At 52.3% G+C, this 72,089-nt stretch overlaps 2 protein-coding genes across 4 annotated transcripts; one reads left to right on the plus strand and one right to left on the minus strand.

Moving 5' to 3' along the window:
* The first annotated feature begins 1,501 nt into the window (after positions 1–1,501).
* Positions 1,502–25,266, plus strand: SMARCD3 (SWI/SNF related BAF chromatin remodeling complex subunit D3). The gene is made up of 8 exons (XM_072132311.1): positions 1,502–1,636; positions 1,895–1,996; positions 5,171–5,332; positions 5,449–5,546; positions 19,271–19,406; positions 23,169–23,291; positions 23,374–23,475; positions 24,599–25,266. The coding sequence occupies exons 1-8, from the start codon at positions 1,517–1,519 to the stop codon at positions 24,650–24,652; spliced, it is 897 nt and encodes a 298-aa protein (XP_071988412.1). The 5' UTR covers positions 1,502–1,516; the 3' UTR covers positions 24,653–25,266.
* A 74-nt stretch (positions 25,267–25,340) lies between these two features.
* On the minus strand, positions 25,341–41,806 carry LOC140111019 (chondroitin sulfate glucuronyltransferase-like). 3 transcript variants are annotated; one of them, XM_072132310.1, is made up of 6 exons: positions 41,638–41,652; positions 35,233–35,261; positions 34,842–35,015; positions 27,722–28,286; positions 27,004–27,186; positions 25,341–26,686 (listed from the first exon to the last, which is right to left on the minus strand). In XM_072132310.1, the coding sequence occupies exons 3-6, from the start codon at positions 34,910–34,912 to the stop codon at positions 25,430–25,432; spliced, it is 2,076 nt and encodes a 691-aa protein (XP_071988411.1). In that variant the 5' UTR covers positions 34,913–35,015; positions 35,233–35,261; positions 41,638–41,652; the 3' UTR covers positions 25,341–25,429. The 3 variants fall into 3 exon arrangements, with proteins under 3 accessions (XP_071988411.1, XP_071988409.1, XP_071988410.1); XM_072132308.1 differs by having other exon boundaries at positions 34,842–35,261; positions 41,638–41,806; XM_072132309.1 differs by lacking the exon at positions 35,233–35,261 and having other exon boundaries at positions 41,638–41,805.
* Positions 41,807–72,089: the final 30,283 nt, after the last annotated feature.

A 72,089-nucleotide genomic window follows, 5' to 3' on the forward strand; every position in this document is an offset into this window, starting at 1 on the left:
GAGGACTGGAGATTACATGTGATATATATCAGGAGATTAGGAGAGATGTATGGAGAGGACAGGGAGAGGACTGGAGATTACATGTGATATATATCAGGAGATTAGGAGAGATGTATGGAGAGGACAGGGTGAGGACTGGAGATTACATGTGATATATATCAGGAGATTAGGAGAGATGTATGGAGAGGACAGGGGGAGGACTGGAGATTACATGTGATATATATCAGGAGATTAGGGGAGATGTATGGAGGGGACAGGGTGAGGACTGGAGATTACATGTGATATATATCAGGAGATTAGGAGAGATGTATGGAGGGGACAGGGTGAGGACTGGAGATTACATGTGATATATATCAGGAGATTAGGAGAGATGTATGGAGGGGACAGGGGGAGGACTGGAGATTACATGTGATATATATCAGGAGATTAGGAGAGATGTATGGAGAGGACAGGGTGAGGACTGGAGATTACATGTGATATATATCAGGAGATTAGGAGAGATGTATGGAGAGGACAGGGAGAGGACTGGAGATTACATGTGATATATATCAGGAGATTAGGAGAGATGTATGGAGAGGACAGGGGGAGGACTGGAGATTACATGTGATATATATCAGGAGATTAGGAGAGATGTATGGAGAGGACAGGGGGAGGACTGGAGATTACATGTGATATATATCAGGAGATTAGGAGAGATGTATGGAGAGGACAGGGGGAGGACTGGAGATTACATGTGATATATATCAGGAGATTAGGAGAGATGTATGGAGAGGACAGGGTGTGGTCTGGAGATTACATGTGATATATATCAGGAGATTAGGAGAGATGTATGGAGAGGACAGGGGGAGGACTGGAGATTACATGTGATATATATCAGGAGATTAGGAGAGATGTATGGAGAGGACAGGGTGAGGACTGGAGATTACATGTGATATATATCAGGAGATTAGGAGAGATGTATGGAGAGGACAGGGGGAGGACTGGAGATTACATGTGATATATATCAGGAGATTAGGAGAGATGTATGGAGAGGACAGGGTGTGGTCTGGAGATTACATGTGATATATATCAGGAGATTAGGAGAGATGTATGGAGAGGACAGGGGGAGGACTGGAGATTACATGTGATATATATCAGGAGATTAGGAGAGATGTATGGAGAGGACAGGGTGAGGACTGGAGATTACATGTGATATATATCAGGAGATTAGGAGAGATGTATGGAGAGGACAGGGGGAGGACTGGAGATTACATGTGATATATATCAGGAGATTAGGAGAGATGTATGGAGAGGACAGGGTGAGGACTGGAGATTACATGTGATATATATCAGGAGATTAGGAGAGATGTATGGAGAGGACAGGGTGAGGACTGGAGATTACATGTGATATATATCAGGAGATTAGGAGAGATGTATGGAGAGGACAGGGTGAGGACTGGAGATTACATGTGATATATATCAGGAGATTAGGAGAGATGTATGGAGATTACAGGGCGTGGTCTGGGGATTACACGTGATGTATATCGTTTCTCTCTCGCAGCCCAGTAAGATGAAGCGGAAGTTCTCCTCATTTTTCAAGAGTCTGGTGATTGAGTTGGATAAGGATCTGTATGGGCCGGACAATCACCTGGTGGAGGTGCGTCTCATGGGCACGGGGCAGGGGCAGTACTGGAGGACGGGCATGACCCCCCCTGGGTATATATTTCGGGGCGCACCCGGTGTATAGTTGAGGCTGTGTAACCATCGCACGCATATCCTTGGAGACGCTTACACGACGTGGCCAGGTCCCCTCCCCCAGGCACCACGTGTGACCACGGCCGGAGCTCCTGACACCCTCCATACACGGAGCGGTGGATTATCTGTGGGCTCTGAGCTTATAATCTCCTCCTCTCAGTGGCACAGGACTCCGAGCACCCAAGAGACCGACGGCTTCCAGGTGAAGCGGCCAGGAGATGTGAGCGTGCGCTGCACCCTACTACTGATGCTGGACTACCAGGTAACCGCACCCAGAGCCATGTACTATACACCGAGCTACTACTGGTCTACTCCACGTACTATACACCGAGCTACTACTGGTCTACCCCATGTACTATACACCAAGCTACTACTGGTCTACTCCATGTACTATACACCGAGCTACTACTGGTCTACTCCACGTACTATACACCGAGCTACTACTGGTCTACTCCATGTACTATACACCGAGCTACTACTGGTCTACCCCATGTACTATACACCGAGCTACTACTGGTCTACTCCATGTACTATACACCGAGCTACTACTGGTCTACTCCACGTACTATACACCGAGCTACTACTAGTCTACTCCATGTACTATACACCGAGCTACTACTGGTCTACCCCATGTACTATACACCGAGCTACTACTAGTCTACCCCATGTACTATACACCGAGCTACTACTGGTCTACCCCATGTACTATACACCAAGCTACTACTGGTCTACCCCATGTACTATACACCGAGCTACTACTGGTCTACTCCACGTACTATACACCGAGCTACTACTGGTCTACCCCATGTACTATACACCAAGCTACTACTGGTCTACCCCATGTACTATACACCGAGCTACTACTGGTCTACCCCATGTACTATACACCAAGCTACTACTGGTCTACCCCATGTACTATACACCGAGCTACTACTGGTCTACTCCACGTACTATACACCGAGCTACTACTGGTCTACTCCACGTACTATACACCGAGCTACTACTGGTCTACCCCATGTACTATACACCAAGCTACTACTGGTCTACTCCACGTACTATACACCAAGCTACTACTGGTCTACCCCATGTACTATACACCGAGCTACTACTGGTCTACCCCATGTACTATACACCGAGCTACTACTGGTCTACTCCACGTACTATACACCGAGCTACTACTGGTCTACCCCATGTACTATACACCGAGCTACTACTGGTCTACTCCACGTACTATACACCGAGCTACTACTGGTCTACTCCACGTACTATACACCGAGCTACTACTGGTCTACTCCACGTACTATACACCGAGCTACTACTGGTCTACCCCATGTACTATACACCGAGCTACTACTGGTCTACTCCACGTACTATACACCGAGCTACTACTGGTCTACTCCACGTACTATACACCGAGCTACTACTGGTCTACTCCATGTACTATACACCGAGCTACTACTGGTCTACCCCATGTACTATACACCGAGCTACTACTGGTCTACTCCACGTACTATACACTGAGCTACTACTGGTCTACTCCACGTACTATACACCGAGCTACTACTGGTCTACTCCATGTACTATACACCGAGCTACTACTGGTCTACTCCACGTACTATACACCGAGCTACTACTGGTCTACTCCACGTACTATACACCGAGCTACTACTGGTCTACTCCACGTACTATACACCGAGCTACTACTGGTCTACCCCATGTACTATACACCGAGCTACTACTGGTCTACCCCATGTACTATACACCGAGCTACTACTAGTCTACTCCACGTACTATACACTGAGCTACTACTGGTCTACTCCACGTACTATACACCGAGCTACTACTGGTCTACTCCACGTACTATACACCGAGCTACTACTGGTCTACTCCACGTACTATACACCGAGCTACTACTGGTCTACTCCACGTACTATACACCGAGCTACTACTGGTCTACCCCACGTACTATACACCGAGCTACTACTGGTCTACCCCATGTACTATACACCGAGCTACTACTGGTCTACCCCATGTACTATACACCGAGCTACTACTGGTCTACTCCATGTACTATACACCGAGCTACTACTGGTCTACCCCATGTACTATACACCGAGCTACTACTGGTCTACCCCATGTACTATACACCGAGCTACTACTGGTCTACTCCATGTACTATACACCGAGCTACTACTGGTCTACCCCATGTACTATACACCGAGCTACTACTGGTCTACCCCATGTACTATACACCGAGCTACTACTGGTCTACTCCATGTACTATACACCGAGCTACTACTGGTCTACCCCATGTACTATACACCGAGCTACTACTGGTCTACCCCATGTACTATACACCGAGCTACTACTGGTCTACCCCATGTACTATACACCGAGCTACTACTGGTCTACTCCACGTACTATACACCGAGCTACTACTGGTCTACTCCATGTACTATACACCGAGCTACTACTGGTCTACTCCATGTACTATACACCGAGCTACTACTGGTCTACTCCATGTACTATACACCGAGCTACTACTGGTCTACCCCATGTACTATACACCGAGCTACTACTGGTCTACTCCACGTACTATACACCGAGCTACTACTGGTCTACTCCACGTACTATACACCGAGCTACTACTGGTCTACCCCATGTACTATACACCGAGCTACTACTGGTCTACCCCATGTACTATACACCGAGCTACTACTGGTCTACTCCATGTACTATACACCGAGCTACTACTGGTCTACTCCATGTACTATACACCGAGCTACTACTGGTCTACCCCATGTACTATACACCGAGCTACTACTGGTCTACCCCATGTACTATACACCGAGCTACTACTGGTCTACCCCATGTACTATGCACCGAGCTACTACTGGTCTACTCCACGTACTATACACCGAGCTACTACTGGTCTACCCCATGTACTATACACCGAGCTACTACTGGTCTACTCCATGTACTATACACCGAGCTACTACTGGTCTACTCCATGTACTATACACCGAGCTACTACTGGTCTACCCCATGTACTATACACCGAGCTACTACTGGTCTACCCCATGTACTATACACCGAGCTACTACTGGTCTACCCCATGTACTATACACCGAGCTACTACTGGTCTACTCCACGTACTATACACCAAGCTACTACTGGTCTACCCCATGTACTATACACCAAGCTACTACTGGTCTACCCCATGTACTATACACCGAGCTACTACTGGTCTACCCCATGTACTATACACCGAGCTACTACTGGTCTACTCCATGTACTATACACCAAGATACTACTGGTTACAATTGTATGAAATAGGTCACAAAAAAGTCACTTATTTCCATTTCCTAAGTTTTCCTGTATCGCGCTGCACTTTGCCATCAGGGTTCCTCTTTAATGATATTCCCGGTCTCCACAGCCCCCACAGTTTAAGCTGGACCCCCGTCTTGCTCGTCTCCTTGGGATTCACACTCAGACGAGGGCCGTCATCATCCAAGCGCTCTGGCAGTACATCAAGACCAACAAGCTCCAGGACTGCCACGACAAGGAGTACATCAGCGGAGACAAGTACTTCCAGCAGGTGCCCCCTATGGCGGGGGGGGGGGGGAGGCGGTCCTCTGTCCACTCTGGGCTCCGCCCTCTGTCCACTCTGGGCTCCAACCTCTGATCTTTTGCTTTTTATCTCATTTTTCTCAGATATTTGATTGTCCACGGTTAAAGTTTTCAGAGATCCCTCAGAGACTGACGAACCTTCTGCTCCCACCGGACCCCATCGTCATCAACCACATCATCAGGTACAAGGGGGATGGAGGAGACGTCGGGCACCGGCCCCTGTACCCTGTATGTAGCCAGCGCCCCCTACCTACTCACAGATAGTAACAGTCCTGAATGGTACCGGCCCCTGTACCCTGTATGTAGCCAGTGCCCCCACCTACTCACAGATAGTAACAGTCCTGAATGGCACCGGCCCCTGCACCCTGTATGTAGCCAGCGCCCCCATCTACTCACAGATAGTAACAGTCCTGAATGGCACCGGCCCCTGTACCCTGTATGTAGCTAGTGCCCCCACCTACTCACAGATAGTAACAGTCCTGAATGGTACCGGCCCCTGCACCCTGTATGTAGCCAGCGCCCCCATCTACTCACAGATAGTAACAGTCCTGAATGGCACCGGCCCCTGTACCCTGTATGTAGCCAGCGCCCCCATCTACTCACAGATAGTAACAGTCCTGAATGGTACCGGCCCCTGTACCCTGTATGTAGCCAGCGCCCCCATCTAATGACAGATAGTAACAGTCCTGAATGGCACCGGCCCCTGTACCCTGTATGTAGCCAGCGCCCCCATCTAATGACAGATAGTAACAGTCCTGAATGGCACCGGCCCCTGTACACTTTATGTAGCCAGTGCCCCCACCTACTCACAGATAGTAACTGTCCGGAATGGCACTGGCCCCTGCACCCTGTATGTAGCCAGTGCCCCCATTTACTCACAGATAGTAACAGTCCTGAATGGCACCGGCCCCTGCACCCTGTATGTAGCCAGCGCCCCCATCTAATGACAGATAGTAACAGTCCTGAATGGCACCGGCCCCTGTACACTTTATGTAGCCAGTGCCTCCATCTACTCACAGATAGTAACAGTCCTGAATGGCACCGGCCCCTGTACCCTGTCTGTAGCCAGTGCCCCCACCTACTCACAGATAGTAACAGTCCTGAATGGCACCGGCCCCTGCACCTTGTATGTAGCCAGTGCCCCCACCTACTCACAGATAGTAACAGTCCTGAATGGTACCGGCCCCTGTACCCTGTATGTAGCCAGCGCCCCCATCTACTCACAGATAGTAACAGTCCTGAATGGCACCGGCCCCTGTACCCTGTATGTAGCCAGCGCCCCCATCTACTCACAGATAGTAACAGTCCTGAATGGTACCGGCCCCTGTACCCTGTATGTAGCCAGCGCCCCCATCTAATGACAGATAGTAACAGTCCTGAATGGCACCGGCCCCTGTACACTTTATGTAGCCAGTGCCCCCACCTACTCACAGATAGTAACTGTCCGGAATGGCACTGGCCCCTGCACCCTGTATGTAGCCAGTGCCCCCATTTACTCACAGATAGTAACAGTCCTGAATGGCACCGGCCCCTGCACCCTGTATGTAGCCAGCGCCCCCATCTAATGACAGATAGTAACAGTCCTGAATGGCACCGGCCCCTGTACACTTTATGTAGCCAGTGCCTCCATCTACTCACAGATAGTAACAGTCCTGAATGGCACCGGCCCCTGTACCCTGTCTGTAGCCAGTGCCCCCACCTACTCACAGATAGTAACAGTCCTGAATGGCACCGGCCCCTGCACCTTGTATGTAGCCAGTGCCCCCACCTACTCACAGATAGTAACAGTCCTGAATGGTACCGGCCCCTGTACCCTGTATGTAGCCAGCGCCCCCATCTAATGACAGATAGTAACAGTCCTGAATGGTACCGGCCCCTGTACCCTGTATGTAGCCAGCGCCCCCATCTAATGACAGATAGTAACAGTCCTGAATGGCACCGGCCCCTGTACCCTGTATGTAGCCAGTGCCCCCACCTACTCACAGATAGTAACAGTCCTAAATGGCACCGGCCCCTGTACCCTGTATGTAGCCAGTGCCCCCACCTACTCACAGATAGTAACAGTCCTGAATGGTACCGGCCCCTGTACCCTGTATGTAGCCAGTGCCCCCACCTACTCACAGATAGTAACAGTCCTGAATGGTACCGGCCCTTGTACCCTGTATGTAGCTAGTGCCCCCACCTACTCACAGATAGTAACAGTCCTGAATGGCACCGGCCCCTGCACCCTGTATGTAGCCAGCGCCCCCATCTACTCACAGATAGTAAGTCTTGAATGGTACCGGCCCCTGCACCCTGTATGTAGCCAGTGCCCCCACATACTCACAGATAGTAACAGTCCTGAATGGCACCGGCCCCTGCACCTTGTATGTAGCCAGTGCCCCCACCTACTCACAGATAGTAACAGTCCTGAATGATACCGGCCCCTTTTCCCTGTATGTAGCCAGTGCCTCAACATATTCACAGATAGTAACAGTCCTGAATGGCACCGGCCCCTGAACCCTGTATGTAGCCAGTGCCCCATCTACTCACAGATAGTAACAGTCCTGAATGGTACCGGCCCCTGCACCTTGTATGTAGCCAGTGCCCACATCTACTCAGATAGTAACAGTCCTGAATGGTACCGGCCCCTTTACCCTGTATGTAGCCAGTGCCTCCACATACTCACAGATAGTAACAGTCCTGAATGGCACCGGCCCCTGCACCTTGTATGTAGCCAGTGTCTCCATCTACTCACAGATAGTAACAGTCCTGAATGGCACTGGCCCCTGCACCCTGTATGTAGCCAGTGCCCCCACCTACTCACAGATAGTAACAGTCCTGAATGGTACCGGCCCCTGTACCCTGTATGTAGCCAGTGCCTCCACATACTCACAGATAGTAACAGTCCTGAATGGCACCGGCCCCTGCACCCTGTATGTAGCCAGTGCCTCCATCTACTCACAGATAGTAACAGTCCTGAATGGCACCGGCCCCTGCACCCTGTATGTAGCCAGTGCCTCCATCTATTCACAGATAGTAACAGTCCTGAATGGTACCGGCCCCTTTACCCTGTATGTAGCCAGTGCCTCCATCTACTCACAGATAGTAACAGTCCTGAATGGCACCGGCCCCTGTACCCTTTTATGTAGCCAGTGCCTCCATCTACTCACAGATAGTAACAGTCCTGAATGGTACCGGCCCCTGCACCCTGTATGTAGCCAGTGCCCCCACATACTCACAGATAGTAACAGTCCTGAATGGCACCGGCCCCTTTACCCTGTATGTAGCCAGTGCCCCCATCTACTCACAGATAGTAACAGTCCTGAATGGCACCGGCCCCTGCACCCTGTATGTAGCCAGTGCCCCCATCTACTTACAGATAGTAACAGTCCTGAATGGTACCGGCCCCTGCACCCTGTATGTAGCCAGTGCCTCCACATACTCACAGATAGTAACAGTCCTGAATGGCACCGACCCCCGGCACCTTGTATGTAGCCAGTGTCTCCATCTACTCACAGATAGTAACAGTCCTGAATGGTACCGGCCCCTGTACCCTGTATGTAGCCAGTGCCTCCACATACTCACAGATAGTAACAGTCCTGAATGGCACCGACCCACGGCACCTTGTATGTAGCCAGTGTCTCCATCTACTCACAGATAGTAACAGTCCTGAATGGTACTGGCCCCTTTACCCTGTATGTAGCCAGTGCCTCCATCTACTCACAGATAGTAACAGTCCTGAATGGCACCGGCCCCTGTACCCTGTATGTAGCTAGTGCCCCCACCTACTCACAGATAGTAACAGTCCTGAATGGTACCGGCCCCTGTACCCTGTATGTAGCCAGTGCCCCCATCTACTCACAGATAGTAACAGTCCTGAATGGTACCGGCCCCTATACCCTGTATGTAGCCAGTGCCTCCATCTACTCACAGATAGTAACAGTCCTGAATGGTACCGGCCCCTATACCCTGTATGTAGCCAGTGCCCCCATCTACTCACAGATAGTAACAGTCCTGAATGGCACCGGCCCCTGTACCCTGCATGTAGCCAGTGCCTCCATCTACTCACAGATAGTAACAGTCCTGAATGGCACCGGCCCCTGCACCTTGTATGTAGCCAGTGTCTCCATCTACTCACAGATAGTAACAGTCCTGAATGGCACCGGCCCCAGTACCCTGTATGTAGCCAGCGCCCCCATCTACTTACAGATAGTAACAGTCCTGAATGGCACCGGCCCCTGTATCCTGTATGTAGCCAGTGCCCCCACCTACTCACAGATAGTAACAGTCCTGAATGGCACCGGCCCCTGTACCCTGTATGTAGCCAGTGCCCCATCTACTCACAGATAGTAACAGTCCTGAATGGTACCGGCCCCTGCATCCTGTATGTAGCCAGTGCCCCCATCTACTCACAGATAGTAACAGTCCTGAATGGTACCGGCCCCTGCACCCTGTATGTAGCCAGTGCCCCCACCTACTCACAGATAGTAACAGTCCTGAATGGTACCGGCCCCTGCATCCTGTATGTAGCCAGTGCCCCCATCTAATGACAGATAGTAACAGTCCTGAATGGTACCGGCCCCTGCATCCTGTATGTAGCCAGTGCCCCCATCTACTCACAGATAGTAACAGTCCTGAATGGTACCGGCCCCTGCACCCTGTATGTAGCCAGTGCCCCCACCTACTCACAGATAGTAACAGTCCTGAATGGTACCGGCCCCTGCACCCTGTATGTAGCCAGTGCCTCCACCTACTCACAGATAGTAACAGTCCTGAATGGTACCGGCCCCTGCACCCTGTATGTAGCCAGTGCCTCCACCTACTCACAGATAGTAACAGTCCTGAATGGTACCGGCCCCTTTACCCTGTATGTAGCCAGTGCCCCTACCTACTCACAGATAGTAACAGTCCTAAATGGCACCGGCCCCTGCCCCCTGTATGTAGCCAGTGCCCCCATCTACTCACAGATAGTAACAGTCCGGAATGGTACCAGCCCCTGCACCCTGTATGTAGCCAGTGCCCCCATCTACTCACAGATAGTAACAGTCCTGAATACAGTGCCCTCGGCTCACCGGAGCTTCCAGGCTTTATCTGTCAGCTAAAACCTGGCATGTATATGTGAGAGTAGTCGCCCACCCGGCTCTATGACTGGTCCAATGAAAGCCATCGGATCAGCTGCATTGATGAATGTCAGAAACTTAAGGCTCCTGACTAAACATTAACCGACTCACATCACTGAGGTCGGGCCCCACGGGGACACATAACTGACAATAATGGCCCCCTTGTACCTTCTCACAACACACATACACACACACATATATATATGTGTGTGAATATGTAATGTAATATGTAATATACAGCCAGCCCCATGTAGTATAAAGCCAGCAAGCCCTCATGTAGTATACAGCCAGCCCCCTTGTAGCATACAGCCAGCCATGTTGTATTATACAGCCAGCCAGCCCCTTTGTAGTATACAGCCAGCAAGCCCCCATGTAGTATACAGCCAGCCCCCTTGTAGCATACAGCCAGCCATGTTGTATTATACAGCCAGCCAGCCCCTTTGTAGTATACAGACAGCAAGCCCCCATGTAGTATACAGCCAGCAAGCCCCCTTGTAGTATACAGCCAGCCAGCCCTCTTGTAGTATATAGCAAACCAGCCCCCATGTAATATACAGCCAGCCCCCTTGTAGTTTACAGCCAGCCAGCCCCCAGCCAGCCAGCCCCCTTGTAGTTTACAGCCAGCCAGCCCCCATCCAGCCAGACCCCAGCAGTATACAGCCAGCCTCCAGTAGTATACAGCCAGGCAGCCCCCATGTAGTATACATCCAGCCAGACCCCAGCAGTATACAGCCAGCCAGATCCCAGCAGTATACATCCAGCCAGTCCCCATGTAGTATACAGCCAGCCAGTCCCCATGTAGTATAAAGCCAGCCAGTCCCCATGTAGTATACAGCCAGCCAGTCCCCATGTAGTATACAGCCAGCCAGTCCCCATGTAGTATACAGCCAGCCAGTCCCCATGTAGTATACAGCCAGCCAGTCCCCATGTAGTATACAGCCAGCCAGTCCCCATGTAGCATACAGCCAGCCATGTTGTATTATACAGCCAGCAAGCCCCCTTGTAGTTTATAGCCAGCCAGCCCCCTTGTAGTTTATAGCCAGCCAGCCCCCATGTAGTATACAGCCAGACAGCCCCCATGTAGTATACAGCCAGACAGCCCCCATGTAGTATACAGCCAGACAGCCCCCATGTAGTATACAGCCAGACAGCCCCCATGTAGTATACAGCCAGACAGCCCCCATGTAGTATACAGCCAGACAGCCCCCATGTAGTATACCGCCAGACAGCCCCCATGCAGTATACAGCCAGCCATGTTGTAGCATACAGCCAGCCATGTTGTATTATACAGCCAGCCAGCCCCTTTGTAGTATACAGCCAGCAAGCCCCCATGTAGTATACAGCCAGCAAGCCCCCATGTAGTATACAGCCAGCAAGCCCCCATGTAGCATACAGCCAGCCATGTTGTATTATACAGCCAGCCAGCCCCCATGTAGTATACAGCCAGCAAGCCCCCTTGTAGTATACAGTCAGCCAGCCCTTTTGTAGTATATAGCAAACCAGCCCCCATGTAATATACAGCCAGCCAGCCCCCAGCCAGCCAGCCCCCTTGTAGTTTACAGCCAGCCAGCCCCCATCCAGCCGGACCCCAGCAGTATACAGCCAGCCTCCAGTAGTATACAGCCAGGCAGCCCACATGTAATATACATCCAGCCAGACCCCAGCAGTATACAGCCAGCCAGACCCCAGCAGTATACAGCCAGCCAGACCACAGCAGTATACAGCCAGCCAGTCCCCATGTAGTATACAGCCAGCCAGTCCCCATGTAGTATACATCCAGCCAGTCCCCATGTAGTATACAGCCAGCCATGTTGTATTATACAGCCAGCCAGCCCCTTTGTAGTATACAGCCAGCAAGCCCCCATGTAGTATACAGCCAGCCAGCCCCCTTGTAGTTTATAGCCAGCCAGCCCCCATCCAGCCAGCCTCCAGTAGTATACAGCCAGCCAGCCCCCATGTAGTATACATCCAGCCAGACCCCAGCAGTATACAGCCAGACCACAGCAGTATGCAGCCAGCCAGCGCCCAGTAGTATATAGCCAGCCAGCCCCCAATAGTATACAGCCAGCCAGCCCCCAGTAGTATACAGCCAGCCAGTCCCCATGTAGTATACAGCCAGCCAGTCCCCATGTAGTATACAGCCAGCGACAGCCTTGTTTTATAAACCAAGCCAGCCCCTTGTAGTATACAGCCAGCTCCCTTGTAGTATACAGCCAGCCCCCTTGTAGTATACAGCCAGCCCCCATGTAATATACATCCAGCCAGACCCCAGCAGTATACAGCCAGCCAGACCCCAGCAGTATACAGCCAGCCAGACCACAGCAGTATACAGCCAGCCAGTCCCCATGTAGTATACAGCCAGCCAGTCCCCATGTAGTATACAGCCAGCCACAGCCTTGTTTTATAAACCAAGCCAGCTCCCTTGTAGTATACAGCCAGCTCCCTTGTAGTATACAGCCAGCCCCCTTGTAGTATACAGCCAGTTCCCATGTAGTATACAGCCAGCCCCCATGTAGTATACAGCCACCAACACCCATGTAGTATACAGCCAGCCCCCTGTATTATATAGCCTGCCAGTCCCCATGTAGTATACAGCCAATCAGCCCCCAGTAGGATAGAGTCAACCCCCAGTAGGATAGAGCCAGCCACCCCCGTGTAGTATACATCCACCAGCACCCATGCAGTATACAGCCAGTCCCCTGTATTATATAGCCTGCCAGCCCCCATGTAGTATTTAGCCAATCAGCCCTCTGTAGTATTTAGCCAGCCAGCGCCAGTAGTATACAGCCTCCATGTAGTATACAGCCAGCCAACCCCATGTAGTATACAGCCAGCCAGCCCCCATGTAGAATACAGCCAGCCAGCCCCCATGTAGTATACAGTCAGCCAGCCCCCATGTAGAATACAGCCAGCCCCCATGTAGTATACAGTCAGCCAGCCCCCATGTAGTATAACGCCAGCCAGCCTCCAGTAGTATGCAGCCAGTCAGCCCCCTGTACTATATAGCCTGCCAGCCCCCATGTAGTATACAGCCAGCCAGCCCCCTTGTAGTTTACAGCCAGCCAGCCCCCATCCAGCCAGACCCCAGCAGTATACAACCAGCCTCCAGTAGTATACAGCCAGGCAGCCCCCATGTAATATACATCCATCCAGACCCCAGCAGTATACAGCCAGCCAGACCCCAGCAGTATACAGCCAGCCAGACCCCAGCAGTATACAGCCAGCCAGTCCCCATGTAGTATACAGCCAGCCAGTCCCCATGTAGTATACAGCCAGCCAGTCCCCATGTAGTATACAGCCAGCCAGTCCCCATGTAGTATACAGCCAGCCATTCCCCATGTAGTATACAGCCAGCCCCCTTGTAGCATACAGCCAGCCCCTTTGTAGTATACAGCCAGCAAGCCCCCATGTAGTATACAGCCAGCAAGCCCCCATGTAGTATACAGCCAGCAAGCCCCCATGTAGTATACAGCCAGCCAGCCCCCTTGTAGTTTATAGCCAGCCAGCCCCCATCCAGCCAGCCTCCACTAGTATACAGCCAGGCAGCCCCCATGTAGTATACATCCAGCCAGACCCCAGCAGTATACAGCCAGCCAGACCACAGCAGTATGTAGCCAGCCAGCGCCCAGTAGTATACAGCCAGCCAGTCCCCATGTAGTATACAGCCAGCCAGTCCCCATGTAGTATACAGCCAGCCACAGCCTTGTTTTATAAACCAAGCCAGCCCCCTTGTAGTATACAGCCAGCCCCCTTGTAGTATACAGCCAGCCCCCATGTAGTATACAGCCATCCCCCATGTAGTATACAGCCAGCCCCCATGTAGTATACAGCCAGCCTCCAGTAGTATACAGCCAGTCAGCCCCCTGTACTATATAGCCTGCCAGCCCCCATGTAGTATACAGCCAGCAAACCCCCATGTAGTATACATCCAGCCACCCCCCCATGTAGTATACAGCCAGCCCCTATGTGGTATATAGCCAGCCAGCCCCCTTGTAGTATACAGCCAGCCAGCCCCCTTGTAGTATACAGCCAGCCAGCCCCCTTGTAGTATACTGCCAGCCAGCCCCCATGTAGTATACAACCAGCCAGCCCCCAGTAGTATACAGCCAGCCAGCCCCCTTGTAATATACAGCCACCCCCATGTAATATACAGCCAGCCACTCTCCAAGTAGTATACAGCCAGCCCCCAAGTAGTTTACAGCCAGCCAGCCCCCATGTAGTATACAGCCAGCCAGCCCCCATGTAGTATACAGCCCCCATGTAGTATACAGCCAGCCAACTCCCATGTAGTATACAGCCAGACAGCCCCCATGTAGTATACAGCCAGACAGCCCCCATGTAGTATACAGCCAGCCACCCCCCATGCAGTATACAGCCAGCCATGTTGTAGCATACAGCCAGCCATGTTGTATTATACAGCCAGCCAGCCCCTTTGTAGTATACAGCCAGCAAGCCCCCATGTAGTATACAGCCAGCAAGCCCCCATGTAGTATACAGCCAGCCCCCTTGTAATATACAGCCACCCCCATGTAATATACAGCCAGCCACTCCCCATGTAGTATACAGCCAGCCCCCAAGTAGTTTACAGCCAGCCAGCCCCTATGTAGTATACAGCCAGACAGCCCCAATGTAGTATACAGCCAGACAGCCCATATGTAGTATATAGCCAGCCACCACCCATGCAGTATACAGCCAGCCATGTTGTAGCATACAGCCAGCCATGTTGTATTATACAGCCAGCCAGCCCCTTTGTAGTATACAGCCAGCAAGCCCCCATGCAGTATACAGCCAGCAAGCCCCCATGTAGTATACAGCCAGCCCCCTTGTAATATACAGCCACCCCCATGTAATATACAGCCAGCCACTCCCCATGTAGTATACAGCCAGCCCCCAAGTAGTTTACAGCCAGCCAGCCCCTATGTAGTATACAGCCAGTCAGCCCCCTTTTAGTATACAGCCAGCCTCCTGTGTTATATAGCCAACCACCCCCATGTAGTATATAGCCAGCCACCCCCCATGTAGTATATAGCCAGCCCCCCCATGTAGTATATAGCCAGCCAGCCCCCTTGTAGTATATAGCCAGCCAGCCCCCTTGTAGTATACAGCCAGCCAGCCCCCTTGTAGTATACAGCCAGCCAGCCCCCATGTAGTATACAGCCACCAACACCCATGTAGTATACAGCCAGCCCCCTGTATTATATAGCCTGCCAGTTCCCATGTAGTATACAGCCAATCAGCCCCCAGTAGGATAGAGTCAACCCCCAGTAGGATAGAGCCAGCCACCCCCATGTAGTATACATCCACCAGCACCCATGCAGTATACAGCCAGTCCCCTGTATTATATAGCCTGCCAGTCCCCATGAAGTATACAGACAATCAGCCCCCAGTAGGATAGAGCCAACCCCCAGTAGGATAGAGCCAGCCACCCCCATGTAGTATACAGCCTGTCCCCTGTATTATATAGCCTGCCAGCCCCATGTAGTAGTTAGCCAATCAGCCCTCTGTAGTATTTAGCCAGCCAGCCCCCAGTAGTATACAGCCCCCATGTAGTATACAGCCAGCCAACCCCCATGTAGTATACAGCCAGCCCCCATGTAGAATACAGCCAGCCAGCCCCCATGTAGTATACAGTCAGCCAGCCCCCATGTAGTATAACGCCAGCCAGCCTCCAGTAGTATACAGCCAGTCAGACCCCTGTACTATATAGCCTACCAGCCCCCATGTAGTATACAGCCAGCCAACCCCCATGTAGTATACATCCAGCCACCCCCCCCATGTAGTATACAGCCGGGTATATATATATATATATATATATATGGTATATAGCCAGCCAGCCCCCTTGTAGTATACAGCCAGCCAGCCCCCTTGTAGTATACAGCCAGCCAGCCCCCTTGTAGTATACAGCCCGCCAGCCCCCTTGTAGTATATAGCCAGCCCCCTTGTAGTATATAGCCAGCCCCCATGTAGTATACAGCCAGCCCCCTTGTAGTATACAGCCAGCCCCCATGTAGTATACAGCCATCCCCCATGTAGTGTACAGCCAGCCCCTATGTAGTATACTGCCAGCCAGCCCCCATGTAGTATACTACCAGCCAGCCCCCAGTAGTATACAGCCAGTCAGCCCCCTTGTAATATACAGCCAGCCCCCATGTAATATACAGCCAGCCACTCCCCATGTAGTATACAGCCAGCCCCCATGTAGTTTACAGCCAGCCAGCCCCCATGTAGTATATAGCCAGCCAGCCCCCTTGTAGTATACAGCCAGCTAGCCCCCTTGTAGTATACAGCCAGCCAGCCCCCTTGTAGTGTACAGCCAGCCAGCCCCCTTGTAGTATACAGCCAGCCCCCTTGTAGTATACAGCCAGCCCCCATGTAGTATACAGCCAGCCCCCAGTAGTATACAGCCAGCCCCCAGTAGTATACAGCCAGCCAGCCCCCTGTACTATATAGCCAGCCCCCATGTAGTCTACATGGGGGCTGGCTGTATTATACAGGCAGCCAACCACTCCCCATGTAGTATACAGCCAGACACTCCCCATGTAGTATACAGCTAGGCACTCCCCATGTAGTATACAGCCAGGCACTCCCCATGTAGTATACAGCCAGCCCCTATGTAGTATACAGCCAGCCATTCCCCATTTGGATAAAGCCAGCCAGCCCCCAGTAGTATCCAGCCAGACAGCCTCCTTGTAGTATACAGCCAGCCCTCATGTAATATACAGCCAGCCACCCCCATGTAATATACAGGCAGCCCCCATGTAGTATACAGCTAGCCAACCCCATGTAGTATACAGCCAGCCCTTTTTTTTAGCATATAGCCAGCCAGCCCCGTTGTAGTATACAGCAAGCCCCCATGTAGTATACAGCCAGCCCACATGTATTATACAGCCAGCCCCCATGTAGTATACAACCAGCCAGCCCCCAGTAGTATACAGCCAGTCTGTCCCCATCTAATATACAGCCATCCCCCATGTTATGTACGGCCAGCCATGCCCCATGTAGTAAACGGTCAGCCCCCATTTAATATATAGCCAGCCAGCCCCCTTGTAGTATACATTCAGCCCCCATGTAGTACACAGCCAACCACGCCCAGTAGTATACAGCCAGCCATCCCCCAGTAGTATACAGCCTACCCCCAGTAGTATAAAGCCAGCCAGCCCCCTGTACTATATAGCCAGACAGCCCCCATGTAGTATACAGACAGCCCCCATGTAGTATACAGGCAGCCAGCCACTCCCCATGTAGTATACAGCCAGCCCCCATGTAGTATACAGCCAGTCAGCCCCGAGTAGTATACAGCCAGCCATCCCCTATGTATTATACAGCTAGCCAGCCCCCCAGCAGTATACAGCTAGCCAGCCCCCCAGCAGTATACAGCTAGCCAGCCCCCCAGCAGTATACAGCCAGCCAGCCCCCAGCAGTATACAGCCAGCCAGCCCCCAGTAGTATACATCCAACCCTCAGTAGTATACAGCCAGCCTCCATGTAGTATACAGCCAGCCCCCTTGTAGTATACAGCCAGCCAGCCACCTCCCATGTAGTATACAGCCAGCCAGCCACCCCCCATGTAGTATACAGCCAGCCAGCCACCCCCCATGTAGTATACAGCCAGCCAGCCCCCTTGTAGTATACAGCCAGCCAGCCCCAATTAGTATACAGCCAGCCCGCAGTTTGCAAGCACATTAAAAAAAAAAAAAAACTTACATACTCACCCCCCCGACGGTCGGCGCAGCTCCTCTTCTTTCTTCTCTCACTGTATTAGCTGGCAGAGACACGTCCATGCGATCTGCCGCTTGGACGCTTCTCTGCCGGCTACAGCAAAAAGACGACAGAAGAGGAGCCGCGCCGAGCATCAGGGACCCCAGGGGGCGAGTATGGAAGACATGGTGACTGTAGTCCTGATACAGGGTGGATATGGTGACTGTAGTCCTGATACAGGGTGGATATGGTGACTGTAGTCCTGATACAGAGAGGACATGGTGACTGTAGTCCTGATACAGGGAGGACATGGTGACTGTAGTCCTGATACAGGGTGGATATGGTGACTGTAGTCCTGATACAGGGAGGACATGGTGACTGTAGTCCTGATACAGGGTGGATATGATGACTGTAGTCCTGATACAGGGTGGATATGGTGACTGTAGTCCTGATACAGGGTGGATATGGTGACTGTAGTCCTGATATAGGGTGGATATGATGACTGTAGTCCTGATACAGGGTGGATATGGTGACTGTAGTCCTGATACAGGGTGGATATGGTGACTGTAGTCCTGATATAGGGCGGATATGGTGACTGTAGTCCTGATACAGGGAGGACATGGTGACTGTAGTCCTGATACAGGGTGGATATGGTGACTGCAGTCCTGATACAGGGAGGACATGGTGACTGTAGTCCTGATATAGGGTGGATATGGTGACTGTAGTCCTGATATAGGGTGGATATGGTGACTGTAGTCCTGATACAGGGTGGATATGGTGACTGTAGTCCTGATAGTTTGCAAGCACATTAAAAAAAAAAAAAAACTTACATACTCACCCCCCCGACGGTCGGCGCAGCTCCTCTTCTTTCTTCTCTCACTGTATTAGCTGGCAGAGACACGTCCATGCGATCTGCCGCTTGGACGCTTCTCTGCCGGCTACAGCAAAAAGACGACAGAAGAGGAGCCGCGCCGAGCATCAGGGACCCCAGGGGGCGAGTATGGAAGTGCATTTTTTTTATTGGCTTGTGTATGAGCTGAGGTTTTATAGCGCATTTTTTGTGCTGAAAAACTGGTTTCCCATCATTAACCTTTCTGCCCCCATAGTGTGGATCCCACTGACCAGAAGAAGACAGCCTGCTACGACATCGACGTGGAGGTGGAAGATCCTCTTAAGGGGCAGATGAGCAGCTTCCTCCTGTCTACCGCCAACCAGCAGGAGATCTCCGCTCTGGATAATAAGGTGAGAACGGGGGCACAGAAAACATGGGGTTCCTGGTCGTGATATAGGGTGGGACAGGGAGGACATGGTGACTGTAGTCCTAATACAGGGAGGACATGGTGACTGTAGTCCTGATATAGGGTGGATATGGTGACTGTAGTCCTGATACAGGGAGGACATGGCAACTGTAGTCCTAATACAGGGTCGATATGGTGACTGTAGTCCTAATACAGGGTGGACATGGTGATTGTAGTCCTGATATAGGGTGGATATGGTGACTGTAGTCCTGATACAGAGAGGACATGGTGACTGTAGTCCTGATACAGGGAGGACATGGTGACTGTAGTCCTGATACAGGGTGGATATGGTGACTGTAGTCCTGATACAGGGAGGACATGGTGACTGTAGTCCTGATACAGGGTGGATATGATGACTGTAGTCCTGATACAGGGTGGATATGGTGACTGTAGTCCTGATACAGGGTGGATATGGTGACTGTAGTCCTGATATAGGGTGGATATGATGACTGTAGTCCTGATACAGGGTGGATATGGTGACTGTAGTCCTGATACAGGGTGGATATGGTGACTGTAGTCCTGATATAGGGCGGATATGGTGACTGTAGTCCTGATACAGGGAGGACATGGTGACTGTAGTCCTGATACAGGGTGGATATGGTGACTGCAGTCCTGATACAGGGAGGACATGGTGACTGTAGTCCTGATATAGGGTGGATATGGTGACTGTAGTCCTGATATAGGGTGGATATGGTGACTGTAGTCCTGATACAGGGTGGATATGGTGACTGTAGTCCTGATATAGGGTGGATATGGTGACTGTAGTCCTGATACAGGGTGGATATGGTGACTGTAGTCCTGATACAGGGTGGACATGGTGACTGTAGTCCTGATATAGGGTGGATATGGTGACTGTAGTCCTGATATAGGGTGGATATGGTGACTGTAGTCCTGATACAGGGTGGACATGGTGACTGTAGTCCTGATATAGGGTGGATATGGTGACTGTAGTCCTGATATAGGGTGGATATGGTGACTGTAGTCCTGATACAGGGTGGATATGGTGACTGTAGTCCTGATATAGGGTGGATATGGTGACTGTAGTCCTGATATAGGGTGAATATGATGACTGTAGTCCTGATATAGGGTGGATATGGTGACTGTAGTCCTGATATAGGGTGGATATGGTGACTGTAGTCCTGATACAGGGAGGACATGGTGATTGTATTCCTGATACAGGGAGGACATGGTGACTGTAGTCCTGATACAGGGAGGACATGGTGACTGTAGTCCTGATACAGGGTGGATATGGTGACTGTAGTCCTGATACAGGGAGGACATGGTGACTGTAGTCCTGATATAGGGTGGATATGGTGACTGTAGTCCTGATAGTGGGTGGATATGGTGACTGTAGTCCTGATACAGGGTGGATATGGTGACTGTAGTCCTGATATAGGGTGGATATGGTGACTGTAGTCCTGATACAGGGTGGATATGGTGACTGTAGTCCTGATATAGGGTGGATATGGTGACTGTAGTCCTGATATAGGGTGGATATGATGACTGTAGTCCTGATATAGGGTGGATATGGTGACTGTAGTCCTGATACAGGGTGGATATGGTGACTGTAGTCCTGATACTGGGTGGATATGGTGACTGTAGTCCTGATATAGGGTGGATATGGTGACTGTAGTCCTGATACAGGGCGGATATGGTGACTGTAGTCCTGATACTGGGCGGATATGGTGACTGTAGTCCTGATACAGGGTGGATATGGTGACTGTAGTCCTGTTATAGGGTGGATATGGTGACTGTAGTCCTGATACAGGGCGGATATGGTGACTGTAGTCCTGATACAGGGCGGATATGGTGACTGTAGTCCTGATACTGGGCGGATATGGTGACTTTAGTCCTGTTATAGGGTGGATATGGTGACTGTAGTCCTGATACTGGGCGGATATGGTGACTGTAGTCCTGATACTGGGCGGATATGGTGACTGTAGTCCTGATACTGGGCGGATATGGTGACTGTAGTCCTGATACAGGGTGGATATGGTGACTGTAGTCCTGATACAGGGTGGATATGGTGACTGTAGTCCTGATACTGGGCGGATATGGTGACTGTAGTCCTGATACAGGGCGGATATGGTGACTGTAGTCCTGATACTGGGCGGATATGGTGACTGTAGTCCTGATACTGGGCGGATATGGTGACTGTAGTCCTGTTATAGGGTGGATATGGTGACTGTAGTCCTGATACAGGGCGGATATGGTGACTGTAGTACTGATACTGGGCGGATATGGTGACTGTAGTCCTGATACTGGGCGGATATGGTGACTGTAGTCCTGATATAGGGTGGATATGGTGACTGTAGTCCTGATATAGGGTGGATATGGTGACTGTAGTCCTGATATAGGGTGGATATGGTGACTGTAGTCCTGATACAGGGTGGATATGGTGACTGTAGTCCTGATACAGGGTGGATATGGTGACTGTAGTCCTGATACAGGGCGGATATGGTGACTGTAGTCCTGATACAGGGTGGATATGGTGACTGTAGTCCTGATACAGGGAGGGCATGGTGACTGTAGTCCTGATACAGGGTGGATATGGTGACTGTAGTCCTGATATAGGGCGGATATGGTGACTGTAGTCCTGATACAGGGTGGATATGGTGACTGTAGTCCTGATACTGGGCGGATATGGTGACTGTAGTCCTGTTATAGGGTGGATATGGTGACTGTAGTCCTGATACAGGGTGGATATGGTGACAGTAGTCCTGATACTGGGCGGATATGGTGACTGTAGTCCTGATACTGGGCGGATATGGTGACTGTAGTCCTGATATAGGGTGGATATGGTGACTGTAGTCCTGATATAGGGTGGATATGGTGACTGTAGTCCTGATATAGGGTGGATATGGTGACTGTAGTCCTGATATAGGGTGGATATGGTGACTGTAGTCCTGATACAGGGTGGATATGGTGACTGTAGTCCTGATATAGGGTGGATATGGTGACTGTAGTCCTGATACAGGGTGGATATGGTGACTGTAGTCCTGATACAGGGTGGATATGGTGACTGTAGTCCTGATATAGGGTGGATATGGTGACTGTTGTCCTGATATAGGGTGGATATGGTGACTGTTGTCCTGATACAGGGTGGATATGGTGACTGTAGTCCTGATACAGGGTGGATATGGTGACTGTAGTCCTGATATAGGGTGGATATGGTGACTGTTGTCCTGATACAGGGTGGATATGGTGACTGTAGTCCTGATATAGGGCGGATATGGTGACTGTAGTCCTGATACTGGGCGGATATGGTGACTGTAGTCCTGATACTGGGCGGATATGGTGACTGTAGTCCTGATACAGGGTGGATATGGTGACTGTAGTCCTGATACAGGGTGGATATGGTGACTGTAGTCCTGATACTGGGCGGATATGGTGACTGTAGTCCTGTTATAGGGTGGATATGGTGACTGTAGTCCTGATACTGGGCGGATATGGTGACTGTAGTCCTGATACTGGGCGGATATGGTGACTGTAGTCCTGATATAGGGCGGATATGGTGACTGTAGTCCTGATATAGGGTGGACATTGTGAATGCCTTGCCTTCAGGACGATAGTCACTCTATATTAGACCTAGATTCACTATTACTTGAATCCTAAGAAAAAGGCCCCCGGGGGACACAGGTGGGGGTCATCTCCTAGGCAGGGTCGAGGTTCTCCAGAAGTTGGATCCACTGTTATTTTCTTCTAGATCCATGAAACGATTGAATCCATAAATCAGCTGAAGATACAACGAGACTTTATGTTGAGCTTCTCGCGAGATCCAAAGGGTTATATCCAGGACTGGCTCCTGTCCCAGAGCAGAGACCTCAAGGTAAGGTTCATGTCTGCACGGAGGGGGCGTCCTGGTCCTTTACGGAAAATGGATTCATTGACTGATCTTCCCCTTTTACTAGATTATGACAGATGTGGTTGGGAACCCAGAACAGGAGAGAAGAGCCGACTTCTACCAGGAGCCCTGGTCCCAGGAGGCCGTGAGCCGCTACTTTTACTGTAAGGTAAAATCTCTCTCGGTCTCATCTTCACAGAATCTCCGCGAAGGCCAAGGCCCTGACCCCACAGAGTGGTCAATGGGAGCGCTGGGAAGGAGGACATCTCGGCCTGCAGATGTTGGGGATGATTTACAGGCGTCTCCTCTGATATATCCATGGAGTGTGGGCTCGGACCTGCGCACAAGTCCAGTATCATGGAGCGAATCTCTCCCCGTCCGAGTACATTGGGGCTCATTTACTAAGGGTGGCGCTGCTCAGTTTAGTTGGAGTGTGCACCTTTTTGGGGGTGTCTGCGCTGGGATTGTGTCGCACGTGATCCTCTTTGGCGCAGATTAGGGGGCGTGCCGACGGACAATCCGACTGATTCAGACTTAGCACGGGATTTAACTGACAAATTTTGTCCCAAGCCTAAAAAGATGGTGAACTCTGTCGGTCTGAGCGGGGATATCGGGCGCAGGATCTTAGTGAATGGCGGCACAGGGCATTATAGTCGGACAATGCAGGAATGTAAGCACATGTGCCCCATTGTTTCACATCCTTCCCACTCCCCATATTCTTCTCCATCCCTCCATTGTCTCTCCATCGGTAGAACAATCCTCTGGGTTTTCTGTAGGTGGAGATACCAGTTTTATGATACCTCTGGCTTTATAATACTGATCTGCAGATACGGTCGTCCTTTCTGCTATGACAACCATGAGATGCTCTTCAGCTGGCAGTGAATAGGTTTTCTCTCGTGGCCTATGTGGCACCGTGGTCATCCGAGGGCGATATAGATGGCTGACAAAGCTATAGGAAGCTTATACACCGCTCCATATTTTCATCATGAACGTTAACCTCCTCCCCCATAACAACCCAATATAGGACATTCTGCATATTCTGGGTCCACATTTAGGTTTCATTGTGGCCTACAGGGTGGATGAGGCGGCTTCTAGCCGAATATTTTAATTTACTACTTGTTGTAAAAGTTCTGATAACTCTTTAGTAGGAATCTGACCCTTCCCTGTGGGATCAGGAGGCTCCGTGGGGACACACCCTTCTCATTATTAGCCTATAGCTGTATCTCTAGTAGGGGATGCCTGGAACAAGGAGGATTCAAGACTCTGATCTGCCTAAACCTACTGTGTTTCAGATCCAGCAAAGACGACAAGAGCTGGAGCAGTCTCTGGGCGTCCGGAACACATAACAGTCTCCTTCATCCCGTCAATGTCATTGTTCCTGTCCTCGGCTGATACGTGGCTTCTCCATCCTCACTGTACCTTCATGGTACATGTACCACTATTCCTGGTGCTCATCCTGACCCTGCACCTACACTCCACCCTAGTGCCCAGCATCAGGAGACCTTCCTTCTACACTAATCTCAATGTGATGGACCTGGGATGGGGGAGCACTCATGTAGGGTCACCTCCATCAGTATTACTTTCTATACAGCAGCTTCATATACACAATAGAGCTCAGTGCCATTTTTAGGTACCAAAGACACTAAGAAGTAGTCCACGTGAAATTACTTTCAGAATACCACCTTCTGGTTCTGAAGGATCCTCTATGTATAGAGTCCACAATGTCACTGACCCTGACCGCGGACCCTCAAGACATAGCGCCATATAGTCATCACTGGATACATGGCCCATCAAGGCGGCATATAATGAATAGTTTCATTAGGTAAGACCCCGTGCGTGCATCCATTATTTCTCGGTAGTTGGGGGGTAGATAGAAGTGTGTTCTGCGCTGTAGATTACTGTCGTAGCTGCTGTGTGTAGTGTCACAATGTGACATTCAATAAATTCAATTTGTACCTGAGAGACTGGACCCATTCTTTACTGAATTCAGCCCATACTGGGGTCAAGTACATTATACACAGATGACACGGCCTCCACAGAGTATAAATATATTTCATTTGCATATTTACAGGCGATATATTTATATACATATACATATTTATCATTAACCCCTTGTGATAAGTCTAAGTACTATTCGTTTGGTCTTGGTCAAACAGAGCCATGGCAAGGTGGATCCGCGAGCCCAGGCCTTCCAGGTTGCTCTGCACACAGCGGTGGTAGCCGTCTCCTGAGAGGTGGGTGCAGCACTTTCTCCGTGAAAATCTCTGTACCAGTGCCGGCTCCAGAGCCCGAAAGACATGGAGGTCCGAGTGCTGCAGGAACAGCTCCAGTAGCTCGATGTCCCCGTCATCCTCATCTTCTTCCTTCTGTACTTCGCCCACCATCCGGTTACTGGCTCTCATAAAGTCTGAATTATAGAAGCAGAACTCTGAGGAAGAGAGGCGGTCAAAATGTCCATCATGTGGGAATTCTGCTGACTGTGGAATGGAGAAGCCAGGACGCGACACATCAGAGCTGTACTCCTGGTAGTGGACAGGGGAGAAGACCTGCCAAGCACCAATGGCGTTCATACGGCAGCGGTTCAGTGCCTCGGAGGTCACCTCGCTCCACACACTCACAAGAAAGAAAAGAGTGTCCGTGGAGTGTTTTTTAGACACCACTTCCATGAGGCGGACCTGAGATGCTAACTCTGTGCGGACACTGGACACCTCCAGGCGAAGGTAAGTATAGCGCTTCTCCAGCTCTGCCAACATGGTGCGTACGTCCTCATACATGTCCTTCTCCTGCCCAGAGGAACCCATGTCATATACTAGCAATACAGTCAGGGCCACATTCTCTTGAGGGTCAAGAAGGTTTGTTGCAAAGACATCAAGAAAACCTGCAATATGGTCAATGTCATAAGGCATTAAAGGCAACACGAGCTGGACTCTTGTGGCTTCTGTCACATACGGCATAGGAAGGATCTCCACAAAACCAAGTGGACGTAGGAGGCTAAGGCGCTTAGTGATCACCCCCACGTGCCCCTTTTCAGTGGTAGCTTCCAGCAGAAGGTCCAGTGTGTATTCCATTCCCCTAGTGGGGTCAAAGCGTCTGTAGCCATTGAGCAGCCGGCGCTTTCTAAAGTGCAGCCATGGAAGGTAGCGCTGATTGAGCTGATCCAGAGCTTCTTCCAGAACCTGCTGCACATCAAGCAGCCACACACCCTGCAGAAGACACTTAGGGGAGCCATCCGGGCAGGAGAAAGTGTGCATCTCTGTGAAGTATTCCCAAGTCAACAGATCAAATCGAGACGTCGGATTGAACGGTGGATTCACACCAATTGGCCATAAGAGATTGGAGTCTCCATCTGGTGTGAAGGAGGAAAGGTTCCTGATCTCACTCTGAAACAAAACAATAAAGACACGATTAGCAAAGAGAAAACCAGACCATTATCCTTCAAGGTCATCCTCCTTCATCTCATCCAAGTTCTACAACCACCTGGAGACCCTTCAGAACACCACCTTACAATCCACAGCATATCATAGAGGTAGTACTGGTAATATTGGATCACGGCACCTATGTGGTTGGCAACTTATAGTTGTGACCTCCCTCTGCTTCTCTCTCCAGTCAGAAGCAGCGCACCATCTATGACTGGAGGAAATAGTCAGGGGAATGTGACAGATTTGGGGAGGGAGGATGAAAGGCAGCGGCCCGATACCTGGAGCCGCTGGATCCTGTCGTATGTCTTGTGCAGTCTTATATGGTCGAGTTTCTGCTGAAGCTTGTACACCATTGTGCTGTCCTTCACCGGATGGACCGAGAGCGCTGACCCCAGCAGGTCTTCATCTATATTCTCCACATCAACATTTCTAGGGAGATCATGGGAAACAAAGCGCAGGCCCTAGACCAGAAGTGAGAAATAACCACTAAATGAGGGGGTAAAATGTATTCAGGGTCATAGTTGTGTGGCCTGAGAGGTGGTATGGGGAGATGACTGGCAGAGGCCTAAAGCTGAGGAGACCCAGGGAATGGGCTGGGGTCTGGGAAGCGTCGATGTAAGACTACGAGGCTGGAGAAGGGAGAATCCATTGCCCCTACAAATCTCCCAATGTCTCCCTCTCTCTTGTCTGTCATTAAAACCTCTGTAGAGATGAAATAAAGGAACGGTCATTATGCTTAGTGCCTCCTCCTCCTTTTTTGCTGACATATCATTCGCCCCTTTGCCTGCTGGGATCTGATATAAACCTAAAGGAAGCGTATGCAGTACTAACACTATGGACTAGACAAACCCAATGCACAGAGCCCCTGCTATTTCTCCATTGTGACTTATCGATATAAGACCATGGTCTGAGGCCTACAAAAGAGGTAGTGAGTCAAGACTATGGGCTAAGGCCTGGGAGGTGTTTGCAGAGTTCTACAGGTTGTACACTTATTACCTGAAACTCGGCTACACAAGAAATACTCAGAGTGTCTTGCAAGCAGCGCCCCAACCATTCATCTGGCCTGGAACTCAAGATATCAGAGCGACAGATGTCCAAATGAGGCCCCAAGCTGAGGAAAAGGGCCCTAGACACCAGGTATCCAGAGCCACCATGACAGTATCTCCAGCCTTCCTGGCCTCCTATGAACTCCATGGGTTTGCCAATGTAGATTTCAGGCCCAGGGCTCAGGTGACTGACAAAATCTTGCAGTTGAAAGCCATTGGTGAATGTCTCGTCCTGAGAAATGTAGAACCAGTCATATGTGGATAAAAGGTGGGTCTCGATGAAGCGTAGGGTGTGGTACATCACCCATACTGGCCGCTCGTCCCCATGGGACACCACCTCCATTCCTGTGGGCACCTTAGCGCCCCGGGCCCCTGTGAAGAACATTATGCGGCTCACATGAGGTGAAAGGGTCCGATTCAAAGACACGGCAAGAGAGTTCAGTGTGGAGCGGGAAGACAAGATGACGACCAAAAGACGCTCCCTGAAACCCAGCTCCGATTGGATGTAGCGGGCTCTGTGGGGAAATCACGGGGAGACACAAAGGACAGAACTTAGATAGGATGTTAGGCAATTTTCCATTTTGGGTATTGAAGTTCACTGGAGTGTTGGGAGCACAGGTGCACATGCGGGGGTGGGGAGCAGAAGAGCCTGCACGCAGGGGGAGGGGGAATAGGGAGGTTTGAAGGACCACAAGAGAGGCCTGGTGCACGCGGGGGAGGAGGAGAGAGGCCAGGAGCACAGGTGCACGCAGGGAAGAAGGAGAAGAGAAGCGAGGAGCACAGATACGTGCAGGGGAGAAGGAGGAGAAGAGAGGCGAGGAGAACAGGTGCACGCAGGGGAGAAGGAGGAGGAGAAGAGAGACCAGGAGCACAGGTGCACCCAGGGGAGGAGTAGTAGAAGAGAGGCCCAGGAGCACAGGTGCACCCAGGGGAGGAGTAGTAGAAGAGAGGCCAGGAGCACAGGTGCACGCAGGGGAGAAGAGAGGCCAGGAGCACAGGTGCACACAGGGGAGAAGAGAGGCCAGGAGCACAGGTGCACGCAGGGGAGAAGGAGGAGGAGAAGAGAGGCCAGGAGCACAGGTGCACGCAGGGGAGAAGAGAGGCCAGGAGCACAGGTGCACGCAGGGGAGAAGAGAGGCCAGGAGCACAGGTGCACGCAGGGGAGAAGAGAGGCCAGGAGCACAGGTGCACGCAGGGGAGAAGGAGGAGGAGAAGAGAGGCCAGGAGCACAGGTGCACGCAGGGAAGAAGGAGAAGAGAAGCGAGGAGCACAGATACGTGCAGGGGAGAAGGAGGAGAAGAGAGGCGAGGAGAACAGGTGCACGCAGGGGAGAAGGAGGAGGAGAAGAGAGACCAGGAGCACAGGTGCACCCAGGGGAGGAGTAGGAGAAGAGAGGCCAGGAGCACAGGTGCATGCAGGGGAGAAGGAGAAGAGAGGCCAGGAGCACAGGTGCACGCAGGGGAGAAGAGAGGCCAGGAGCACAGGTGCACGCAGGGAAGAAGGAGAAGAGAGGCCAGGAGCACAGGTGCACGCAGGGGAGAAGAGAGGCCAGGAGCACAGGTGCACGCAGGGGAGAAGGAGGAGGAGAAGAGAGGCCAGGAGCACAGGTGCATGCAGGGGAGAAGAGAGGCCAGGAGCACAGGTGCACGCAGGGGAGAAGAGAGGCCAGGAGCACAGGTGCACGCAGGGGAGAAGGAGGAGGAGAAGAGAGGCCAGGAGCACAGGTGCACGCAGGGAAGAAGGAGAAGAGAAGCGAGGAGCACAGATACATGCAGGGGAGAAGGAGGAGAAGAGAGGCGAGGAGAACAGGTGCACGCAGGGGAGAAGGAGGAGGAGAAGAGAGACCAGGAGCACAGGTGCACCCAGGGGAGGAGTAGGAGAAGAGAGGCCAGGAGCACAGGTGCATGCAGGGGAGAAGGAGAAGAGAGGCGAGGAGCACAGGTGCACGCAGGGAAGAAGGAGAAGAGAGGCCAGGAGCACAGGTGCACGCAGGGGAGAAGAGAGGCCAGGAGCACAGGTGCACGCAGGGGAGAAGGAGGAGGAGAAGAGAGGCCAGGAGCACAGGTGCATGCAGGGGAGAAGAGAGGCCAGGAGCACAGGTGCACGCAGGGGAGAAGAGAGGCCAGGAGCACAGGTGCACGCAGGGGAGAAGGAGGAGGAGAAGAGAGGCCAGGAGCACAGGTGCACGCAGGGAAGAAGGAGAAGAGAAGCGAGGAGCACAGATACATGCAGGGGAGAAGGAGGAGAAGAGAGGCGAGGAGAACAGGTGCACGCAGGGGAGAAGGAGGAGGAGAAGAGAGACCAGGAGCACAGGTGCACCCAGGGGAGGAGTAGGAGAAGAGAGGCCAGGAGCACAGGTGCATGCAGGGGAGAAGGAGAAGAGAGGCGAGGAGCACAGGTGCACGCAGGGGAGAAGGAGAAGAGAGGCCAGGAGCACAGGTGCACGCAGGGGAGAAGGAGAAGAGAGGCCAGGAGCACAGGTGCACGCAGGGGAGAAGAGAGGCCAGGAGCACAGGTGCACGCAGGGGAGAAGAGAGGCCAGGAGCACAGGTGCACGCAGGGGAGAAGGAGGAGGAGAAGAGAGGCCAGGAGCACAGGTGCACACAGGGGAGAAGGAGGAGGAGAAGAGAGGCCAGGAGCACAGGTGCACACAGGGGAGAAGGAGGAGGAGAAGAGAGACCAGGAGCACAGGTGCACGCAGGGGAGAAGGAGGAGGAGAAGAGAGGCCAGGAGCACAGGTGCACGCAGGGGAGAAGAGAGGCCAGGAGCACAGGTGCACGCAGGGGAGAAGAGAGGCCAGGAGCACAGGTGCACGCAGGGGAGAAGGAGGAGGAGAAGAGAGGCCAGGAGGACAGGTGCACGCAGGGGAGAAGAGAGGCCAGGAGCACAGGTGCACGCAGGGGAGAAGAGAGGCCAGGAACACATGTGCACGCAGGGGAGAAGAGAGGCCAGGAGCACAGGTGCACGCAGGGGAGGAGGAGGAGAAGAGAGGCCAGGAGCACAGGTGCACGCAGGGGAGAAGAGAGGCCAGGAGCACAGGTGCACGCAGGGGAGAAGAGAGGCCAGGAGCACAGGTGCACGCAGGGGAGAAGAGAGGCCAGGAGCACAGGTGCACGCAGGGGAGAAGAGAGGCCAGGAGCACAGGTGCACGCAGGGGAGAAGAGAGGCCAGGAGCACAGGTGCACGCAGGGGAGAAGAGAGGCCAGGAGCACAGGTGCACGCAGGGGAGAAGAGAGGCCAGGAGCACAGGTGCACGCAGGGGAGAAGAGAGGCCAGGAGATCAGGTGCACGCAGGGGAGAAGAGAGGCCAGGAGCACAGGTGCACGCAGGGGAGAAGAGAGGCCAGGAGCACAGGTGCATGCGGGGGAGAAGAGAGGCCAGGAGCACAGGTGCATGCGGGGGTGGAGAAGAGAGGCCAGGAGTACAGGTGCACGCGGGGGAGGAGGAGAGAGGCCAGGAGCACAGGTGCACGCAGGGGAGGAGAGGCCAGGAGCACAGGTGCACGCAGGGGAGAAGAGAGGCCAGGAGCACAGGTGCACGCAGGGGAGAAGAGAGGCCAGGAGCACAGGTGCACGCAGGGGAGAAGAGAGGCCAGGAGCACAGGTGCACGCAGGGGAGAAGGAGGAGGAGAAGAGAGGCCAGGAGCACAGGTGCACGCAGGGGAGAAGAGAGGCCAGGAGCACAGGTGCACGCAGGGGAGAAGAGAGGCCAGGAGCACAGGTGCATGCGGGGGTGGAGGAGAAGAGAGGCCAGGAGTACAGGTGCATGCGGGGGAGGAGGAGGAGGAGAAGAGAGACCAGGAGCACAGGTGCATGCGGGGGTGGAGGAGAAGAGAGGCCAGGAGTACAGGTGCATGCGGGGGAGGAGGAGAAGAGAGGCCAGGAGCACAGGTGCACACAGGGGAGAAGGAGGAGGAGAAGAGAGACCAGGAGCACAGGTTCACGCAGGGGAGAAGAGAGGCCAGGAGCACAGGTGCATGCGGGGGTGGAGGAGAAGAGAAGCCAGGAGTACAGGTGCATGCGGGGGAGGAGGAGAGAGGCCAGGAGCACAGGTGCACGCTGGGGAGAAGGAGAAGAGAGGCCAGGAGCACAGGTGCACGCAGGGGAGAAGAAAGGCCAGGAGCACAGGTGCATGCGGGGGTGGAGGAGAAGAGAGGCCAGGAGCACAGGTGCACGCAGGGGAGAAGAGAGGCCAGGAGCACAGGTGCACTCAGGGGAGAAGAGAGGCCAGGAGCACAGGTGCACGCAGGGGAGAAGAGAGGCCAGGAGCACAGGTGCACGCAGGGGAGAAGAGAGGCCAGGAGCACAGGTGCACGCAAGGGAGAAGGAGGAGGAGAAGAGAGGCCAGGAGCACAGGTGCACACAGGGGAGAAGGAGGAGGAGAAGAGAGGCCAGGAGCACAGGTGCACGCAGGGGAGAAGGAGGAGGAGAAAAGGGGCCAGGAGCACAGGTGCACGCAGGGGAGGAGAAGAGAGGCCAGGAGCACAGGTGCATGCGGGGGTGGAGGAGAAGAGAGGCCAGGAGTACAGGTGCATGCGGGGGAGGAGGAGAGAGGCCAGGAGCACAGGTGCACGCAGGGGAGAAGAAAGGCCAGGAGCACAGGTGCATGCGGGGGTGGAGGAGAAGAGAGGCCAGGAGTACAGGTGCATGCGGGGGAGGAGGAGAAGAGAGGCCAGGAGCACAGGTGCACGCAGGGGAGAAGAGAGGCCAGGAGCACAGGTGCACGCAGGGGAGAAGAGAGGCCAGGAGCACAGGTGCACGCAGGGGAGAAGAGAGGCCAGGAGCACAGGTGCACGCAGGGGAGAAGAGAGGCCAGGAGCACAGGTGCACGCAGGGGAGAAGAGAGGCCAGGAGCACAGGTGCACGCAGGGGAGAAGGAGGAGGAGAAGAGAGACCAGGAGCACAGGTGCACACAGGGGAGAAGGAGGAGGAGAAGAGAGACCAGGAGCACAGGTGCACGCAAGGGAGAGGGAGGAGGAGAAGAGAGGCCAGGAGCACAGGTGCACGCAGGGGAGAAGGAGGAGGAGAAAAGGGGCCAGGAGCACAGGTGCACGCAGGGGAGGAGAAGAGAGGCCAGGAGCACAGGTGCATGCGGGGGTGGAGGAGAAGAGAGGCCAGGAGTACAGGTGCATGCGGGGGAGGAGGAGAGAGGCCAGGAGCACAGGTGCATGCTGGGGAGAAGGAGAAGAGAGGCCAGGAGCACAGGTGCACGCAGGGGAGAAGAAAGGCCAGGAGCACAGGTGCATGCGGGGGTGGAGGAGAAGAGAGGCCAGGAGCACAGGTGCACGCAGGGGAGAAGAGAGGCCAGGAGCACAGGTGCACGCAGGGGAGAAGAGAGGCCAGGAGCACAGGTGCACGCAGGGGAGAAGAGAGGCCAGGTGCACAGGTGCACGCAAGGGAGAAGGAGGAGGAGAAGAGAGGCCAGGAGCACAGGTGCACACAGGGGAGAAGGAGGAGGAGAAGAGAGACCAGGAGCACAGGTGCATGCGGGGGTGGAGGAGAAGAGAGGCCAGGAGCACAGGTGCACGCAGGGGAGAAGAGAGGCCAGGAGCACAGGTGCACGCAGGGGAGAAGAGAGGCCAGGAGCACAGGTGCACGCAGGGGAGAAGAGAGGCCAGGTGCACAGGTGCACGCAAGGGAGAAGGAGGAGGAGAAGAGAGGCCAGGAGCACAGGTGCACACAGGGGAGAAGGAGGAGGAGAAGAGAGACCAGGAGCACAGGTGCACGCAAGGGAGAAGGAGGAGGAGAAGAGAGGCCAGGAGCACAGGTGCACGCAGGGGAGAAGGAGGAGGAGAAAAGGGGCCAGGAGCACAGGTGCACGCAGGGGAGGAGAAGAGAGGCCAGGAGCACAGGTGCCCGCAGGGGAGAAGGAGAAGAGAGGCGAGGAGCACAGGTGCACGCAGGGGAGAAGAGAGGCCAGGAGCACAGGTGCACGCAGGGGAGAAGGAGGCGGAGGAGAGAGGTCGGAAGCAAAGGCGCACGCAGGGGAGAAGGAGGAGGAGAGAGGCCAGGAGCACAGGCGCACGTGGGGTAGGGAGAGGAGAGAGGCTAGGAGCACGCAGGGGAGAAGGAGGAGGATAAGAGAGACCAGGAGCACAGGCACACATGCGGGGAGTAGAAGAGGCCATCATTAATCATGTGATCCCCAAGGGGAAGCGTTTTTAAAAACTGTCTGCTGTGGCTGTCTGCACCGTCGCTGCCTGCTGTGGCTGTCTGCACCGTCGCTGCCTGCTCCGGGGCCTGCGCCGTCGCTGCCTGCTCCGGGGCCTGCGCCGTCGCTGCCTGCTCCGGGGCCTGCGCCGTCGCTGCCTGCTCCGGGGCCTGCGCCGTCGCTGCCTGCTCCGGGGCCTGCGCCGTCGCTGCCTGCTCCGGGGCCTGCGCCGTCGCTGCCTGCTCCGGGGCCTGCGCCGTCGCTGCCTGCTCCGGGGCCTGCGCCGTCGCTGCCTGCTCCGGGGCCTGCGCCGTCGCTGCCTGCTCCGGGGCCTGCGCCGTCGCTGCCTGCTCCGGGGCCTGCGCCGTCGCTGCCTGCTCCGGGGCCTGCGCCGTCGCTGCCTGCTCCGGGGCCTGCGCCGTCGCTGCCTGCTCCGGGGCCTGCGCCGTCGCTGCCTGCTCCGGGGCCTGCGCCGTCGCTGCCTGCTCCGGGGCCTGCGCCGTCGCTGCCTGCTCCGGGGCCTGCGCCGTCGCTGCCTGCTCCGGGGCCTGCGCCGTCGCTGCCTGCTCCGGGGCCTGCGCCGTCGCTGCCTGCTCCGGGGCCTGCGCCGTCGCTGCCTGCTCCGGGGCCTGCGCCGTCGCTGTCTGCTCCGGGGTCTGCGCCGTCGCTGTCTGATCTCTGGGGTGGCATTTTGTGCTGTACTGTGGTTGTTGGTGCATCTAGGGTGCTGGTTACTGGGGTGGCACCTTAAGGTTATGATGACAATGCGGTTGCTCACCTCAGGCCTAAATCCTTAGATTAAAAAATAGAACAGACATTAAAAGGACATTTCATCATTTCCCTAAATTCCATTAAATTTCCATACTGGAGCGATCAACTCCACTGCCCAATAGATGGCACCCACCAGTCCCCGCACCCACCTCAGCACCTTCTTGTGTGGAGCGTGTGGCTTGTGGGCATATGGAATGATTCGAGGCTTGAGGTCATTCATGGGGGCTTCCTGGAGGGCAGGTCCTAGTCCATGGACACTGACTGGTCCGGTCACACAGGGGCTCTCCTCTTCCTGGATCCAGGAGACCCTCAGGAGGCTCAAGCTGCAACCAATGGACAGGCCCAGGATGAGGGGGAGCGCCGGACGCAGGAGCCCCAGCAGCACGGGGTAGAGCCTGGGACCCATCCTGACAAGTGACAAATAATAACTGTGACACCCCCCAACACCATCCACAATGGAAAGGGGTGCCAAGGGGAGAACGAGGAGACCAAGTCCATCTGAAAGTCACAATGTGCCCAGAAAAGTCACCTCTCCATTACCTGTGACACCAAGTGACATCACTGTGAGCCTGAAAGAGAAAGGGAGACCCAGTGATCACCCGCAAGTAACCGGGACCCCAATGATGGAAAATGGCAATAGGAGAGTTATGGGGGGACCCCTCCTCAGGACTCTCATAGCTGTGTATAGGGGAGTTATGGGGAGCAGTGATGGGGGGACCCCTCCTCAGGACACTCATAGCTGTGTATAGGGGAGTTATGGGGGGCAGTGATGGGGGGACCCCTCCTCAGGACACTCATAGCTGTGTATAGGGGAGTTATGGGAGCAGTGATGGGGAGACCCCTCCTCAGGACACTCATAGCTGTGTATAGGGGAGTTATGGGGGGCAGTGATGGGGGGACCCCTCCTCAGGACTCTCATAGCTGTGTATAGGGGAGTTATGGGGGGCAGTGATGGGGAGACCCCTCCTCAGGACGCTCATAGCTGTGTATAGGGGAGTTATGGGGGGCAGTGATGGGGGGACCCCTCCTCAGGACACTCATAGCTGTGTATAGGGGAGTTATGGGGAGCAGTGATGGGGGGACCCCTCCTCAGGACACTCATAGCTGTGTATAGGGGAGTTATGGGGGGCAGTGATGGGGGGACCCCTCCTCAGGACACTCATAGCTGTGTATAGGGGAGTTATGGGAGCAGTGATGGGGAGACCCCTCCTCAGGACACTCATAGCTGTGTATAGGGGAGTTATGGGAGCAGTGATGGGGGGACCTCTCCTCAGGACACTCATAGCTGTGTATAGGGGAGTTATGGGGGGCAGTGATGGGGGGACCCCACCTCAGGACACTCATAGCTGTGTATAGGGGAGTTATGGGGGGCAGTGATGGGGGGACCCCTCCTCAGGACACTCATAGCTGTGTATAGGGGAGTTATGGGGGGCAGTGATGGGGGGACCCCTCCTCAGGACACTCATAGCTGTGTATAGGGGAGTTATGGGGGGCAGTGATGGGGGACCCCTCCTCAGGACACTCATAGCTGTGTATAGGGGAGTTATGGGGGGCAGTGATGGGGGGACCCCTCCTCAGGACACTCATAGCTGTGTATAGGGGAGTTATGGGGAGCAGTGATGGGGGGACCCCTCCTCAGGACTCTCATAGCTGTGTATAGGGGAGTTATGGGGGGCAGTGATGGGGGGACCCCTCCTCAGGACTCTCATAGCTGTGTATAGGGGAGTTATGGGGGGCAGTGATGGGGGGACCCCTCCTCAGGACTCTCATAGCTGTGTATAGGGGAGTTATGGGGGGGCAGTGATGGGGGACCCCTCCTCAGGACACTCATAGCTGTGTATAGGGGAGTTATGGGGAGCAGTGATGGGGGGACCCCTCCTCAGGACACTCATAGCTGTGTATAGGGGAGTTATGGGAGCAGTGATGGGGAGACCCCTCCTCAGGACACTCATAGCTGTGTATAGGGGAGTTATGGGAGCAGTGATGGGGGGACCTCTCCTCAGGACACTCATAGCTGTGTATAGGGGAGTTATGGGGGGCAGTGATGGGGGGACCCCTCCTCAGGACTCTCATAGCTGTGTATAGGGGAGTTATGGGGGGCAGTGATGGGGGGACCCCTCCTCAGGACACTCATAGCTGTGTATAGGGGAGTTATGGGGGGCAGTGATGGGGGGACCCCTCCTCAGGACACTCATAGCTGTGTATAGGGGAGTTATGGGGGGCAGTGATGGGGGACCCCTCCTCAGGACACTCATAGCTGTGTATAGGGGAGTTATGGGGAGCAGTGATGGGGGGACCCCTCCTCAGGACTCTCATAGCTGTGTATAGGGGAGTTATGGGGGGACCCCTCCTCAGGACTCTCATAGCTGTGTATAGGGGAGTTATGGGGAGCAGTGATGGGGGACCCCTCCTCAGGACACTCATAGCTGTGTATAGGGGAGTTATGGGGAGCAGTGATGGGGGGACCCCTCCTCAGGACACTCATAGCTGTGTATAGGGGAGTTATGGGGGGCAGTGATGGGGGGACCCCTCCTCAGGACTCTCATAGCTGTGTATAGGGGAGTTATGGGGGGCAGTGATGGGGGACCCCTCCTCAGGACACTCATAGCTGTGTATAGGGGAGTTATGGGGGGCAGTGATGGGGGGACCCCTCCTCAGGACACTCATAGCTGTGTATAGGGGAGTTATGGGGAGCAGTGATGGGGGGACCCCTCCTCAGGACACTCATAGCTGTGTATAGGGGAGTTATGGGGGCAGTGATGGGGGGACCCCTCCTCAGGACACTCATAGCTGTGTATAGGGGAGTTATGGGGGGCAGTGATGGGGGGACCCCTCCTCAGGACACTCACAGCTGTGTATAGGGGAGTTATGGGGGCAGTGATGGGGGGACCCCTCCTCAGGACACTCATAGCTGTGTATAGGGGAGTTATGGGGGGCAGTGATGGGGGGACCCCTCCTCAGTGTATACGGGGGGCAGTGATGGGGGGACCTCTTCTCAGGACACTCATAGCTGTGTATAGGGGAGTTATGGGGGGCAGTGATGGGGGGACCACTCCTCAGGACACTCATAGCTGTGTATAGGGGAGTTATGTGGGGACCCCTCCTCAGGACTCTCATAGCTGTGTATAGGGGAGTTATGGGGGGCAGTGATGGGGGGACCCCTCCTCAGGACACTCATAGCTGTGTATAGGGGAGTTATGGGGGGCAGTGATGGGGGGACCCCTCCTCAGGACGCTCATAGCTGTGTATAGGGGAGTTATGGGGGGCAGTGATGGGGGGACCCCTCCTCAGGACACTCATAGCTGTGTATAGGGGAGTTATGGGGGGACCCCTCCTCAGGACTCTCATAGCTGTGTATAGGGGAGTTATGGGGGGCAGTGATGGGGGGACCCCTCCTCAGGACTCTCATAGCTGTGTATAGGGGAGTTATGGGGAGCAGTGAAGGGGGGACCCCTCCTCAGGACACTCATAGCTGTGTATAGGGGAGTTATGGGGGGCAGTGATGGGGGACCCCTCCTCAGGACGCTCATAGCTGTGTATAGGGGAGTTATGGGGGGCAGTGATGGGGGGACCCCTCCTCAGGACACTCATAGCTGTGTATAGGGGAGTTATGGGGAGCAGTGATGGGGGGACCCCTCCTCAGGACTCTCATAGCTGTGTATAGGGGAGTTATGGGGAGCAGTGATGGGGAGACCCCTCCTCAGGACACTCATAGCTGTGTATAGGGGAGTTATGGGGGGGCAGTGATGGGGAGACCCCTCCTCAGGACACTCATAGCTGTGTATAGGGGAGTTATGGGGGGCAGTGATGGGGGACCCCTCCTCAGGACACTCATAGCTGTGTATAGGGGAGTTATGGGGGGCAGTGATGGGGGACCCCTCCTCAGGACACTCATAGCTGTGTATAGGGGAGTTATGGGGGACAGTGATGGGGGGACCCCTCCTCAGGACACTCATAGCTGTGTATAGGGGAGTTATGGGGGCAGTGATGGGGGGACCCCTCCTCAGGACACTCATAGCTGTGTATAGGGGAGTTATGGGGGGCAGTGATGGGGGGACCCCTCCTCAGGACACTCATAGCTGTGTATAGGGGAGTTATGGGGAGCAGTGATGGGGGGACCCCTCCTCAGGACACTCATAGCTGTGTATAGGGGAGTTATGGGGGGCAGTGATGGGGGGACCCCTCCTCAGGACACTCATAGCTGTGTATAGGGGAGTTATGGGGGGCAGTGATGGGGACCCCTCCTCAGGACTCTCATAGCTGTGTATAGGGGAGTTATGGGGGGCAGTGATGGGGGGACCCCTCCTCAGGACACTCATAGCTGTGTATAGGGGAGTTATGGGGGGCAGTGATGGGGGGACCCCTCCTCAGGACACTCATAGCTGTGTATAGGGGAGTTATGGGGGGGCAGTGATGGGGGACCCCTCCTCAGGACACTCATAGCTGTGTATAGGGGAGTTATGGGGGCAGTGATGGGGGGACCCCTCCTCAGGACACTCATAGCTGTGTATAGGGGAGTTATGGGGGGCAGTGATGGGGGGACCCCTCCTCAGGACACTCATAGCTGTGTATAGGGGAGTTATGGGGAGCAGTGATGGGGGGACCCCTCCTCAGGACACTCATAGCTGTGTATAGGGGAGTTATGGGGGGGCAGTGATGGGGGGACCCCTCCTCAGGACACTCATAGCTGTGTATAGGGGAGTTATGGGGGCAGTGATGGGGGGACCCCTCCTCAGGACACTCATAGCTGTGTATAGGGGAGTTATGGGGGGCAGTGATGGGGGGACCCCTCCTCAGGACACTCATAGCTGTGTATAGGGGAGTTATGGGGGGCAGTGATGGGGGACCCCTCCTCAGGACACTCATAGCTGTGTATAGGGGAGTTATGGGGAGCAGTGATGGGGGGACCCCTCCTCAGGACTCTCATAGCTGTGTATAGGGGAGTTATGGGGAGCAGTGATGGGGGGACCCCTCCTCAGGACACTCATAGCTGTGTATAGGGGAGTTATGGGGAGCAGTGATGGGGGACCCCTCCTCAGGACTCTCATAGCTGTGTATAGGGGAGTTATGGGGGGCAGTGATGGGGGGACCCCTCCTCAGGACACTCATAGCTGTGTATAGGGGAGTTATGGGGGGCAGTGATGGGGGGACCCCTCCTCAGGACGCTCATAGCTGTGTATAGGGGAGTTATGGGGAGCAGTGATGGGGGGACCCCTCCTCAGGACACTCATAGCTGTGTATAGGGGAGTTATGGGGAGCAGTGATGGGAGGACCCCTCCTCAGGACACTCATAGCTGTGTATAGGGGAGTTATGGGGGGCAGTGATGGGGGGACCCCTCCTCAGGACACTCATAGCTGTGTATAGGGGAGTTACGGGGGGCAGTGATGGGGGGACCCCTCCTCAGGACACTCATAGCTGTGTATAGGGGAGTTATGGGGAGCAGTGATGGGGGGACCCCTCCTCAGGACTCTCATAGCTGTGTATAGGGGAGTTATGGGGGGCAGTGATGGGGGGACCCCTCCTCAGGACACTCATAGCTGTGTATAGGGGAGTTATGGGGGGCAGTGATGGGGGGACCCCTCCTCAGGACACTCATAGCTGTGTATAGGGGAGTTATGGGGGGCAGTGATGGGGGGACCCCTCCTCAGGACTCTCATAGCTGTGTATAGGGGAGTTATGGGGGGCAGTGATGGGGGGACCCCTCCTCAGGACTCTCATAGCTGTGTATAGGGGAGTTATGGGGGGCAGTGATGGGGGGACCCCTCCTCAGGACTCTCATAGCTGTGTATAGGGGAGTTATGGGGGGCAGTGATGGGGGACCCCTCCTCAGGACACTCATAGCTGTGTATAGGGGAGTTATGGGGGGCAGTGATGGGGGGACCCCTCCTCAGGACTCTCATAGCTGTGTATAGGGGAGTTATGGGGGGCAGTGATGGGGGGACCCCTCCTCAGGACACTCATAGCTGTGTATAGGGGAGTTATGGGGGGGCAGTGATGGGGGGACCCCTCCTCAGGACACTCATAGCTGTGTATAGGGGAGTTATGGGAGCAGTGATGGGGAGACCCCTCCTCAGGACACTCATAGCTGTGTATAGGGGAGTTATGGGGGGCAGTGATGGGGAGACCCCTCCTCAGGACACTCATAGCTGTGTATAGGGGAGTTATGGGGGGCAGTGATGGGGGGACCCCTCCTCAGGACACTCATAGCTGTGTATAGGGGAGTTATGGGGGGGCAGTGATGGGGGACCCCTCCTCAGGACACTCATAGCTGTGTATAGGGGAGTTATGGGGGCAGTGATGGGGGGACCCCTCCTCAGGACACTCATAGCTGTGTATAGGGGAGTTATGGGGGGCAGTGATGGGGGGACCCCTCCTCAGGACACTCATAGCTGTGTATAGGGGAGTTATGGGGGGCAGTGATGGGGGGACCCCTCCTCAGGACACTCATAGCTGTGTATAGGGGAGTTATGGGGGGCAGTGATGGGGGGACCCCTCCTCAGGACACTCATAGCTGTGTATAGGGGAGTTATGGGGGGCAGTGATGGGGGGACCCCTCCTCAGGACACTCATAGCTGTGTATAGGGGAGTTATGGGGGGCAGTGATGGGGGGACCCCTCCTCAGGACTCTCATAGCTGTGTATAGGGGAGTTATGGGGGGCAGTGATGGGGGGACCCCTCCTCAGGACTCTCATAGCTGTGTATAGGGGAGTTATGGGGGGCAGTGATGGGGGGACCCCTCCTCAGGACACTCAAGGGAGTTATGGGGGGCAGTGATGGGGGGACCCCTCCTCAGGACTCTCATAGCTGTGTATAGGGGAGTTATGGGGGGCAGTGATGGGGGGACCCCTCCTCAGGACTCTCATAGCTGTGTATAGGGGAGTTATGGGGGGCAGTGATGGGGGGACCCCTCCTCAGTGTATACGGGGGGCAGTGATGGTTATTACCTGTCCCCTAGGCTCCGCCCCGCTCTCTTAGCTCCGCCTTACTCCTCTTCTGAGGGGCCAATAATAATGACGCGTTTCAAAGGTCACATGATCGGAGCTCTTCCTATGTCATCCTGCCACCATAGAGAGGAGACTCTGTACAGACGCGCTGCGCAGCCGGAAGTGTCACGTGGTGTAGAGCGCTCGTTCTTTGATTGGTTACCTCTCGCCTCCTCATCGCGAGAACCTTCAGCACCGCCTCTTTTCACGTGACCGCCTCTTTTCACGTGACCGCCTCTTTTCACGTGACCGCCTCTCTGGAGTGTGACTCCGCCCCTGCTGCCCTCCTCCTGACTTCCTGTGCAGTTACCTGTGTGTACTGCAGGGGGCGCCAGATTCGTAGATTATGTCGCACGTTCCTTAGGAATGTGGCGCCCCCTGCAGTATAACATGGGGCATGCGACAATTGTGTCAGACACAAGGCAGTGACGCCACATGATGATCCGGATCATTAGGCTTCGCTCCGGCTCTTTATAATGATCCGGCTCATAAGACTCTGTCTGGCTCCTCTCAGTGATCCGGATAATAAGAGGAGCTGGAGCCTAATGGGCCGGATCACTAAGAGAAGCCAAGCCTAATGAGCCGGATCACTAAGAGAAGCCAAGCCTAATGAGCCGGATCACTAAGAGAAGCCAAGCCTAATGAGCCGGATCACTAAGAGAAGCCAAGCCTAATGAGCCGGATCACTAAGAGAAGCCGAGCCTAATGAGCCAGATCACTAAGAGAAGCCGAGCCTACTGAGCCGGATCACTAAGAGAAGCCGAGCCTAATGAGCCGGATCACTAAGAGAAGCCGAGCCTACTGAGCCGGATCACTAAGAGAAGCCGAGCCTAATGAGCCGGATCACTAAGAGAAGCCGAGCCTAATGAGCCGGATCACTAAGAGAAGCCGAGCCTAATGAGCCGGATCACTAAGAGAAGCCAAGCCTAATGAGCCGGATCACTAAGAGAAGCCGAGCCTACTGAGCCGGATCACTAAGAGAAGCCGAGCCTACTGAGCCGGATCACTAAGAGAAGCCGAGCCTAATGAGCCGGATCACTAAGAGAAGCCGAGCCTAATGAGCCGGATCACTAAGAGAAGCCGAGCCTAATGAGCCGGATCACTAAGAGAAGCCAAGCCTAATGAGCCGGATCACTAAGACAAGCCGAGCCTAATGAGCCGGATCACTAAGAGAAGCCGAGCCTAATGAGCCGGATCACTAAGAGAAGCCGAGCCTAATGAGCCGGATCACTAAGAGAAGCCGAGCCTAATGAGCCGGATCACTAAGAGAAGCCGAGCCTAATGAGCCGGATCACTAAGAGAAGCCGAGCCTAATGAGCCGGATCACTAAGAGAAGCCGAGCCTAATGAGCCGGATCACTAAGACCCTGTACGGCTCCTCCTAGTGATCCCGCTCCTTAGGGGCCACTCTGGCTCTTTCTTAGAGGAGGCATACCGAATCTTATAAGCCGGATAACTAAGTTATCCGGCTCTTCTTAGTGATCCGGCTCATTAGACTCTGTACGGCTCTTCTTAGTGATCCGGCTCATTAGACTCTGTACGGCTCTTCTTAGTGATCCGGCTCATTAGACTCTGTATGGCTCTTTTTAGTGATCCGGCTCATTAGACTCTGTATGGCTCTTCTTAGTGATCCGGCTCATTAGACTCTGTATGGCTCTTCTTAGTGATCCGGCTCATTAGACTCTGTATGGCTCTTCTTAGTGATCCGGCTCATTAGACTCTGTACGGCTCTTCTTAGTGATCCGGCTCATTAGACTCTGTACGGCTCTTCTTAGTGATCCGGCTCATTAGACTCTGTATGGCTCTTCTTAGTGATCCGGCTCATTAGACCCTGTATGGCTCTTCTTAGTGATCCGGCTCATTAGACTCTGTATGGCTCTTCTTAGTGATCCGGCTCATTAGACTCTGTACGGCTCTTCTTAGTGATCCGGCTCATTAGACTCTGTATGGCTCTTCTTAGTGATCCGGCTCATTAGACTCTGTATGGCTCTTCTTAGTGATCCGGCTCATTAGACTCTGTATGGCTCTTCTTAGTGATCTGGCTCATTAGACTCTGTATGGCTCTTCTTAGTGATCCGGCTCATTAGACTCTGTACGGCTCTTCTTAGTGATCCGGCTCATTAGACTCTGTACGGCTCTTCTTAGTGATCCGACTTTTAGACTCTGTATGGCTCTTCTTAGTGATCCGGCTCATTAGACTCTGTACGGCTCTTCTTAGTGATCCGGCTCATTAGACTCTGTATGGCTCTTCTTAGTGATCCGGCTCATTAGACTCTGTACGGCTCTTCTTAGTGATCCGGCTCATTAGACTCTGTACGGCTCTTCTTAGTGATCCGGCTCATTAGACTCTGTATGGCTCTTCTTAGTGATCCGGCTCATTAGACTCTGTATGGCTCTTCTTAGTGATCCGGCTCATTAGACTCTGTATGGCTCTTTTTAGTGATCCGGCTCATTAGACTCTGTATGGCTCTTCTTAGTGATCCGGCTCATTAGACTCTGTACGGCTCTTCTTAGTGATCCGGCTCATTAGACTCTGTACGGCTCTTCTTAGTGATCCGACTATTAGACTCTGTACGGCTCTTCTTAGTGATCCGGCTCATTAGACTCTGTACGGCTCTCCTTAGTGATCCGGCTCATAAGACTCTGTACGGCTCTTCTTAGTGATCCGGCTCATTATGCTCAGCTCTGGCTCCTCTTAGTGATCCGGCTCATTAGACTCTGTATGGCTCTTCTTAGTGATCCGGCTCATTAGACTCTGTACGGCTCTCCTTAGTGATCCGGCTCATAAGACTCTGTACGGCTCTTCTTAGTGATCCGGCTCATTAGACTCTGTACGGCTCTTCTTAGTGATCCGGCTCATTAGACTCTGTATGGCTCTTCTTAGTGATCCGGCTCATTAGACAGCACACACAGACACGGGAGGACACGTGGCGTCACTCTACATCGCACATGCAGGTGGAATCACAGCACACACAGACACGGGAGGACACGTGGCGTCACTCTACATTGCACATGCAGGTGGAATCACAGCACACACAGACACTGGAGGACACGTGGCATCACTACATCGCACATGCAGGTTGAATCACAGCACACACAGACATGGGAGGACACGTGGCGTCACTCTACATCGCACATGCAGTTGGAATCACAGCACACACAGACATGGGAGGACACGTGGCGTCACTCTACATCGCACATGCAGGTGGAATCACAGCACACACAGACACTGGAGGACACGTGGCATCACTACATCGCACATGCAGGTTGAATCACAGCACACACAGACATGGGAGGACACGTGGCGTCACTCTACATCGCACATGCAGTTGGAATCACAGCACACACAGACATGGGAGGACACGTGGCGTCACTCTACATCGCACATGCAGGTGGAATCACAGCACACACAGACATGGGAGGACACGTGGCATCACTACATCGCACATGCAGGTGGAATCACAGCACACACAGACATGGGAGGACACGTGGCATCACTACATCGCACATGCAGGTGGAATCACAGCACACACAGACACGGGAGGACACGTGGCGTCACTCTACATCGCACATGCAGGTGGAATAACTGCACACACAGACATGGGAGGACACATGGCGTCACTCTACATCGCACATGCAGGTGGAATCACAGCACACACAGACATGGGAGGACACGTGGCATCACTACATCGCACATGCAGGTGGAATCACAGCACACACAGACACGGGAGGACACGTGGCGTCACTCTACATCGCACATGCAGGTGGAATCACAGCACACACAGACACGGGAGGACACGTGGCGTCACTCTACATCGCACATGCAGGTGGAATCACTGCACACACAGACATGGGAGGACACGTGGCGTCACTCTACATCGCACATGCAGGTGGAATCACTGCACACACAGACATGGGAGGACACGTGGCGTCACTCTACATCGCACATGCAGGTGGAATCACAGCACACACAGACATGGGAGGACACGTGGCATCACTACATCGCACATGCAGGTGGAATCACAGCACACACAGACACGGGAGGACACGTGGCGTCACTCTACATCGCACATGCAGGTGGAATCACAGCACACACAGACATGGGAGGACACGTGGCGTCACTCTACATCGCACATGCAGGTGGAATCACTGCACACACAGACACGGGAGGACACTTGGCGTCACTCTACATCGCACATGCAGGTGGAATCACAGCACACACAGACATGGGAGGACACGTGGCATCACTCTACATCGCACATGCAGGTGGAATCACAGCACACACAGACACGGGAGGACACGTGGCGTCACTCTACATCGCACATGCAGGTGGAATCACAGCACACACAGACACGGGAGGACACGTGGCATCACTCTACATCGCACATGCAGGTGGAATCACAGCACACACAGACATGGGAGGACACGTGGCGTCACTCTACATCGCACATGCAGGTGGAATCACAGCACACACAGACACGGGAGGACACTTGGCGTCACTCTACATCGCACATGCAGGTGGAATCACAGCACACACAGACATGGGAGGACACGTGGCATCACTCTACATCGCACATGCAGGTGGAATCACAGCACACACAGACACGGGAGGACACGTGGCGTCACTCTACATCGCACATGCAGGTGGAATCACAGCACACACAGACACGGGAGGACACGTGGCATCACTCTACATCGCACATGCAGGTGGAATCACAGCACACACAGACATGGGAGGACACGTGGCGTCACTCTACATCGCACATGCAGGTGGAATCACTGCACACACAGACATGGGAGGACACGTGGCGTCACTCTACATCGCACATGCAGGTGGAATCACAGCACACACAGACATGGGAGGACACGTGGCATCACTCTACATCGCACATGCAGGTGGAATCACAGCACACACAGACACGGGAGGACACGTGGCGTCACTCTACATCGCACATGCAGGTGGAATCACAGCACACACAGACATGGGAGGACACGTGGCGTCACTCTACATCGCACATGCAGGTGGAATCACAGCACACACAGACATGGTAGGACACGTGGCGTCACTCTACATCGCACATGCAGGTGGAATCACAGCACACACAGACATGGTAGGACACGTGGCGTCACTCTACATCGCACATGCAGGTGGAATCACCGCACACACAGACATGGGAGGACACGTGGCGTCACTCTACATCGCACATGCAGGTGGAATCACAGCACACACAGACACGGGAGGACACGTGGCGTCACTCTACATCGCATATGCAGGTGGAATCACAGCACACACAGACACGGGAGGACACGTGGCGTCACTCTACATCGCACATGCAGGTGGAATCACAGCACACACAGACACGGGAGGACACGTGGCGTCACTCTACATCGCACATGCAGGTGGAATCACAGCACACACAGAAACGGGAGGACACGTGGCGTCACTCTACATCGCACATGCAGGTGGAATCACCGCACACACAGACATGGGAGGACACGTGGCGTCACTCTACATCGCACATGCAGGTGGAATCACAGCACACACAGACATGGGAGGACACGTGGCGTCTCTCTACATCGCACATGCAGGTGGAATCACCGCACACACAGACACGGGTGGACACGTGGCGTCACTCTACATCGCACATGCAGGAGGAATCACCGCACACACAGACATGGGAGGACACGTGGCGTCACTCTACATCGCACATGCAGGTGGAATCACAGCACACACAGACATGGGAGGACACGTGGCGTCACTCCACATCGCACATGCAGGTGGAATCACAGCACACACAGACATGGGAGGACACGTGGCGTCACTCTACATCGCACATGCAGGTGGAATCACAGCACACACAGACACGGGAGGACACGTGGCGTCACTCTACATCGCACATGCAGGTGGAATCACAGCACACACAGACACGGGAGGACACGTGGCGTCACTCTACATCGCACATGCAGGTGGAATCACAGCACACACAGACACGGGAGGACACGTGGCGTCACTCTACATCGCACATGCAGGTGGAATCACAGCACACACAGACACGGGAGGACACGTGGCGTCACTCTACATCGCACATGCAGGTGGAATCACCGCACATACAGACATGGGAGGACACGTGGCGTCACTCTACATCGCACATGCAGGTGGAATCACAGCACACACAGACACGGGAGGACACGTGGCGTCACTCTACATCGCACATGCAGGTGGAATCACAGCACACACAGACACGGGAGGACACGTGGCGTCACTCTACATTGCACATGCAGGTGGAATCACAGCACACACAGACACTGGAGGACACGTGGCATCACTACATCGCACATGCAGGTTGAATCACAGCACACACAGACATGGGAGGACACGTGGCATAACTACATCGCACATGCAGGGGGAATCACAGCACACACAGACATGGGAGGACACGTGGCGTCACTCTACATCGCACATGCAGGTGGAATCACAGCACACACAGACATGGGAGGACACGTGGCGTCACTCTACATCGCACATGCAGGTGGAATCACCGCACACACAGACACGGGAGGACACGTGGCGTCACTCTACATCGCACATGCAGGTGGAATCACCGCACACACAGACATGGGAGGACACGTGGCGTCACTCTACATCGCACATGCAGGTGGAATCACAGCACACACAGACATGGGAGGACACGTGGCGTCACTCTACATCGCACATGCAGGTGGAATCACCGCACACACAGACATGGGAGGACACGTGGCGTCACTCTACATCGCACATGCAGGTGGAATCACAGCACACACAGACACGGGAGGACACGTGGCGTCACTCTACATCGCACATGCAGGTGGAATCACCGCACACACAGACATGGTAGGACACGTGGCGTCACTCTACATCGCACATGCAGGTGGAATCACAGCACACACAGACATGGGAGGACACGTGGCATCACTCTACATCGCACATGCAGGTGGAATCACAGCACACACAGACATGGGAGGACACGTGGCGTCACTCCACATCGCACATGCAGGTGGAATCACCGCACACACAGACACGGGAGGACACGTGGCGTCACTCTACATCACACATGCAGGTGGAATCACAGCACACACAGACATGGGAGGACACGTGGCGTCACTCTACATCGCACATGCAGGTGGAATCACAGCACACACAGACATGGGAGGACACGTGGCGTCACTCTACATCGCACATGCAGGTGGAATCACCGCACACACAGACATGGGAGGACACGTGGCGTCACTCTACATCGCACATGCAGGTGGAATCACAGCACACACAGACATGGGAGGACACGTGGCGTCACTCTACATCGCACATGCAGGTGGAATCACCGCACACACAGACATGGGAGGACACGTGGCGTCACTCTACATCGCACATGCAGGTGGAATCACAGCACACACAGACATGGGAGGACACGTGGCGTCACTCTACATCGCACATGCAGGTGGAATTACAGCACACACAGACACGGGAGGACACGTGGCGTCACTCTACATCGCACATGCAGGTGGAATCACAGCACACACAGACACGGGAGGACACGTGGCGTCACTCTACATCGCACATGCAGGTGGAATCACCGCACATACAGACATGGGAGGACACGTGGCGTCACTCTACATCGCACATGCAGGTGGAATCACAGCACACACAGACACGGGAGGACACGTGGCGTCACTCTACATCGCACATGCAGGTGGAATCACAGCACACACAGACACGGGAGGACACGTGGCGTCACTCTACATTGCACATGCAGGTGGAATCACCGCACACACAGACACTGGAGGACACGTGGCATCACTACATCGCACATGCAGGTTGAATCACAGCACACACAGACACGGGAGGACACGTGGCGTCACTCTACATCGCACATGCAGGTGGAATCACAGCACACACAGACACGGGAGGACACGTGGCGTCACTCTACATCGCACATGCAGGTGGAATCACTGCACACACAGACATGGGAGGACACGTGGCGTCACTCTACATCGCACATGCAGGTGGAATCACAGCACACACAGACATGGGAGGACACGTGGCATCACTACATCGCACATGCAGGTGGAATCACAGCACACACAGACATGGTAGGACACGTGGCGTCACTCTACATCGCACATGCAGGTGGAATCACAGCACACACAGACACGGGAGGACACGTGGCGTCACTCTACATCGCACATGCAGGTGGAATCACTGCACACACAGACATGGGAGGACACGTGGCGTCACTCTACATCGCACATGCAGGTTGAATCACAGCACACACAGACATGGGAGGACACGTGGCATAACTACATCGCACATGCAGGTGGAATCACCGCACACACAGACACGGGAGGACACGTGGCGTCACTCTACATCGCACATGCAGGTGGAATCACCGCACACACAGACATGGGAGGACACGTGGCGTCACTCTACATCGCACATGCAGGTGGAATCACAGCACACACAGACATGGGAGGACACGTGGCGTCACTCTACATCGCACATGCAGGTGGAATCACAGCACACACAGACACGGGAGGACACTTGGCGTCACTCTACATCGCACATGCAGGTGGAATCACAGCACACACAGACATGGGAGGACACGTGGCATCACTCTACATCGCACATGCAGGTGGAATCACAGCACACACAGACACGGGAGGACACGTGGCGTCACTCTACATCGCACATGCAGGTGGAATCACAGCACACACAGACACGGGAGGACACGTGGCATCACTCTACATCGCACATGCAGGTGGAATCACAGCACACACAGACATGGGAGGACACGTGGCGTCACTCTACATCGCACATGCAGGTGGAATCACTGCACACACAGACATGGGAGGACACGTGGCGTCACTCTACATCGCACATGCAGGTGGAATCACAGCACACACAGACATGGGAGGACACGTGGCATCACTCTACATCGCACATGCAGGTGGAATCACAGCACACACAGACACGGGAGGACACGTGGCGTCACTCTACATCGCACATGCAGGTGGAATCACAGCACACACAGACATGGGAGGACACGTGGCGTCACTCTACATCGCACATGCAGGTGGAATTCCAGCACACACAGACATGGTAGGACACGTGGCGTCACTCTACATCGCACATGCAGGTGGAATCACAGCACACACAGACATGGTAGGACACGTGGCGTCACTCTACATCGCACATGCAGGTGGAATCACCGCACACACAGACATGGGAGGACACGTGGCGTCACTCTACATCGCACATGCAGGTGGAATCACAGCACACACAGACATGGGAGGACACGTGGCGTCACTCTACATCGCACATGCAGGTGGAATCACAGCACACACAGACACGGGAGGACACGTGGCGTCACTCTACATCGCACATGCAGGTGGAATCACAGCACACACAGACACGGGAGGACACGTGGCGTCACTCTACATCGCACATGCAGGTGGAATCACAGCACACACAGAAACGGGAGGACACGTGGCGTCACTCTACATCGCACATGCAGGTGGAATCACCGCACACACAGACATGGGAGGACACGTGGCGTCACTCTACATCGCACATGCAGGTGGAATCACAGCACACACAGACATGGGAGGACACGTGGCGTCACTCTACATCGCACATGCAGGTGGAATCACCGCACACACAGACACGGGTGGACACGTGGCGTCACTCTACATCGCACATGCAGGTGGAATCACCGCACACACAGACATGGGAGGACACGTGGCGTCACTCTACATCGCACATGCAGGTGGAATCACAGCACACACAGACATGGGAGGACACGTGGCGTCACTCCACATCGCACATGCAGGTGGAATCACAGCACACACAGACATGGGAGGACACGTGGCGTCACTCTACATCGCACATGCAGGTGGAATCACAGCACACACAGACACGGGAGGACACGTGGCGTCACTCTACATCGCACATGCAGGTGGAATCACAGCACACACAGACACGGGAGGACACGTGGCGTCACTCTACATCGCACATGCAGGTGGAATCACAGCACACACAGACACGGGAGGACACGTGGCGTCACTCTACATCGCACATGCAGGTGGAATCACAGCACACACAGACACGGGAGGACACGTGGCGTCACTCTACATCGCACATGCAGGTGGAATCACAGCACACACAGACACGGGAGGACACGTGGCGTCACTCTACATCGCACATGCAGGTGGAATCACCGCACATACAGACATGGGAGGACACGTGGCGTCACGCTACATCGCACATGCAGGTGGAATCACAGCACACACAGACACGGGAGGACACGTGGCGTCACTCTACATCGCACATGCAGGTGGAATCACAGCACACACAGACACGGGAGGACACGTGGCGTCACTCTACATTGCACATGCAGGTGGAATCACAGCACACACAGACACTGGAGGACACGTGGCGTCACTCTACATCGCACATGCAGGTGGAATCACCGCACATACAGACATGGGAGGACACGTGGCGTCACGCTACATCGCACATGCAGGTGGAATCACAGCACACACAGACACGGGAGGACACGTGGCGTCACTCTACATCGCACATGCAGGTGGAATCACAGCACACACAGACACGGGAGGACACGTGGCGTCACTCTACATTGCACATGCAGGTGGAATCACAGCACACACAGACACTGGAGGACACGTGGCATCACTACATCGCACATGCAGGTTGAATCACAGCACACACAGACATGGGAGGACACGTGGCGTCACTCTACATCGCACATGCAGGTGGAATCACAGCACACACAGACACTGGAGGACACGTGGCATCACTACATCGCACATGCAGGTTGAATCACAGCACACACAGACATGGGAGGACACGTGGCATAACTACATCGCACATGCAGGGGGAATCACAGCACACACAGACATGGGAGGACACGTGGCGTCACTCTACATCGCACATGCAGGTGGAATCACAGCACACACAGACATGGGAGGACACGTGGCGTCACTCTACATCGCACATGCAGGTGGAATCACCGCACACACAGACACGGGAGGACACGTGGCGTCACTCTACATCGCACATGCAGGTGGAATCACCGCACACACAGACATGGGAGGACACGTGGCGTCACTCTACATCGCACATGCAGGTGGAATCACAGCACACACAGACATGGTAGGACACGTGGCGTCACTCTACATCGCACATGCAGGTGGAATCACCGCACACACAGACATGGGAGGACACGTGGCGTCACTCTACATCGCACATGCAGGTGGAATCACAGCACACACAGACACGGGAGGACACGTGGCGTCACTCTACATCGCACATGCAGGTGGAATCACCGCACACACAGACATGGTAGGACACGTGGCGTCACTCTACATCGCACATGCAGGTGGAATCACCGCACACACAGACACGGGAGGACACGTGGCGTCACTCTACATCACACATGCAGGTGGAATCACAGCACACACAGACATGGGAGGACACGTGGCGTCACTCTACATCGCACATGCAGGTGGAATCACAGCACACACAGACATGGGAGGACACGTGGCGTCACTCTACATCGCACATGCAGGTGGAATCACAGCACACACAGACATGGGAGGACACGTGGCGTCACTCTACATCGCACATGCAGGTGGAATCACAGCACACACAGACACGGGAGGACACGTGGCGTCACTCTACATCGCACATGCAGGTGGAATCACCGCACACACAGACATGGGAGGACACGTGGCGTCACTCTACATCGCACATGCAGGTGGAATCACCGCACACACAGACATGGGAGGACACGTGGCGTCACTCTACATCGCACATGCAGGTGGAATCACAGCACACACAGACATGGGAGGACACGTGGCGTCACTCTACATCGCACATGCAGGTGGAATCACCGCACACACAGACATGGGAGGACACGTGGCGTCACTCTACATCGCACATGCAGGTGGAATCACCGCACATACAGACATGGGAGGACACTTGGCGTCACTCTACATCGCACATGCAGGTGGAATCACAGCACACACAGACATGGGAGGACACGTGGCGTCACTCTACATCGCACATGCAGGTGGAATCACCGCACATACAGACATGGGAGGACACTTGGCGTCACTCTACATCGCACATGCAGGTGGAATCACAGCACACACAGACATGGGAGGACACGTGGCGTCACTCTACATCGCACATGCAGGTGGAATCACAGCACACACAGACATGGGAGGACACGTGGCGTCACTCTACATCGCACATGCAGGTGGAATCACAGCACACACAGACATGGGAGGACACGTGGCGTCACTCTACATCGCACATGCAGGTGGAATCACAGCACACACAGACATGGGAGGACACGTGGCGTCACTCTACATCGCACATGCAGGTGGAATCACCGCACACACAGACATGGGAGGACACGTGGCGTCACTCTACATCGCACATGCAGGTGGAATCACAGCAGTCGCTCAGCACAGGTGACAGAAGACCGGATCTTCTAGAATCATCCTGAGACTTACAGCTTTCCCCTATCATTCTAAATGGTAGGTTTCCTTTAAGTACCGGCACCAGCTCAGGGTGCGCTCAGGGTGAGCTGTAAGTACCGAGCACCAGCTCAGGGTGCGCTCAGGGTGAGCTGTAAGTACCGAGCACCAGCTCAGGGTGCGCTCAGGGTGAGCTGTAAGTACCGAGCACCAGCTCAGGGTGCGCTCAGGGTGAGCTGTAAGTACCGAGCACCAGCTCAGGGTGAGCTCAGGGTGAGCTGTAAGTACCGAGCGCCAGCTCAGGGTGCGCTCAGGGTGAGCTGTAAGTACCGGGCACCAGCTCAGGGTGAGCTCAGGGTGAGCTGTAAGTACCGGGCACCAGCTCAGGGTGCGCTCAGGGTGAGCTGTAAGTACCGAGCACCAGCTCAGGGTGAGCTCAGGGTGAGCTGTAAGTACCGAGCACCAGCTCAGGGTGAGCTCAGGGTAAGCTGTAAGTACCAGGCACCAGCTCAGGGTGAGCTCAGGGTGAGCTGTAAGTACCGAGCACCAGCTCAGGGTGAGCTCAGGGTGAGCTGTAAGTACCGAGCACCAGCTCAGGGTGAGCTCAGGGTGAGCTGTAAGTACCGAGCACCAGCTCAGGGTGAGCTCAGGGTGAGCTGTAAGTACCGAGCGCCAGCTCAGGGTGAGCTCAGGGTGAGCTGTAAGTACCGAGCACCAGGTCAGGGTGAGCTGTAAGTACCGAGCACCAGCTCAGGGTGAGCTCAGGGTGAGCTGTAAGTACCGAGCACCAGCTCAGGGTGAGCTCAGGGTGAGCTGTAAGTACCGAGCACCAGCTCAGGGTGAGCTGTAAGTACCGAGCACCAGCTCAGGGTGCGCTCAGGGTGAGCTGTAAGTACCGAGCACCAGCTCAGGGTGAGCTGTAAGTACCGAGCACCAGCTCAGGGTGCGCTCAGGGTGAGCTGTAAGTACCGAGCACCAGCTCAGGGTGAGCTCAGGGTGAGCTGTAAGTACCGAGCACCAGCTCAGGGTGAGCTGTAAGTACCGAGCACCAGCTCAGGGTGAGCTCAGGGTGAGCTGTAAGTACCGAGCACCAGCTCAGGGTGAGCTCAGGGTGAGCTGTAAGTACCGAGCACCAGGTCAGGGTGAGCTCAGGGTAAGCTGTAAGTACCGGGCACCAGCTCAGGGTGCGCTCAGGGTGAGCTGTAAGTACTGGGCACCAGCTCAGGGTGCGGTCAGGGTGAGCTGTAAGTACCGAGCACCAGCTCAGGGTGAGCTCAGGGTAAGCTGTAAGTACCGAGCACCAGCTCAGGGTGAGCTCAGGGTGAGCTGTAAGTACCGAGCACCAGCTCAGGGTGAGCTCAGGGTGAGCTGTAAGTACCGAGCGCCAGCTCAGGGTGAGCTCAGGGTGAGCTGTAAGTACCGAGCACCAGCTCAGGGTGAGCTCAGGGTGAGCTGTAAGTACCGAGCGCCAGCTCAGGGTGAGCTCAGGGTGAGCTGTAAGTACCGAGCACCAGGTCAGGGTGAGCTGTAAGTACCGAGCACCAGCTCAGGGTGAGCTCAGGGTGAGCTGTAAGTACCGAGCACCAGCTCAGGGTGAGCTCAGGGTGAGCTGTAAGTGCCTAGCACCAGCTCAGGGTGAGCTCAGGGTGAGCTGTAAGTACCGAGCACCAGCTCAGGGTGCGCTCAGGGTGAGCTGTAAGTACCGAGCACCAGGTCAGGGTGAGCTCAGGGTAAGCTGTAAGTACCGGGCACCAGCTCAGGGTGCGCTCAGGGTGAGCTGTAAGTACTGGGCACCAGCTCAGGGTGCGGTCAGGGTGAGCTGTAAGTACCGAGCACCAGCTCAGGGTGAGCTCAGGGTAAGCTGTAAGTACCGAGCACCAGCTCAGGGTGAGCTCAGGGTGAGCTGTAAGTACCGAGCACCAGCTCAGGGTGAGCTCAGGGTGAGCTGTAAGTACCGAGCGCCAGCTCAGGGTGAGCTCAGGGTGAGCTGTAAGTACCGAGCACCAGCTCAGGGTGAGCTCAGGGTGAGCTCAGGGTGAGCTGTAAGTACCGAGCGCCAGCTCAGGGTGAACTCAGGGTGAGCTGTAAGTACCGAGCACCAGGTCAGGGTGAGCTGTAAGTACCGAGCACCAGCTCAGGGTGAGCTCAGGGTGAGCTGTAAGTACCGGGCACCAGCTCAGGGTGAGCTCAGGGTGAGCTGTAAGTACCGAGCACCAGCTCAGGGTGAGCTCAGGGTGAGCTGTAAGTACCGAGCACCAGCTCAGGGTGAGCTCAGGGTGAGCTGTAAGTACCGAGCGCCAGCTCAGGGTGAACTCAGGGTGAGCTGTAAGTACCGAGCACCAGGTCAGGGTGAGCTGTAAGTACCGAGCACCAGCTCAGGGTGAGCTCAGGGTGAGCTGTAAGTACCGGGCACCAGCTCAGGGTGAGCTCAGGGTGAGCTGGTGCCGGTACTTACTTTCGTTAGTGTTATAAACCACGGTATCGCGGTTTTAACACTTTTTAAACTTTAGAGCAGAAGAGGCTTCGGGGGCCGTGCGCGCGCAGCATCTCCGCTATTTCCTATGTAGGCGCGCGCACGATCGTGTGTGCGCAGCGCCAAAGCCTGTTGTGGTCTAGAGTTTAAAAGGTGTTAAAACCGCGATACCACGGTTTATAACACTAACGAAAGTAAGTACCCGCACCAGCTCACCCTGAGCGCACCCTGAGCGCACCCTGAGCTGGTGCCCGGTACTTACAGCTCACCCTGAGCTCACCCTGAGCTGGTGCTCGGTACTTACAGCTCACCCTGAGCGCACCCTGAGCTGGTGCCCGGTACTTACAGCTTACCCTGAGCGCACCCTGAGCTGGTGCTCGGTACTTACAGCTCACCCTGAGCGCACCCTGAGCTGGTGCTCGGTACTTACAGCTCACCCTGAGCGCACCCTGAGCTGGTGCCCGGTACTTACAGCTCACCCTGAGCTCACCCTGAGCAGGTGCCCGGTACTTACAGCTCACCCTGAGCGCACCCTGAGCTGGTGCTCGGTACTTACAGCTCACCCTGAGCGCACCCTGAGCTGGTGCCCGGTACTTACAGCTCACCCTGAGCGCACCCTGAGCTGGTGCTCGGTACTTACAGCTCACCCTGAGCGCACCCTGAGCTGGTGCCCGGTACTTACAGCTTACCCTGAGCGCACCCTGAGCTGGTGCCCGGTACTTACAGCTCACCCTGAGCGCACCCTGAGCTGGTGCTCGGTACTTACAGCTCACCCTGAGCGCACCCTGAGCTGGTGCCCGGTACTTACAGCTCACCCTGAGCTCACCCTGAGCAGGTGCCCGGTACTTACAGCTCACCCCGACCATTCTAAGTGGTAGGTTTCCTTTAAGTAGGGGCCAGGAAGAGCGATGGGTGCACGTGCGCACCCTCCTATGCCAAGCTATTTTTGGGATGGTGGGAGGGTGAGCACGTGCACCCATCAGCCACGCCAGGAGATTCAGTGATGACATACTACTCCTGTGCCACCATTTCATTCCTAATGCCAACTCTTGGAATATAATTGTAACTTTCTCGCAGGTTTCTGTGGATTTCCTGGACCTAAGGATAACCAGGAGGGATGGTGGACTAAGTACGGATCTATATCGCCAACATCTTACACCATAGCAGCTTCCATCCAAGCCACCAGAAGACTGCTATACCCGGAGAAGACTTACCTTCAGGCCCGTCACTACCCGTACAATACTGACCAAAGACTGGAAGATCCTACAGGCAGAGCCACGACTACCACCAACCTCATAGCGAGACGTGCCACCAACCTCATAGCGAGACGTGCCACCAACCTCAAAGACGGCCGCTCCTATAGTCACTTCTCACGCAGGGGCATTACACTCCAGGGCTCCTATGCGTGTGGCCACTGCTCCAATTGTCCCTTGGTACCGGCCACCCGTAACTATGTGAACTGCAGGACCAAGGACGTGGTATGTGCCCTGATTATCCCACGTCACAAGTTATACGAGGGGAAGCCGATCCAGCAACGCAAAAACGCACAGGGCAGGACGCAACTTCCATGCCTGTAACAGCAGGGGCCAGAAGGGCGAGGGCCGGGGGGTAACACCAGAACTGCTTAGTCCCTGCACTAATACCCAACATAGAGGATATAATGGTAATACCTATACCACATCACTGACTGCACAGTGTCCTTCTACCTACTGTACTCAGCTAGTCCCTACACTAATACCCAACATAGAGGATATAATGGTAATACCTATACCTCATCACTGACTGCACAGTGTCCTTCTACCTACTGTACTCAGCTAGTCCCTACACTAATACCCAACATAGAGGATATAATGGTAATACCTATACCACATCACTGACTGCACAGTGTCCTTCTACCTACTGTACTCAGCTAGTCCCTACACTAATACCCAACATAGAGGATATAATGGTAATACCTATACCACATCACTGACTGCACAGTGTCCTTCTACCTACTGTACTCAGCTAGTCCCTACACTAATACCCAACATAGAGGATATAATGGTAATACCTACACCACATCACTGACTGCAGGGTGTCCTTCTACCTACTGTACTCAGCTAGTCCCTACACTAATACCCAACATAGAGGATATAATGGTAATACCTATACCTCATCACTGACTGCACAGTGTCCTTCTACCTACTGTACTCAGCTAGTCCCTACACTAATACCCAACATAGAGGATATAATGGTAATACCTACACCACATCACTGACTGCACAGTGTCCTTCTACCTACTGTACTCAGCTAGTCCCTGCACTAATACCCAACATAGAGGGTATAATGGTAATACCTATACCTCATCACTGACTGCACAGTGTCCTCCTACCTACTGTACTCAGCTAGTCCCTACACTAATACCCAACATAGAGGATATAATGGTAATACCTACACCACATCACTGACTGCACAGTGTCCTTCTACCTACTGTACTCAGCTAGTCCCTGCACTAATACCCAACATAGAGGGTATAATGGTAATACCTATACCTCATCACTGACTGCACAGTGTCCTCCTACCTACTGTACTCAGCTAGTCCCTACACTAATACCCAACATAGAGGATATAATGGTAATACCTATACCACATCACTGACTGCACAGTGTCCTCCTACCTACTGTACTCAGCTAGTCCCTGCACTAATACCCAACATAGAGGATATAATGGTAATACCTATACCTCATCACTGACTGCACAGTGTCCTTCTACCTACTGTACTCAGCTAGTCCCCGCACTAATACCCAACATAGAGGATATAATGGTAATACCTATACCACATCACTGACTGCACAGTGTCCTTCTACCTACTGTACTCAGCTAGTCCCTACACTAATACCCAACATAGAGGATATAATGGTAATACCTATACCACATCACTGACTGCACAGTGTCCTTCTACCTACTGTACTCAGCTAGTCCCTACACTAATACCCAACATAGAGGATATAATGGTAATACCTATACCACATCACTGACTGCAGAGTGTCCTTCTACCTACTGTACTCAGCTAGTCCCTACACTAATACCCAACATAGAGGATATAATGGTAATACCTATACCACATCACTGACTGCACAGTGTCCTTCTACCTACTGTACTCAGCTAGTCCCTACACTAATACCCAACATAGAGGATATAATGGTAATACCTATACCACATCACTGACTGCAGAGTGTCCTTCTACCTACTGTACTCAGCTAGTCCCTACACTAATACCCAACATAGAGGATATAATGGTAATACCTATACCACATCACTGACTGCAGAGTGTCCTTCTACCTACTGTACTCAGCTAGTCCCTACACTAATACCCAACATAGAGGATATAATGGTAATACCTATACCACATCACTGACTGCACAGTGTCCTTCTACCTACTGTACTCAGCTAGTCCCTACACTAATACCCAACATAGAGGGTATAATGGTAATACCTATACCTCATCACTGACTGCACAGTGTCCTTCTACCTACTGTACTCAGCTAGTCCCTACACTAATACCCAACATAGAGGATATAATGGTAATACCTATACCACATCACTGACTGCACAGTGTCCTTCTACCTACTGTACTCAGCTAGTCCCCGCACTAATACCCAACATAGAGGATATAATGGTAATACCTATACCTCATCACTGACTGCACAGTGTCCTTCTACCTACTGTACTCAGCTAGTCCCTACACTAATACCCAACATAGAGGATATAATGGTAATACCTATACCACATCACTGACTGCACAGTGTCCTCCTACCTACTGTACTCAGCTAGTCCCTACACTAATACCCAACATAGAGGATATAATGGTAATACCTATACCACATCACTGACTGCACAGTGTCCTTCTACCTACTGTACTCAGCTAGTCCCTACACTAATACCCAACATAGAGGATATAATGGTAATACCTACACCACATCACTGACTGCACAGTGTCCTTCTACCTACTGTACTCAGCTAGTCCCTACACTAATACCCAACATAGAGGATATAATGGTAATACCTATACCACATCACTGACTGCAGGGTGTCCTTCTACCTACTGTACTCAGCTAGTCCCTACACTAATACCCCACATAGAGGATATAATGGTAATACCTATACCACATCACTGACTGCAGGGTGTCCTTCTACCTACTGTACTCAGCTAGTCCCTGCACTAATACCCAACATAGAGGATATAATGGTAATACCTATACCACATCACTGACTGCACAGTGTCCTCCTACCTACTGTACTCAGCTAGTCCCTGCACTAATACCCAACATAGAGGATATAATGGTAATACCTACACCACATCACTGACTGCACAGTGTCCTTCTACCTACTGTACTCAGCTAGTCCCTACACTAATACCCAACATAGAGGATATAATGGTAATACCTATACCACATCACTGACTGCACAGTGTCCTTCTACCTACTGTACTCAGCTAGTCCCTACACTAATACCCAACATAGAGGATATAATGGTAATACCTATACCACATCACTGACTGCACAGTGTCCTTCTACCTACTGTACTCAGCTAGTCCCTACACTAATACCCAACATAGAGGATATAATGGTAATACCTATACCACATCACTGACTGCACAGTGTCCTTCTACCTACTGTACTCAGCTAGTCCCTACACTAATACCCAACATAGAGGATATAATGGTAATACCTACACCACATCACTGACTGCAGAGTGTCCTTCTACCTACTGTACTCAGCTAGTCCCTACACTAATACCCAACATAGAGGATATAATGGTAATACCTATACCACATCACTGACTGCACAGTGTCCTTCTACCTACTGTACTCAGCTAGTCCCTACACTAATACCCAACATAGAGGATATAATGGTAATACCTACACCACATCACTGACTGCAGGGTGTCCTTCTACCTACTGTACTCAGCTAGTCCCTACACTAATACCCAACATAGAGGATATAATGGTAATACCTATACCTCATCACTGACTGCACAGTGTCCTTCTACCTACTGTACTCAGCTAGTCCCTACACTAATACCCAACATAGAGGATATAATGGTAATACCTACACCACATCACTGACTGCACAGTGTCCTTCTACCTACTGTACTCAGCTAGTCCCTACACTAATACCCAACATAGAGGATATAATGGTAATACCTACACCACATCACTGACTGCACAGTGTCCTTCTACCTACTGTACTCAGCTAGTCCCTACACTAATACCCAACATAGAGGATATAATGGTAATACCTATACCACATCACTGACTGCACAGTGTCCTTCTACCTACTGTACTCAGCTAGTCCCTACACTAATACCCAACATAGAGGATATAATGGTAATACCTATACCACATCACTGACTGCACAGTGTCCTCCTACCTACTGTACTCAGCTAGTCCCTACACTAATACCCAACATAGAGGATATAATGGTAATACCTATACCTCATCACTGACTGCACAGTGTCCTTCTACCTACTGTACTCAGCTAGTCCCTACACTAATACCCAACATAGAGGATATAATGGTAATACCTATACCACATCACTGACTGCACAGTGTCCTTCTACCTACTGTACTCAGCTAGTCCCTACACTAATACCCAACATAGAGGATATAATGGTAATACCTATACCTCATCACTGACTGCACAGTGTCCTTCTACCTACTGTACTCAGCTAGTCCCTACACTAATACCCAACATAGAGGATATAATGGTAATACCTATACCACATCACTGACTGCACAGTGTCCTTCTACCTACTGTACTCAGCTAGTCCCTACACTAATACCCAACATAGAGGATATAATGGTAATACCTATACCTCATCACTGACTGCACAGTGTCCTTCTACCTACTGTACTCAGCTAGTCCCTACACTAATACCCAACATAGAGGATATAATGGTAATACCTATACCACATCACTGACTGCACAGTGTCCTTCTACCTACTGTACTCAGCTAGTCCCTGCACTAATACCCAACATAGAGGATATAATGGTAATACCTATACCTCATCACTGACTGCACAGTGTCCTTCTACCTACTGTACTCAGCTAGTCCCTACACTAATACCCAACATAGAGGATATAATGGTAATACCTACACCACATCACTGACTGCACAGTGTCCTTCTACCTACTGTACTCAGCTAGTCCCTACACTAATACCCAACATAGAGGATATAATGGTAATACCTATACCACATCACTGACTGCACAGTGTCCCTCTACCTACTGTACTCAGCTAGTCCCTACACTAATACCCAACATAGAGGATATAATGGTAATACCTATAGCACATAACTGACTGCACAGTGTCCTTCTACCTACTGTACTCAGCTAGTCCCTACACTAATACCCCACATAGAGGATATAATGGTAATACCTATACCACATCACTGACTGCACAGTGTCCTTCTACCTACTGTACTCAGCTAGTCCCTGCACTAATACCCAACATAGAGGATATAATGGTAATACCTATACCACATCACTGACTGCACAGTGTCCTTCTACCTACTGTACTCAGCTAGTCCCTACACTAATACCCAACATAGAGGATATAATGGTAATACCTATACCACATCACTGACTGCACAGTGTCCTTCTACCTACTGTACTCAGCTAGTCCCTACACTAATACCCAACATAGAGGATATAATGGTAATACCTACACCACATCACTGACTGCACAGTGTCCTTCTACCTACTGTACTCAGCTAGTCCCTACACTAATACCCAACATAGAGGATATAATGGTAATACCTATACCACATCACTGACTGCAGGGTGTCCTTCTACCTACTGTACTCAGCTAGTCCCTACACTAATACCCAACATAGAGGATATAATGGTAATACCTATACCACATCACTGACTGCACAGTGTCCTCCTACCTACTGTACTCAGCTAGTCCCTACACTAATACCCAACATAGAGGATATAATGGTAATACCTATACCACATCACTGACTGCACAGTGTCCTTCTACCTACTGTACTCAGCTAGTCCCTACACTAATACCCAACATAGAGGATATAATGGTAATACCTATAACACATCACTGACTGCACAGTGTCCTTCTACCTACTGTACTCAGCTAGTCCCTACACTAATACCCAACATAGAGGATATAATGGTAATACCTATACCTCATCACTGACTGCACAGTGTCCTTCTACCTACTGTACTCAGCTAGTCCCTACACTAATACCCAACATAGAGGATATAATGGTAATACCTATACCACATCACTGACTGCACAGTGTCCTTCTACCTACTGTACTCAGCTAGTCCCTACACTAATACCCAACATAGAGGATATAATGGTAATACCTACACCACATCACTGACTGCAGAGTGTCCTTCTACCTACTGTACTCAGCTAGTCCCTACACTAATACCCAACATAGAGGATATAATGGTAATACCTATACCACATCACTGACTGCACAGTGTCCTTCTACCTACTGTACTCAGCTAGTCCCTACACTAATACCCCACATAGAGGATATAATGGTAATACCTATACCTCATCACTGACTGCACAGTGTCCTTCTACCTACTGTACTCAGCTAGTCCCTGCACTAATACCCAACATAGAGGATATAATGGTAATACCTATACCACATCACTGACTGCACAGTGTCCTTCTACCTACTGTACTCAGCTAGTCCCTACACTAATACCCAACATAGAGGATATAATGGTAATACCTATACCACATCACTGACTGCACAGTGTCCTTCTACCTACTGTACTCAGCTAGTCCCTACACTAATACCCAACATAGAGGATATAATGGTAATACCTATACCACATCACTGACTGCAGGGTGTCCTTCTACCTACTGTACTCAGCTAGTCCCTACACTAATACCCAACATAGAGGATATAATGGTAATACCTATACCACATCACTGACTGCACAGTGTCCTTCTACCTACTGTACTCAGCTAGTCCCTACACTAATACCCAACATAGAGGATATAATGGTAATACCTATACCACATCACTGACTGCACAGTGTCCTTCTACCTACTGTACTCAGCTAGTCCCTACACTAATACCCAACATAGAGGATATAATGGTAATACCTATACCACATCACTGACTGCACAGTGTCCTTCTACCTACTGTACTCAGCTAGTCCCTACACTAATACCCAACATAGAGGATATAATGGTAATACCTACACCACATCACTGACTGCACAGTGTCCTTCTACCTACTGTACTCAGCTAGTCCCTACACTAATACCCCACATAGAGGATATAATGGTAATACCTATACCACATCACTGACTGCACAGTGTCCTTCTACCTACTGTACTCAGCTAGTCCCTACACTAATACCCAACATAGAGGATATAATGGTAATACCTATACCTCATCACTGACTGCACAGTGTCCTTCTACCTACTGTACTCAGCTAGTCCCTACACTAATACCCAACATAGAGGATATAATGGTAATACCTATACCACATCACTGACTGCACAGTGTCCTTCTACCTACTGTACTCAGCTAGTCCCTACACTAATACCCAACATAGAGGATATAATGGTAATACCTACACCACATCACTGACTGCACAGTGTCCTTCTACCTACTGTACTCAGCTAGTCCCTACACTAATACCCAACATAGAGGATATAATGGTAATACCTACACCACATCACTGACTGCACAGTGTCCTCCTACCTACTGTACTCAGCTAGTCCCTACACTAATACCCAACATAGAGGATATAATGGTAATACCTACACCACATCACTGACTGCACAGTGTCCTTCTACCTACTGTACTCAGCTAGTCCCTACACTAATACCCAACATAGAGGATATAATGGTAATACCTACACCACATCACTGACTGCACAGTGTCCTTCTACCTACTGTACTCAGCTAGTCCCTACACTAATACCCAACATAGAGGATATAATGGTAATACCTATACCACATCACTGACTGCACAGTGTCCTTCTACCTACTGTACTCAGCTAGTCCCTACACTAATACCCAACATAGAGGATATAATGGTAATACCTACACCACATCACTGACTGCACAGTGTCCTTCTACCTACTGTACTCAGCTAGTCCCTACACTAATACCCAACATAGAGGATATAATGGTAATACCTATACCACATCACTGACTGCACAGTGTCCTCCTACCTACTGTTCTCAGCTAGTCCCTACACTAATACCCAACATAGAGGATATAATGGTAATACCTATACCACATCACTGACTGCAGGGTGTCCTTCTACCTACTGTACTCAGCTAGTCCCTACACTAATACCCAACATAGAGGATATAATGGTAATACCTATACCACATCACTGACTGCACAGTGTCCTCCTACCTACTGTACTCAGCTAGTCCCTACACTAATACCCAACATAGAGGATATAATGGTAATACCTATACCACATCACTGACTGCACAGTGTCCTTCTACCTACTGTACTCAGCTAGTCCCTACACTAATACCCAACATAGAGGATATAATGGTAATACCTATACCACATCACTGACTGCAGGGTGTCCTTCTACCTACTGTACTCAGCTAGTCCCTACACTAATACCCAACATAGAGGATATAATGGTAATACCTATACCACATCACTGACTGCACAGTGTCCTCCTACCTACTGTACTCAGCTAGTCCCTACACTAATACCCAACATAGAGGATATAATGGTAATACCTATACCACATCACTGACTGCACAGTGTCCTTCTACCTACTGTACTCAGCTAGTCCCTACACTAATACCCAACATAGAGGATATAATGGTAATACCTATACCACATCACTGACTGCAGGGTGTCCTTCTACCTACTGTACTCAGCTAGTCCCTACACTAATACCCAACATAGAGGATATAATGGTAATACCTATACCACATCACTGACTGCACAGTGTCCTTCTACCTACTGTACTCAGCTAGTCCCTACACTAATACCCAACATAGAGGATATAATGGTAATACCTATACCTCATCACTAACTGCACAGTGTCCTTCTACCTACTGTACTCAGCTAGTCCCTGCACTAATACCCAACATAGAGGATATAATGGTAATACCTATACCACATCACTGACTGCACAGTGTCCTTCTACCTACTGTACTCAGCTAGTCCCTGCACTAATACCCAACATAGAGGATATAATGGTAATACCTATACCTCATCACTGACTGCACAGTGTCCTTCTACCTACTGTACTCAGCTAGTCCCTGCACTAATACCCAACATAGAGGATATAATGGTAATACCTATACCACATCACTGACTGCACAGTGTCCTTCTACCTACTGTACTCAGCTAGTCCCTACACTAATACCCAACATAGAGGATATAATGGTAATACCTATACCTCATCACTGACTGCACAGTGTCCTTCTACCTACTGTACTCAGCTAGTCCCTACACTAATACCCAACATAGAGGATATAATGGTAATACCTATACCACATCACTGACTGCACAGTGTCCTTCTACCTACTGTACTCAGCTAGTCCCTGCACTAATACCCAACATAGAGGATATAATGGTAATACCTATACCACATCACTGACTGCACAGTGTCCTTCTACCTACTGTACTCAGCTAGTCCCTACACTAATACCCAACATAGAGGATATAATGGTAATACCTATACCACATCACTGACTGCACAGTGTCCTTCTACCTACTGTACTCAGCTAGTCCCTACACTAATACCCAACATAGAGGATATAATGGTAATACCTATACCACATCACTGACTGCAGAGTGTCCTTCTACCTACTGTACTCAGCTAGTCCCTACACTAATACCCAACATAGAGGATATAATGGTAATACCTATACCACATCACTGACTGCACAGTGTCCTTCTACCTACTGTACTCAGCTAGTCCCTACACTAATACCCAACATAGAGGATATAATGGTAATACCTATACCACATCACTGACTGCACAGTGTCCTTCTACCTACTGTACTCAGCTAGTCCCTACACTAATACCCAACATAGAGGATATAATGGTAATACCTACACCACATCACTGACTGCACAGTGTCCTTCTACCTACTGTACTCAGCTAGTCCCTACACTAATACCCAACATAGAGGATATAATGGTAATACCTATACCACATCACTGACTGCACAGTGTCCTCCTACCTACTGTTCTCAGCTAGTCCCTACACTAATACCCAACATAGAGGATATAATGGTAATACCTATACCACATCACTGACTGCAGGGTGTCCTTCTACCTACTGTACTCAGCTAGTCCCTACACTAATACCCAACATAGAGGATATAATGGTAATACCTATACCACATCACTGACTGCACAGTGTCCTTCTACCTACTGTACTCAGCTAGTCCCTACACTAATACCCAACATAGAGGATATAATGGTAATACCTATACCTCATCACTAACTGCACAGTGTCCTTCTACCTACTGTACTCAGCTAGTCCCTGCACTAATACCCAACATAGAGGATATAATGGTAATACCTATACCACATCACTGACTGCACAGTGTCCTTCTACCTACTGTACTCAGCTAGTCCCTACACTAATACCCAACATAGAGGATATAATGGTAATACCTATACCTCATCACTGACTGCACAGTGTCCTCCTACCTACTGTACTCAGCTAGTCCCTACACTAATACCCAACATAGAGGATATAATGGTAATACCTATACCACATCACTGACTGCAGGGTGTCCTTCTACCTACTGTACTCAGCTAGTCCCTACACTAATACCCAACATAGAGGATATAATGGTAATACCTATACCTCATCACTGACTGCACAGTGTCCTTCTACCTACTGTACTCAGCTAGTCCCTACACTAATACCCAACATAGAGGATATAATGGTAATACCTATACCACATCACTGACTGCACAGTGTCCTTCTACCTACTGTACTCAGCTAGTCCCTACACTAATACCCAACATAGAGGATATAATGGTAATACCTATACCACATCACTGACTGCACAGTGTCCTTCTACCTACTGTACTCAGCTAGTCCCTACACTAATACCCAACATAGAGGGTATAATGGTAATACCTATACCACATCACTGACTGCACAGTGTCCTTCTACCTACTGTACTCAGCTAGTCCCTGCACTAATACCCAACATAGAGGATATAATGGTAATACCTATACCACATCACTGACTGCACAGTGTCCTTCTACCTACTGTACTCAGCTAGTCCCTACACTAATACCCAACATAGAGGGTATAATGGTAATACCTATACCACATCACTGACTGCACAGTGTCCTTCTACCTACTGTACTCAGCTAGTCCCTACACTAATACCCAACATAGAGGATATAATGGTAATACCTATACCACATCACTGACTGCACAGTGTCCTTCTACCTACTGTACTCAGCTAGTCCCTACACTAATACCCAACATAGAGGATATAATGGTAATACCTATACCACATCACTGACTGCACAGTGTCCTCCTACCTACTGTACTCAGCTAGTCCCTACACTAATACCCAACATAGAGGATATAATGGTAATACCTATACCACATCACTGACTGCACAGTGTCCTTCTACCTACTGTACTCAGCTAGTCCCTACACTAATACCCAACATAGAGGATATAATGGTAATACCTATACCACATCACTGACTGCACAGTGTCCTTCTACCTACTGTACTCAGCTAGTCCCTACACTAATACCCAACATAGAGGGTATAATGGTAATACCTATACCACATCACTGACTGCACAGTGTCCTTCTACCTACTGTACTCAGCTAGTCCCTACACTAATACCCAACATAGAGGATATAATGGTAATACCTATACCACATCACTGACTGCACAGTGTCCTTCTACCTACTGTACTCAGCTAGTCCCTACACTAATACCCAACATAGAGGATATAATGGTAATACCTATACCACATCACTGACTGCACAGTGTCCTCCTACCTACTGTACTCAGCTAGTCCCTGCACTAATACCCAACATAGAGGATATAATGGTAATACCTATACCACATCACTGACTGCACAGTGTCCTTCTACCTACTGTACTCAGCTAGTCCCTGCACTAATACCCAACATAGAGGATATAATGGTAATACCTATACCACATCACTGACTGCACAGTGTCCTTCTACCTACTGTACTCAGCTAGTCCCTGCACTAATACCCAACATAGAGGATATAATGGTAATACCTATACCACATCACTGACTGCACAGTGTCCTCCTACCTACTGTACTCAGCTAGTCCCTACACTAATACCCAACATAGAGGATATAATGGTAATACCTATACCACATCACTGACTGCACAGTGTCCTTCTACCTACTGTACTCAGCTAGTCCCTGCACTAATACCCAACATAGAGGATATAATGGTAATACCTATACCACATCACTGACTGCACAGTGTCCTTCTACCTACTGTACTCAGCTAGTCCCTACACTAATACCCAACATAGAGGATATAATGGTAATACCTATACCACATCACTGACTGCACAGTGTCCTTCTACCTACTGTACTCAGCTAGTCCCTGCACTAATACCCAACATAGAGGATATAATGGTAATACCTATACCACATCACTGACTGCACAGTGTCCTTCTACCTACTGTACTCAGCTAGTCCCTACACTAATACCCAACATAGAGGATATAATGGTAATACCTATACCACATCACTGACTGCACAGTGTCCTTCTACCTACTGTACTCAGCTAGTCCCTACACTAATACCCAACACAGAGGATATAATGGTAATACCTATACCACATCACTGACTGCAGAGTGTCCTTCTACCTACTGTACTCAGCTAGTCCCTACACTAATACCCAACATAGAGGATATAATGGTAATACCTATACCACATCACTGACTGCACAGTGTCCTTCTACCTACTGTACTCAGCTAGTCCCTACACTAATACCCAACATAGAGGATATAATGGTAATACCTATACCTCATCACTGACTGCACAGTGTCCTTCTACCTACTGTACTCAGCTAGTCCCTACACTAATACCCAACATAGAGGATATAATGGTAATACCTATACCACATCACTGACTGCACAGTGTCCTTCTACCTACTGTACTCAGCTAGTCCCTACACTAATACCCAACATAGAGGATATAATGGTAATACCTATACCTCATCACTGACTGCACAGTGTCCTTCTACCTACTGTACTCAGCTAGTCCCTACACTAATACCCAACATAGAGGATATAATGGTAATACCTATACCTCATCACTGACTGCACAGTGTCCTTCTACCTACTGTACTCAGCTAGTCCCTACACTAATACCCAACATAGAGGATATAATGGTAATACCTATACCTCATCACTGACTGCACAGTGTCCTTCTACCTACTGTACTCAGCTAGTCCCTGCACTAATACCCAACATAGAGGATATAATGGTAATACCTACACCACATCACTGACTGCACAGTGTCCTTCTACCTACTGTACTCAGCTAGTCCCTACACTAATACCCAACATAGAGGATATAATGGTAATACCTATACCTCATCACTGACTGCACAGTGTCCTTCTACCTACTGTACTCAGCTAGTCCCTACACTAATACCCAACATAGAGGATATAATGGTAATACCTATACCACATCACTGACTGCACAGTGTCCTTCTACCTACTGTACTCAGCTAGTCCCTACACTAATACCCAACATAGAGGATATAATGGTAATACCTATACCTCATCACTGACTGCACAGTGTCCTTCTACCTACTGTACTCAGCTAGTCCCTACACTAATACCCAACATAGAGGATATAATGGTAATACCTATACCACATCACTGACTGCAGAGTGTCCTTCTACCTACTGTACTCAGCTAGTCCCTACACTAATACCCAACATAGAGGATATAATGGTAATACCTATACCACATCACTGACTGCACAGTGTCCTTCTACCTACTGTACTCAGCTAGTCCCACACTAATACCCAACATAGAGGATATAATGGTAATACCTATACCACATCACTGACTGCACAGTGTCCTCCTACCTACTGTACTCAGCTAGTCCCTACACTAATACCCAACATAGAGGATATAATGGTAATACCTATACCACATCACTGACTGCACAGTGTCCTTCTACCTACTGTACTCAGCTAGTCCCTACACTAATACCCAACATAGAGGATATAATGGTAATACCTATACCTCATCACTGACTGCACAGTGTCCTTCTACCTACTGTACTCAGCTAGTCCCTACACTAATACCCAACATAGAGGATATAAAGGTAATACCTATACCACATCACTGACTGCAGGGTGTCCTTCTACCTACTGTACTCAGCTAGTC

Source organism: Engystomops pustulosus, unplaced genomic scaffold, assembly GCF_040894005.1.
Source record: "Engystomops pustulosus unplaced genomic scaffold, aEngPut4.maternal MAT_SCAFFOLD_364, whole genome shotgun sequence".
Lineage (NCBI taxonomy): Eukaryota > Metazoa > Chordata > Amphibia > Anura > Leptodactylidae > Engystomops > Engystomops pustulosus.

Excerpts from the sequence above, each read along its gene's own strand:
- LOC140111019 (XM_072132308.1), bottom strand. The coding sequence starts at position 35,098 with ATGGGTCCCAGGCTCTACCCCGTGCTGCTGGGGCTCCTGCGTCCGGCG. Across the intron at positions 27,187-27,721 it reads CTTGTGTAGCCGAGTTTCAG|GGCCTGCGCTTTGTTTCCCA; the intron begins GTAATAAGTGTA and ends CTTCTGGTCTAG. Across the intron at positions 26,687-27,003 it reads ACAGGATCCAGCGGCTCCAG|AGTGAGATCAGGAACCTTTC; the intron begins GTATCGGGCCGC and ends GTTTTGTTTCAG.
- SMARCD3 (XM_072132311.1), top strand. The coding sequence starts at position 1,517 with ATGTATATCGTTTCTCTCTCGCAGCCCAGTAAGATGAAGCGGAAGTTC. Across the intron at positions 1,637-1,894 it reads CGGACAATCACCTGGTGGAG|TGGCACAGGACTCCGAGCAC; the intron begins GTGCGTCTCATG and ends TCCTCCTCTCAG. Across the intron at positions 5,333-5,448 it reads GAGACAAGTACTTCCAGCAG|ATATTTGATTGTCCACGGTT; the intron begins GTGCCCCCTATG and ends CATTTTTCTCAG.